A 60,948-nucleotide genomic window follows, 5' to 3' on the forward strand; every position below is an offset into this window, starting at 1 on the left:
CGGTTCACTTTTCAAACTGTTGCCATAAAATATTAGAGTCCTGCATTATATTTGAAGAAATTAAATAATGAAAATCTGCGTAAATGTATGTATATTTCTCACATTGTCATAAAATAACGGTACATAGAGTCATCGAATTTTGAATAACGTAATCCTCCAACGAATATGAGCATGTGGAAGACCAAATTTGAAATTTGAAATTTGTTTTATGATCGATTTCCTATTTTTTAAAACTTTGACGAATTTTTGATTAACAAACTCAAGGATTTCAAAGCGAGCAATGGCAACGTTGTGCAGAAAAAACATTTTTATCTCCAGCGCGTGAGTCTCTGTATCGGAAATTCTAAAGATATGCTCGTTTTAAAACTATTTTGCGATATTGCTGTTGCACTGGATCTTATGGTTTAAGAGCGAGGAACATGATATTTAATAAAGAAAGGTAACACACAAAATGTTAAAAAACGCCCCTTTGGACGTAATTTAAAATCTGAAACATTTCAGATTTTTTTTTTTTTTTTTTTTGTAAAGTTTTTTTTGTAAAGCATTTTTAGAGTGTATTTTTCAAGAAAAATACACTCTAAAAATGCTTAGAAAAAGGAAGATAAGTAACTGCATGAGGTTACTTCTATCAAAATTGCTTAGTTAATGATAAAATTATTTTCTTTCACATTTGTTGATCTGATATTGTTTTATTGAAAATCACATATTGTTTTGTTTCCGTTTATTCTTAAAGTGTCGTTAACATTTTCACGTATAGCATGCAATCAATTTTTTGGATGTCGATTTGTTAGTTATGACGAAAGTCATAATGTGCATTATATGTCACTGTGCGATTTGAAAAACGCATGTATGCGATGTTATCGTCATGCGATGATTTTATTTTTTACCATGATATTCTCGATGACGATGTTTTTAAACTGCGAAGTTTTTGAACCGCTTTATTTTCGACCACGAAATCTTGTACCACGGTATATTAGAACTGCGATGTTTTGTACCGCGACGGTTTTTCCTTGTGTTGTTTTCTTCCGGACTTTTCCGTCTGTGATATTTTTGCCGCGATGTTTTCAGCCTTAACCCAACCTTGGCGATAGTCTTAATAAACGACCAGAGTGCGTAGCTGCAATTAATATTATAAGGTATTTCTCCCGCCTTCCTAGCGTGCCTTCGTGGTGTAGTGGTTCTGCACGCTGGGCCGGTATTCCAGAGGTCCGAGTTTCGATTCTCGACGAAGGCGTTTGTTAATTTTTCATCTCGCCTGCTTTAAAAAGATACCTAATTTCTGTACAATATTAATAGGTGGAAGAAAATATAGACAACGTGTGCTACACTAGCGGGGGAAGTGATGCTCTCTCTAAACTTCTTATTTCATCTATCCTCGGGAGGAAATGCGAGAGGAAATAAATTCAGAAAAGATGCCAAAATTAACATAATTGGTTATTAAAACTAAGGGAAATCCTACATGTTTCTGTTTTCAATCTAGACATAATTATAATTCGCTTAGTTCTAATTGGAATCTCCACTTCATGTGTGCTACTCAAAGAATGAGACTACAAATTCCATACCGGCGCATGCAAAATTTGTGAAGAACTTGGACAACGAATGTGTTGACTTAAATCATTTTACTATGTATCTTACCAACTGAAATTCAGGATGTTTGAAAACAAATTCAGGAATTAGCTAGCTATTGGTTTTGGTGATGTGTAGTCTAAGATAACGCATACACTGTTGGAAACAAAATATGCCTTAGCCAATCAAAGAGTAGTATTTTACTGATTAGTCTGCCTGATTTACGGCAGCCGTTTGAAAAGTTAGATTGTGTTTTATAAAACTTTCGTCAGTCAGTGTATTGAAATGAACATCGAATGAACTCATTGCATTGAAATGGCATTCACAAAAGTCTGCATCTTATTTTTAAGCAAAACTGTAATAAATTCTTCTGTATTCTTCTGTACTTGCAGAACCTCAGTATTGAAACAAGTAGCTCGGATATGATTCGACGAAAGCATTCTTTATACAAGAAGAAGGATTACGGTCTGCTTTTCTTTCTAACTCCTCTCAGAGAATTAGCTTTCTTCCAAAATTAATGTCTGAGTCTCTAAAAGCAAACGTCTAGAGCATATGTACACTATTACTTTAAATTATATAATCACCTTAAGCACTCCTAGAGACTGCCATCCGGCTTTTCGTTCTATCTATTTTCTGCCTAAAACGATCGTAACTCAAAGTAAAATTTTGAAATAAAAGCTATTTAATAACACGTTCGACCTGACGCTTTCACTAACTCAGAAGGTCAGAAATAGAACATCTTACATATTGATACTAGTAATAACCTCTTGTATTGTGGGGTATCTTTAATATGGCAAATGTTTAAAATCAGCGGTCGCCAACCGGTGGTCCGTGAAAACGTTTGATGATCCGCAGAAAAATATGGACATTATTTATATTTTTCTGAAGATTCAGTTTAACCTTTCAGGTCGGGCGTATACGCATTGCCTAAGAACGTCTCTTACAGCCGGGCGTCCCATCCACGCATCGCTAGAGATTGCATTCAAGTGATGCGTATACGCATTTTAAGCTGGAACGTTTTTCTGAAGGCCACTAGATGGCATCCTATGTCCATTACTTTTGAAATGAACACAGTTTTAGGTTCCTGACCTTAAGTTTGATATATTCTGCTTGACTTTGGTATTTTACTCATCAGCTGTTGCGAGGGTGGGGGAGAGGGTAAAGCGCAAACAGAGGTGAGCTTTTTAAATCGCTGCGTGCTAATGAAAACATTCGTGTGTCTGATTTTATATCCAATTCCTTTTTTAATTCTATTTTTTCCTTTACTATGTACGGTCTTTTAGGGTTAGTATGTGGAGTAGTGTTACGTTTTGCATTGCCTTCAGATATATTTCCGTTTCTTCTCTTTTATTTCGGAAAGCCTCACTTCCAGTCTATTATGGCGGGAAGGCGCTATTTATCAGAGGATTTATCATCGCTATTTACCCTTGTATGGTCAATGAACCATTTATTAACGCAGATGAGAGTGATGATTCATTTTCTAAAGAGTTATAAAGTGATACTTCTCCGTGCTTCGAGATTTACCACACTCAAGTCTTCATTTTAAATTTTGTTACTTCCTACTGTAAATGGTCTTTATTGTGCTGTTTTATTAATTTTAAACTTTATTGATGGATTTTATCAATTAAAACTTTGGAATAATTTGAATAGCGCTTCCGAAAATTATTTTACAAGATAAACAATATTTTAATATATTTTCATGTAAAATAAAGAACAAAAAACGTTATTAAGTGCTAATTTTAATATATATAAGAGCTCAAATAATAATCTAAAACGATACCAAAAATTGCGATTCTAGAAGCGAAACTTTTTTTTTTTCTGAATTTTTTTTAAATAAAATTAGGCTTAGCGATGCAAAACCTCCGTCCTGTACGGTGACTGTCTTCGATTTCCTTCCGTCCGGCACGAGCGTCTTAAACAAGGATGCGCCGTCGCGAAAAGGTTAAAAAACGACGAGTAACAAAACCTATGACGCGTCTTCGGGACTCGGGGCTTTGGCTCGTCGGGGGCGTGCGGTGGTTGTTTGGGGCGCTCCGGGTATCTGGCTGCCCTCGTTTGTGGTGTGAGATGGACGTGGTCCAATGACCATTGTGTCCTTTCTTTGGACGGATAGGTGGGTCGGGCTCCGTCCATTACCTAATACCTATGACGCGTCTATATGGCTAAGATTTCTCCCTACTTTACCCTTAAACCATATCACTTGAACACTTTTTTAATTTTGATGTATTTTCTCAGAGCCAGACAGCGCCAGTTTTACCAATTTTATTTGGCTTCATTCCTGGCAATAAATGTCTTCAGAGCCCTAACTCGCCCACCACATTTTTAACTTAATCATAGTTTTTTTAGCTACTGCTTCTGACTCTCCTTCCGCTTAAATTTTGAGTATTCTGAATTTCAGACTTCTTCCGACACTTTTGCCCCCCTCAAATATTGAAGGTTCTTGTTCCATTTACTAAATAATGGTTTTTCTGGCGAGGCTAATGTTATTGTAAAAAAATTAAAATACGGTGATCCTAAAATTTTTATTGCATTTTTGTAAATCTTCTATTTATACAGTAGTTTAAATCTTCATTTGATTTCGGGTTTTCAAAAGGCTTCTGCCTTCATTGTAAATGCATATGTGGTTTTTGAACAATTATCTACGTGAATATGAATACAAAATAGCCTTTAGAGAGAAAACTTCCTTCCGTTTTCGATATCTCTCAGTATATTCCGAGCCCTGGAGAAATTACTCTTCAAGACTTGACGATATTTTGAGTTTAAGATACTAAAATAGAAGATGATCTTAATAATAACAAGCAACATCAAGAATTAAATGGCCAAAGTCTTCGAAACTTTCTTTAGTGTCATAACAGACCTCAAGCAGTTAGCAACAGAGCAAGAACTTTATTTTGCTAAACAGGACAGTATCATTACTGAATTACCAGAACGTGCAGTTCCTACAGCAAAATTTCACAATAACTTCTTATCTTAAAATCAGCTACAACAGGGTATTGAAAAGTTACTTTAAATATTCTTCTCCTAAACAATCTTCTGATATTGCAGACTTCTCCACTGGTGTGGATTCACGGCTGATTTCACAATAAAATCATTCGTTTTTGAACATATCACTCCTGCAAGTCCTGCTATTTTCACCTTACTGGTGAGAAGTAACAGCAAATGCTTCAGAATTGTCGTTCCTGAATTGCTGCAAAGATAGTGCTTAAACTCGACAATTTTTGTGAAAGATTCACAATGGTCACATATTCTTTCATCACTAAAGAATTATTTACTTCATCATTTTAATAACGAGAGAGTTAGCAGCCAATATTTTCCGATGAAATTATCGTCTTGTTCTCCGGACATCACCACAGGTGACTTTTGGCTAAAAGGATACCTTAAAATCAGTTATATATAGTGGTGGCGTTAAGAGAATGAATTCCTTGAAAGTAAGATTGACGAGTCAGCGTGAGACGCGATGACGTTTGGAATACTATGTAACTGTCCACCACAGTGAAACACAGTAAACACCTGAACTGACAGTTTACGTGCAGCAGTACAGAATATCGTACAACTAATGCGATATCTTGCACACATTGAAGGTCGGCACATCGAACGTTTTGCAAGTGGTATCCAGGGTATCCTAATGTTGATTAATGAAATTGTTATTTTCTGCGAGTTTCGTAATGTATGCCATCCATTTCTGTATGTGCATTTTTTTATTGTTGAATCATTAATAAAATTTTGAGAAATCCCTTTTCCACGCATCCATCGTAATTATTGACCCATTTTCGATTCCGACAGAGCCAAAATCTCTCCTATTAGAGACCTTTGGCGCTACGTTTTTTGAATTCATATTGCGATGTCTTCGAAAGAATGTATACAAAATTTCGTTTCATTTCATTCATTAGTTTCAGTTACAGATGCCTTCAAATAGGAAAAGTTATTTTTTAACTACCCTGTTTTCGATAGCCACATATAGGCAAATATTTCGTTGAATATGACAATTCTATCTCTTTAAGTCTCCCAAATTTTTATGGTTGTTGGCGAGTTTAATTTGTTTGAATAATTGTGGAATGTCAGACATTGGTTTTCAAATTAGATTGTTTCCTAAATTTCAGATGGAGATAATAAATTTTTTACGAATTTTTCATAGCTTTGAATTAGAAAATAATAATGAAAACAATAACTAGTAAGAACTTCAACTTTAAACTATGGTCAAATTTAATTAATTCCTCAAAGGTCCAAATCCCATAATTTCTTAAGGTTTAATTTCTTCCCATAATTTCTTGAACTATTCTAACTTAAACGATCAGTTAAGGCAAATTGAAAATGACATGAAAAATTGCAAATTTTGAAATTAAATACCCCAGTCAATTTTCGTTCTACGATAGTTAAACTTCTTCTAATTTTATTTTTTCAAAACGAGTGCAAAACTTTCCCAAATATAAGTACAGGAACAGAGACCCCATTAAAAGTTACATTTCGTTATTTGCCGAAAATTAATATTTTTTTAATTGACATTCCCAAAAAACATGAATATTTTTGTAAAACGTTTAAAAAAAAGGTAGGTAGTTTAATTAGGCCTAGAGGAGTACACAAGTAAAATTTTGTGAAGATAGCACTTATCGTTTATTTCTGTGGGTGTTTTGTTTTTGCTTTGTTAGGGCGCAGCCCGGTCCACCTTGCAAAGGTGGACCAAAAGGTGGACCGGACCCTGTGGGTGTGCTCGAAGAGGGCATACAGATTGAATAGAGCTTCGAAAAGAGTGCTGAAACGAGCATTGTTGTCAATGAAAAGACCGATGAGATGCAGAGAAATAAAGAATATAGACTCTCAGTTCTCCTAGATTATCGGCGAGCACGGTCTGGGCACATCTAGGGTTCGCCGTTTGATTTTAGACAAGATTTCAAGGTAAAAATTTAAAACTAATATAGAATAAGGAAATTAGCATACAGCCAAAAAATAACTTAGAAATTTCTTTTCAAACAATTCCTTTTATACCCTAAAAACAATCTGGAAGATTTCTTTGAAAAATGAGGGTCTTAAAAAACATGGCTAAAATATATGGACTGGTTTGTGTTGAGCTACCATCTACTATAAATAAAGAAGGTTCAGAATAACCTATAGTAACTTATAAATCCTTTTTCATTAAATGTTTTCTGTGCGTGCAGAAGGAAATTTTTAGGTGTGTCCAAACCGGACACAGTGTGCCGCAAAAGGGTTAAGCTGGGTAAGAGTGTTGGTACATAAATATAAAATGTTTGGTTTTGCCGATTGCAGTGAGAAAGGGAGGTGAATAACTAGATGTTATAGCAGCCCCATACACAAAATTGCAACGTTCTACTGCTAATCGTTTCTGATTTAGGAGATATACATACATATAGACGTTATGAAAAAAATCCCTTTTAAATCCATTTTGCAATCCGTTATACAGACGTCATACAAAGAAAAATCGTCCATGCGGAATCGTGAATGGTCAAAATCGATATTTTTGTTGAAATATGGTACCTGGAATTTTTTCGCAATTACAGTACTTACTTTATTTCGCCCAAGGAAGTATAAAGAAATTTCTCCGAATTTTGAAAATATCCTCGTGGAATTCTGTAGTGTCACTGCGAATAAGTACGTGTAGAAAATTTCCAGAAATCGGTTCGTCAAATGTTAATTTCAACACCTGAACTAGGCAGACACGGAAACAAACCTGAATAAACCATGTAATAATAAAATAAAATAAAAATACAGTCATTATATTTAAATGCAATCGAACGGTAAGGCCCACAGCATATTTCCGTTAACAATACAATAACGCAGTGAATATATAAAGTAGTTAAAAATTAAGATATTAAATAACTGAATATCTTCATTGTTAGTAAAAAATTCTTACCCATTTCGCAAAGTATGTGATTAAAGCATTTGCATGTGGCATCTGCATCTTCAGCAAAATTTGCAGCATGAACGCATATCGTGGTAGCAAGGATTAGTGCAAATATCGCGAGCATCTCGTTTAAAGCTTAATAAATCAAAATTGCAAATCAAACGAGGAAAATGTTTAGAAGATATTTTTATTCTTTTCCGTTCGGAAATTGAACGTAATGTTGTTCAAGCAATGATCTTATTTTGCTTTTATACTCAAACACGACGCTGTTTCTTTCCTTTCAGCCAGCTCCATTCCGTATCTAAATCTTTTGATGTGATGTATAATGTGATAGTTTCTTTGTTTAGAAATTGTTTAGATCCGTTTCATCATTCATCGGGTTTATTCAGAAGCGAAATATCGTGCAGAATTGGCAACAAAAATGAATTATTCGAGCGGAAAAATAGTGAGAAGATCCTCAGAATATGAATATATCACGCAGATAAGGTTCTAAAACGATAGAGAAAATCAAATATTGATTTGAGAATGAACTTAATAAAAATGTATTAAAAATAAATAAATAAAAACCGGAAAACTCAGATTTTACATCACGCCCAAAGGCTGCTGGCGTTTTTTTACTGTTTACAGCTGGCGTTTTTTCACCGTTTTTGTGTGTTACCTTTATTTATTAAATATCATGTTCTTTGCACTTAAACCATAAAATTCAGTTCAATAGCAATATCGGAAAGTAATTTTAAAATGAGAATATCTTTAGAACTTCCGATATACAGTCTGCAGTCTGGCGTACTGGAGATAAAAATGTTTTTTTTTTTTTTTTTTTTTTTCCTTTTTCCGTACAGTGTCGCTCGCTTTGAAATCGTTAAGTTTGTTAATCAAAAATTCGTTAAAGTTTTACAAATTATGAAATAGATAATTAAACAAATTTTAAATTCGGGCTTCCCGATACCCATATTCAGTGGAAGATTACGTAATTCAAAATTGGATGGCTCTAGGTACCGTTGTTTTATCACAATGCGAAAAACATACATACATTTATGCAGATTCTTCATTATTTAATTTCTTTAAATATATATAACACAGGGCTCTAATATTTGGTGGTAACAATTTGAAAAGTGAACCAACGTTTTTAGTGAACCAACGCAAAATGCCAAACCGAAATTAATAACCCTTCTGGGCTAACGCTCTTTGGGCTAATAATTTAAATTGATGACGAATAGTTGAATAATGATTTTAAAATATCGAAGTTTATCTTATTTAGAACTCCGACTGGAGTTATAATTGCATCCAAAAATCCGAGAATTAACGGAGTCTGGTTCTGACTGAAATATAACTCTTTCTCGATATCTAAGATAAAGCATTCTAAGTAATATTTATTAAATAGTTAATTTCAGGAGATTTAGGAGTAAAAGCAAAGGCAGAAAAGTGGGCATGATTTAATTTAAGTCGTGAAATATATGCATGTTGTTACTGTATTCGAGAAAAGAAGCTACTATTTTTCTGGAATGCTGCTAGATTTTACTGCCTTTGTGTGTGTTAACAATGTGGATGGAAAGAATGCAACATTTTATATTCTCCTTCAGAATAAATATTCTAATTATGAAGATATTCATTGATTTAATTACTTAAAAATAATAAATTTGTAAGGTATTTATTTAAATTAATCACTTATTTATGCTGAGAATTTGTATTGTCATTTCTCCCTTTCCGTTTTCTTGCCAGAATGTAAATTTAACCTCGCATGTCTTTAAATTAAGTAGAGAAAGATAGTATTTAAAGTGAGGTTTTAAATTGTTTATTATTAAATTGTTTTAAATTGTTTTTAAATTGAGCGTATTTCGCCTGCTGAAGGCTAAATTACTGGCGGAAATTCTACGATAACGTTCTGTCTACGGCGTTGCTTTTATCTTTCCAAAAGTTCTGTCGCGCCGGTGTAGGTTTGAGCCAACTCGCGAATTAAATATTTCTGTATAGCTTTTGGCTAACTTAGTTTAAATTTGAATTCCTTATTTTTGAATTTACACCATTAATGCTGGGACGACTTTGCAAGTAGTAGGAATGCCTTCTATTCAACTATTTGAATTCTTAATTAAAAGGTCTTTTGCACCCTTCTTACGCTTATAAAATCTTATTCGTTTGGATGTCATGCAAGTGACTCGATCTTAATGGCAAACCTGGTGACTTCTCGTACAAGAATGAAGAGTAACTACACAAATAGTTTAAGCAACCCTTTTATATCTCAAACTCTTTAATAATACCGACTACTTGCGTTGGAACTTAAGGATAATTTAACAATTTAAATTCAAAAAGGTAAGTAGTAGTGCTTCACTACACAATTTAATTCAAGCTAGCAGGCTGACTTAGCAACCTACGGAGTCCTCCGAAAACGTCGCGGAGAAAACAACGCTAGGAGAAAACTTCGTGGTACAAACCATCGTGGGAGAAAACATCGCAAAGAGAAAACATCGTAGTTCTAAAATATCCTGGTACAAAATATCGCAGTCGAAAATAAAGCGGTTTTAAAACTACGCAGTTTAAAAATATCGTGGTGAAAAATAAAGTATCTGCAAATCATCGCATGACGATAACATCGCACACAGGCGTTTTCAGGTTTTCAAAGTTATAAGTGCGTGTTCGTATAAAGATCAAAGAGCGCAAGAAGGAAAGAGGGATTCTTTTACTTCTATATTTCATATATTTGAACGAACTGATAAATTTTTGCTGAAAAAATAAGAAGGAAACTTAAGCATTTAAAAAAATTGAAATTGAGTAGAAAATTAATGCAACTTAAAAAAAGTTTAATAGAATTTTAAATTATATAGTTAATTAACAAAGGTCATTAATAAGCTTTTTTTTAGTCCAAAGGGATTTGAATCCCGAAGGACTATTAGTTTCGTTTTGGCATTTTGCGTCGGACGGATAAATGTCGGTTCACTTTTCAAACTGTTGCCATAAAATGTTAGAGTCCTGCATTATATTTGAAGAAATTAAATAATGAAAATCTGCGTAAATGTATGTATATTTCTCACATTGTCATAAAATAACGGTACATAGAGTCATCGAATTTTGAATAACGTAATCCTCCAACGAATATGAGCATGTGGAAGACCAAATTTGAAATTTGAAATTTGTTTTATGATCGATTTCCTATTTTTTAAAACTTTGACGAATTTTTGATTAACAAACTCAAGGATTTCAAAGCGAGCAATGGCAACGTTGTGCAGAAAAAACATTTTTATCTCCAGCGCGTGAGTCTCTGTATCGGAAATTCTAAAGATATGCTCGTTTTAAAACTATTTTGCGATATTGCTGTTGCACTGGATCTTATGGTTTAAGAGCGAGGAACATGATATTTAATAAAGAAAGGTAACACACAAAATGTTAAAAAACGCCCCTTTGGACGTAATTTAAAATCTGAAACATTTCAGATTTTTTTTTTTTTTTTTTTTTTTTTTGTAAAGTTTTTTTTGTAAAGCATTTTTAGAGTGTATTTTTCAAGAAAAATACACTCTAAAAATGCTTAGAAAAAGGAAGATAAGTAACTGCATGAGGTTACTTCTATCAAAATTGCTTAGTTAATGATAAAATTATTTTCTTTCACATTTGTTGATCTGATATTGTTTTATTGAAAATCACATATTGTTTTGTTTCCGTTTATTCTTAAAGTGTCGTTAACATTTTCACGTATAGCATGCAATCAATTTTTTGGATGTCGATTTGTTAGTTATGACGAAAGTCATAATGTGCATTATATGTCACTGTGCGATTTGAAAAACGCATGTATGCGATGTTATCGTCATGCGATGATTTTATTTTTTACCATGATATTCTCGATGACGATGTTTTTAAACTGCGAAGTTTTTGAACCGCTTTATTTTCGACCACGAAATCTTGTACCACGGTATATTAGAACTGCGATGTTTTGTACCGCGACGGTTTTTCCTTGTGTTGTTTTCTTCCGGACTTTTCCGTCTGTGATATTTTTGCCGCGATGTTTTCAGCCTTAACCCAACCTTGGCGATAGTCTTAATAAACGACCAGAGTGCGTAGCTGCAATTAATATTATAAGGTATTTCTCCCGCCTTCCTAGCGTGCCTTCGTGGTGTAGTGGTTCTGCACGCTGGGCCGGTATTCCAGAGGTCCGAGTTTCGATTCTCGACGAAGGCGTTTGTTAATTTTTCATCTCGCCTGCTTTAAAAAAGATACCTAATTTCTGTACAATATTAATAGCTGGAAGAAAATATAGACAACGTGTGCTACACTAGCGGGGGAAGTGATGCTCTCTCTAAACTTCTTATTTCATCTATCCTCGGGAGGAAATGCGAGAGGAAATAAATTCAGAAAAGATGCCAAAATTAACATAATTGGTTATTAAAACTAAGGGAAATCCTACATGTTTCTGTTTTCAATCTAGACATAATTATAATTCGCTTAGTTCTAATTGGAATCTCCACTTCATGTGTGCTACTCAAAGAATGAGACTACAAATTCCATACCGGCGCATGCAAAATTTGTGAAGAACTTGGACAACGAATGTGTTGACTTAAATCATTTTACTATGTATCTTACCAACTGAAATTCAGGATGTTTGAAAACAAATTCAGGAATTAGCTAGCTATTGGTTTTGGTGATGTGTAGTCTAAGATAACGCATACACTGTTGGAAACAAAATATGCCTTAGCCAATCAAAGAGTAGTATTTTACTGATTAGTCTGCCTGATTTACGGCAGCCGTTTGAAAAGTTAGATTGTGTTTTATAAAACTTTCGTCAGTCAGTGTATTGAAATGAACATCGAATGAACTCATTGCATTGAAATGGCATTCACAAAAGTCTGCATCTTATTTTTAAGCAAAACTGTAATAAATTCTTCTGTATTCTTCTGTACTTGCAGAACCTCAGTATTGAAACAAGTAGCTCGGATATGATTCGACGAAAGCATTCTTTATACAAGAAGAAGGATTACGGTCTGCTTTTCTTTCTAACTCCTCTCAGAGAATTAGCTTTCTTCCAAAATTAATGTCTGAGTCTCTAAAAGCAAACGTCTAGAGCATATGTACACTATTACTTTAAATTATATAATCACCTTAAGCACTCCTAGAGACTGCCATCCGGCTTTTCGTTCTATCTATTTTCTGCCTAAAACGATCGTAACTCAAAGTAAAATTTTGAAATAAAAGCTATTTAATAACACGTTCGACCTGACGCTTTCACTAACTCAGAAGGTCAGAAATAGAACATCTTACATATTGATACTAGTAATAACCTCTTGTATTGTGGGGTATCTTTAATATGGCAAATGTTTAAAATCAGCGGTCGCCAACCGGTGGTCCGTGAAAACGTTTGATGATCCGCAGAAAAATATGGACATTATTTATATTTTTCTGAAGATTCAGTTTAACCTTTCAGGTCGGGCGTCCCATATACGCATTGCCTAAGAACGTCTCTTACAGCCGGGCGTCCCATCCACGCATCGCTAGAGATTGCATTCAAGTGATGCGTATACGCATTTTAAGCTGGAACGTTTTTCTGAAGGCCACTAGATGGCATCCTATGTCCATTACTTTTGAAATGAACACAGTTTTAGGTTCCTGACCTTAAGTTTGATATATTCTGCTTGACTTTGGTATTTTACTCATCAGCTGTTGCGAGGGTGGGGGAGAGGGTAAAGCGCAAACAGAGGTGAGCTTTTTAAATCGCTGCGTGCTAGTGAAAACATTCGTGTGTCTGATTTTATATCCAATTCCTTTTTTAATTCTATTTTTTCCTTTACTATGTACGGTCTTTTAGGGTTAGTATGTGGAGTAGTGTTACGTTTTGCATTGCCTTCAGATATATTTCCGTTTCTTCTCTTTTTATTTCGGAAAGCCTCACTTCCAGTCTATTATGGCGGGAAGGCGCTATTTATCAGAGGATTTATCATCGCTATTTACCCTTGTATGGTCAATGAACCATTTATTAACGCAGATGAGAGTGATGATTCATTTTCTAAAGAGTTATAAAGTGATACTTCTCCGTGCTTCGAGATTTACCACACTCAAGTCTTCATTTTAAATTTTGTTACTTCCTACTGTAAATGGTCTTTATTGTGCTGTTTTATTAATTTTAAACTTTATTGATGGATTTTATCAATTAAAACTTTGGAATAATTTGAATAGCGCTTCCGAAAATTATTTTACAAGATAAACAATATTTTAATATATTTTCATGTAAAATAAAGAACAAAAAACGTTATTAAGTGCTAATTTTAATATATATAAGAGCTCAAATAATAATCTAAAACGATACCAAAAATTGCGATTCTAGAAGCGAAACTTTTTTTTTTTTCTGAATTTTTTAAATAAAATTAGGCTTAGCGATGCAAAACCTCCGTCCTGTACGGTGACTGTCTTCGATTTCCTTCCGTCCGGCACGAGCGTCTTAAACAAAGATGCGCCGTCGCGAAAAGGTTAAAAAACGACGAGTAACAAAACCTATGACGCGTCTTCGGGACTCGGGGCTTTGGCTCGTCGGGGGCGTGCGGTGGTTGTTTGGGGCGCTCCGGGTATCTGGCTGCCCTCGTTTGTGGTGTGAGATGGACGTGGTCCAATGACCATTGTGTCCTTTCTTTGGACGGATAGGTGGGTCGGGCTCCGTCCATTACCTAATACCTATGACGCGTCTATATGGCTAAGATTTCTCCCTACTTTACCCTTAAACCATATCACTTGAACACTTTTTTAATTTTGATGTATTTTCTCAGAGCCAGACAGCGCCAGTTTTACCAATTTTATTTGGCTTCATTCCTGGCAATAAATGTCTTCAGAGCCCTAACTCGCCCACCACATTTTTAACTTAATCATAGTTTTTTTAGCTACTGCTTCTGACTCTCCTTCCGCTTAAATTTTGAGTATTCTGAATTTCAGACTTCTTCCGACACTTTTGCCCCCCTCAAATATTGAAGGTTCTTGTTCCATTTACTAAATAATGGTTTTTCTGGCGAGGCTAATGTTATTGTAAAAAAATTAAAATACGGTGATCCTAAAATTTTTATTGCATTTTTGTAAATCTTCTATTTATACAGTAGTTTAAATCTTCATTTGATTTCGGGTTTTCAAAAGGCTTCTGCCTTCATTGTAAATGCATATGTGGTTTTTGAACAATTATCTACGTGAATATGAATACAAAATAGCCTTTAGAGAGAAAACTTCCTTCCGTTTTCGATATCTCTCAGTATATTCCGAGCCCTGGAGAAATTACTCTTCAAGACTTGACGATATTTTGAGTTTAAGATACTAAAATAGAAGATGATCTTAATAATAACAAGCAACATCAAGAATTAAATGGCCAAAGTCTTCGAAACTTTCTTTAGTGTCATAACAGACCTCAAGCAGTTAGCAACAGAGCAAGAACTTTATTTTGCTAAACAGGACAGTATCATTACTGAATTACCAGAACGTGCAGTTCCTACAGCAAAATTTCACAATAACTTCTTATCTTAAAATCAGCTACAACAGGGTATTGAAAAGTTACTTTAAATATTCTTCTCCTAAACAATCTTCTGATATTGCAGACTTCTCCACTGGTGTGGATTCACGGCTGATTTCACAATAGAATCATTCGTTTTTGAACATATCACTCCTGCAAGTCCTGCTATTTTCACCTTACTGGTGAGAAGTAACAGCAAATGCTTCAGAATTGTCGTTCCTGAATTGCTGCAAAGATAGTGCTTAAACTCGACAATTTTTGTGAAAGATTCACAATGGTCACATATTCTTTCATCACTAAAGAATTATTTACTTCATCATTTTAATAACGAGAGAGTTAGCAGCCAATATTTTCCGATGAAATTATCGTCTTGTTCTCCGGACATCACCACAGGTGACTTTTGGCTAAAAGGATACCTTAAAATCAGTTATATATAGTGGTGGCGTTAAGAGAATGAATTCCTTGAAAGTAAGATTGACGAGTCAGCGTGAGACGCGATGACGTTTGGAATACTATGTAACTGTCCACCACAGTGAAACACAGTAAACACCTGAACTGACAGTTTACGTGCAGCAGTACAGAATATCGTACAACTAATGCGATATCTTGCACACATTGAAGGTCGGCACATCGAACGTTTTGCAAGTGGTATCCAGGGTATCCTAATGTTGATTAATGAAATTGTTATTTTCTGTGAGTTTCGTAATGTATGTCATCCATTTCTGTATGTGCATTTTTTTATTGTTGAATCATTAATAAAATTTTGAGAAATCCCTTTTCCACGCATCCATCGTAATTATTGACCCATTTTCGATTCCGACAGAGCCAAAATCTCTCCTATTAGAGACCTTTGGCGCTACGTTTTTTGAATTCATATTGCGATGTCTTCGAAAGAATGTATACAAAATTTCGTTTCATTTCATTCATTAGTTTCAGTTACAGATGCCTTCAAATAGGAAAAGTTATTTTTTAACTACCCTGTTTTCGATAGCCACATATAGGCAAATATTTCGTTGAATATGACAATTCTATCTCTTTAAGTCTCCCAAATTTTTATGGTTGTTGGCGAGTTTAATTTGTTTGAATAATTGTGGAATGTCAGACATTGGTTTTCAAATTAGATTGTTTCCTAAATTTCAGATGGAGATAATAAATTTTTTACGAATTTTTCATAGCTTTGAATTAGAAAATAATAATGAAAACAATAACTAGTAAGAACTTCAACTTTAAACTATGGTCAAATTTAATTAATTCCTCAAAGGTCCAAATCCCATAATTTCTTAAGGTGCATAAAAACATTGTTCTTAAAATCATTGCTAGTCTAACGATACTTATTTTTAATTTTAGAGCTGAGGCTTCTTTTCCATTTACGAATATTAAAAACGAAGTACACTTTAAACAATTCAAATGAGTAATATTATGTTGAATACTGATTTATTTGTTGCCTACAAAACCGAATGTCTTCCTTGAAGCAATTTACAAGTCCGCATATTCGAACACAAGTAAAATTATATTTAGATTTTTCACCTCAGCCTAATCACAAAATGTTTCCATTTACAGCACAGCTAATTTTTGAGATAGAAAAAAAAATGGTAATTCATTTTCAGAAATCCCATTACAAATGTTTCACACAAACTGAAATAAAGACATTGTTTTACACAGAAAATATAAAAGAAACAATTAGAAATTGATTCCTTAGTTTAATTTACTTTTTAGCATATAAGTCATGGCAAAAACAAAATAACACATCCTGTTTATGAAAATTAACAAAAAGGGGGATCAAATTCTCTTTGCATGGATTATAATATTTCGTTCTTTCTGTTGTAGTATCCTGGAAGACAGTTCTGCTTCTTCAAAGTCCCTTCAGCTGGAAAGGGTTTTCACCAATAGTCGTACAATCTCCTCTCTCATAATATTCAAGTGCAATCTCGTAGGACGTTTCCTGAAGATATAAGAGAAGTATTAGATAAGCCCAACATTCATTTATATGTAAAATATTCATAAAATTGGCTACGGATATCATTTCTTTAAACATTAGTCCTAGCTGCACATTTCAAACTAAAAAAAAAAATTGACATAAAATGTTGAGTCTTATGAAAGATTTAAACTCATCATATAGAAATGGGAAATAGATCATAGAAATAGAAATAGATCATCATATAGAAATGGGAACTCATCATATAGAAAAAATCATTTCATCATATAAAAATGGGAAAATAGTGAAAGAAATATGAGATCATTCTGAACAGTTGCAGTTGGTAACATATTATTTATTATGCTTCACGGAGTTTAAAATAAAACATTCCATATATAAAACATTTCACATTGCTTTTATTAAATAAATATACCTGTCAGTTGTGGGAAAGCAATATTGATGGGAAACCTGTAGAAGAGAACCTACGTTTACAGTCAGACTTGTCCTACATTCCTTCGTCTGCAGATGAGTTTTCTTCCGTAGCCACCAAACATTCTCTATAAGCATCTGCTTGAAGGTTTATGAAGTATACATGTCCTCATATTTCTTTTTCCGTTCAGAATAAGATGTGTCATGGTCACTCAAAGCCATGAAGGAGGCCTATCATCTTCCCTAGTTCTTTGAGTTTTTAATCTACAGAAGAGCTCGGCGTCTTGTTGGCTGCAGACTAGTAAGTTATCTTTATGTCAGCGAATTTTGTGGCAGTAGTTCCATAATGTCAGTTCGAATATTTATCCTTCGAATCTAGCTTCCCATTCTTCACTTCGATTTGTGGTATAAGATGACTTAAAGGCCTTCTTCGTCATTGTGGATGCAACGTTTTGTTGTTCAGCCGGTTGTCCCAACCATGGAGGTTTCATGACGGCCTTACATTCAGGCTTGAAGTTTAAATTCTTGGTTCTGGAAGAAAACAAAAGTCGCGCAACGTTTTATTTGTGACTCCAGAAATTGTTCCAAGTCAATCAAGATGTCTGCAATCATGACACAGAAGAATTAAATTTCTATTTAAATTTATCTTCTGATTCGTTCTCAGTTTGGTAATGGGCAGTCATTTGATGCGATAAATTGTTTCATTGCGCTATGTCACTCGAAAATTTCCCAAACTGATAGGTTCTCAAAGTAAATCTCTAAGAGATACGGCTGGTTGTTTTGTTTTTAAGCTCCACTTTAAAGATCTCAGACCCAAAACCAAACTATCATTCACGGGATACGAGAATAATGTTACTAAGATACTGAAATCAACGGCCGGTCTCTCAGAATATCTATTTGAAATGTGTCGATCGGGTGCATTCTTATAAGCGATCATGCATATCAAAGATAATGTTTTAATTTTTGCCGATCATCTGACAAAATTAAAAGCCTTATATATAACTAAGATATTTATGTATACTTACAGCAAAATGAAAAATTAAATAGCCAATTTTATGAGAAATAAGATAGCAGTTCAAAAGATAATTTTGAGTATAACTCCAAAAGCGAAATCGCTGCATTTTCCAGTTTTTTCTTACGATACTGTAAATGATTCTATTTTTTCTAGTGTAAGAAACTGATGGCATCTTCGATTCGAGCAATCGTGTGTACTTTTTAGCTTCAACGTAATCGTGGGAAATTTTCAAACCAGAAACATAGTTGTGTGTTTGTTCCAAATGACCGGACATTTGTAACATCACACATTCGTCTGGAATGTCCAATACCCATTGGCCATGGACGCTGCACAGTGGGCGACCGAATTATGCCCGTGAGAAAGCAAAAGTTCACTCCCAGTTCTGATACACAGTACCCCAGAGAATGGATCAAAGGGTCTTCCAACACTCTTCCTCTACCACCAAACCTCTTGACAGGACTTCAGATTCCGCAATACTTTAAGTGCTCCAATTCTGCACAGGCACTCTACACTTATGAAAGTCCAAACCTTCTTGAGAATCGAACCCGAGACCAATGATATGACAGCCAACATCGATAACCACACTGCCGGTCAGGGCGGAGAAAGCTAAAACCTTAAGTTTTTATGGTACTGAAAGCATAAAGTTACATAATTACTGAAAAATTGAATTTATTCAATAATTTGTTTTTCATAAGATAAGAGAATAGAATATTATTAAAGTGTTATATTATTCAACGAATTTATTCGATAGCTCAGTTAGTATACGTAAGAAATTTCGTTTTATAATTTCATCAGTTAAATTTTTAGCTTCTGTACTGATGCTGTAAAAATTAATTTTTGATTTTAACGTAAGTAAAACATGCAAGCAAATTGTCTATTAATCTGACAATTCATCCACGTTTTTGGAAGGGAACATATTTTTATCTTAGAAGTAAAAAATATATGAAAAATTACATGTGCGAAATTTGCCCAACTAGTATAATTTGAATTTGTCATCGAATACAAGTGGATGCATAATTTTCTGTCAAAAGTAATAATTATGGATGTGAATTAAATAAGTACTTACAGCAGGTTTACAGATTTCATCACAGTGTTCAGGTTCTTGAGCACAAACTTCCTGAAATGCAGAAAAGTAGAGAATACTTATATTTGAGTTATATTGCGATACTTTTATTTCATAACCATAATAAATTGAGTCAATAATGCAGTAAATATATTTAATCAAATTGTGAGTTAGAATTAATAAATACTTAAAAACGTAAGAAAACATTCTGGGAAGTCTGGGAATATAAAGTCTGGAAAGAAGCTAAGAAAAGTATGTTGATTTTTAAGCCCCCTTGGTGAAATAATACTTGCCCGAAGAAATTCTGATTTCTTGGGCAAGAAGAAGACATTTAAGCGAAGAATTGAATTAGAAGAACGATCCTTAGATAAACTGGTGAATTTTCTGAAACAAGGAATTTATGCAAAGATTTATTGAACATTTTCAGCGAGAGAATTATCATGCAGGAACTCAAATGTTGCTTTAAAAAGGTGAAAAATATTGGATCTTTAAAGATAGGAAAATAATTCAAAATGTTTTGAAATATTGTATCAAGTGCCAAGGATTTAAGTCTGACAGTCACGGCAGATTCAGCCCCAAAACCAGCAGACAGAATTGAAAATGCATCTGTGTTTGAGACTGTGCGAATAGATTTAACAGGTCCCTTACATATAAAGCAGGGGGACAAAGTTTGCATGGCTTTGAACATGTTCCCTAGACAGAGCTGTAGACTTGGAGGTAGTTTCATCTCTGTCGATAGAAGCATTCCTCCTTTAATTTAGATGCGTGATAGCCAGACGAGGGCAACATAGAATCATGTAATTGTGACAACGGTACAAATTTTAAAGGTGCTCACAATTACCTTGTAGAGACATTAGGCATTTTTTGGAAGCAAGAGAGATGGAAAATTAGCAAACGTCTTCGCCAGAAATCGAACCACGGACCTCTGAAATACCGGCTCAAAATGCTGACCACTAAACCATGAAGGCACGCTAGGAAGGCGGGAGAAATACCTTATAACCTAAAAAAATAGACTGGTGGAAAATAAATCCATTACCTGAGGTTCAACCGATTATTTGGAAGTTTTTTCCTTTTACACCAGCCTGGTGAGACAGATTTGTTATAATTGTTAAAGAGTTCCTTAGAATATCTTTAGGAAAAGCTATCATAACTTATGAAGAGATATCCACAGTAATATTTGATTGTAAAAGCGTCATAAATTCCTGACCTTAGCATATTTATCAGAAGACGTGAAAGACCTGACTCCATTTACTCCTGCCATGTTCTTAATCGGCAGACAGAATTCAGAAGCTGCAGTTATCAACGAGGTTGATGCTAGCAAATTAAAAAAAGTATAAATTATCGTGTTAAGTTAATCGAAGATTTGAAATTACGCTTTAGAAAGAAATATTTACGGCAAATTGTCCAAAGATATCGACAACATCCTCAGATATACCACATTCAAGTCGACAGTATCGTCCTAGGGTAAGATAATTTTTAAGAGCGTTTAGATTGGCCTTCTAGCCAAAGTTACTGAATTATTTCCAGATGAAAGATGGTAAAATAAGAACTGTGAAGCTGAAACCACAATATAATGTACTCCACAATTGCCGAATCTAGATGAGACAATTCCAGAAAGTCTCCAAAGACTGACTCGTTCTTGGTCGTGCTCTCAGGAAACTGCAGAGACTGAATTTAAGTTTTAAAGTAAGTTAGTTGGGTACATTTTAAGTAAGTTAGTTGGTTATGCGTGCTTTTCTTGCAGTAGTGATTCATCTTTCTGAATTGTAATTATAGTGCTGGGATAATGTTTAGCATTGTACTATGAGCAGTTTTGGAAAATTTTGATAATTTAGATTTTTTAATCCATATGTAATTTGCTATACTTCGTATACCAAGGAGCGCTGGCTATATCCCTAAAGGACTTTATTTTGCAGGATTTGTGTTTTACTCAGATTTGTTTTTGCAGCATATTCCCAATATCGAGAAGCCGTAAAGCAACTGTTTTATACTATATCCTTTTATTGTGAAGAAAAAGACTCTTCAGCCTTATAGTTATTACTATGGCCCTCTAACTGCTATTACTATGGCTAAACTGACTGTTATTATTATGTCACTCATTCTGTAAACCGTACCAGTATTATCAATAAATTGCCATTTCAAACCATCATCAAATGGTCGATAGTCATAATTATGGTTTTTTATAGTTTCCTCGTGATGAGAAGAGTTTTAAGGTAACAATATGTTATCATATTTTCTTTACAAACGAACGTTAACAATTTTCGATCACTTATAATTTTCTCATAACTAGAATGGCTCTGAGTATTCCACGTGTTAACGTATTTTCTATTTTGAAAAAAGTATTAGAAATATTTTATTTACGAAGAAGTGAGGAAGATTCGGCAACTGTGGATAATTCGGCAATATTTGTCTAACTTCGGCAACTGTGAATAATTCGGCAATATTTGTCTTCGAAGAATTTTACATCGCATTCGAATATATGAAAACGGGCATTAAATAAAACTGCGTATCGATGAAAGCCTTTGAAGGTGTACGTGAAAGGTTGGAAGTGAAGAAAAAGCATACGTTATGAAAATTGATTCTGTGATTTCAGAATACTGTTTATATTTTCTTATTTAAGTTAAAACAATACCTAGCTTCAAAATATTAGCATGTAAGGATTATGTTAATTTTATTAAAAGTTAAATTTTAAGTTCCTTTCCTGTCAAATTCTTAACTTCAACTTACTTCTTCCGGCCAGAACGTAGTTTTGGAATCTTTCTGAATACTTAATGAGGAGGAGCGGTATTTAAACCGCGAAGTTACTTACAGAGTTAGAGAGAATCAGAGTTTCTGATTTACGCGCGTCTGCCTTTTGACTACTCTCCTCTCTCTCAAAGCTCCATGGAGGTAGGAAGTAAGATGGAGTCGCCCTAAACAAGTTTCTCCGTACCCTGCTCTGAAGCACCAGCGATCCCTACGTGGTGACCAAAACATTGGGTCATTTACCATTGAGTACTATGGGATTTGACGCGTTCGGGTGTAAATATTTTGTAATTACGTCGCAAATATACATATAAATGTATATATTTTCTTTTTCTACAACACTTCAGAGTCCTAAGTATGTGAAAAAAACATATTTTTAAACAACATTTCATTCTGAACGGAATTAAATGCTATAATTTTCACAGGACAGTTTTCTCAGAATGGTTTAATTTGAATGAAATATTTTCACAAGTTTTCGTTAATTACATTAGAAAAAAAAAATTAAGGTAATTCGATTTTATTCGGTTAAGGTACAAAAATTAAGATCAAAGTTTATTGTATTATTAATATTAAAATTATGCATTATTTCTTTTCTATTTGTAGAGCTTCTTTCTAAAATACTTTCTTAAATATGACATGATTTTTTGCCTTCTGAGGCATCTTTTAAATTGAAAAATGTAAGTCAATTTATAATTAATGCTCTATTCAGTTCATTTTAAATTAGAGAATTATTAGGAATTAGCGAAATACTTTAAATAGTACTTGACTTTCTCTGAACATTTCTGAAAGGGAATAAAATAAGTTTTTTTTTTTTTTAAAGTATTATTTAAAACTTGTAACTGAGTTATTATAAAATGTAAAGGGAATAATTCTTTTAATTATACTTATCAGATTTTTTTTTACCCTTCATTTCAACAATACATATTCCAAAACTCTTTATTACGTTCTTAAGTGCGCATCTCATAGCATTTGCGTTACAGCCCCTTTTAACATATTGCTTTCCAATACGAACAATTCTTGCTTAAATAGTTTTATAACGTATTTGTCAACAGGATTTCAATTTATGTTTACAATTCAATATTAAGGTTATTATATATTTAGATAACATTTATAATCATTATAAATTAGATACATTTAATCATTAGATTTCTTCACAGTACTTTCACAGTTGTTTATAAGTGAATAAATTCTTCATTTCAAATACATTTATAAATAATTTAATGAATATTTAAGTATTTTGTCAAAGGCAGATACATGCTTTTTGCAAGCACATACATAAATACCCATACATATTTCCTATTTATCATTTCCGGCATGTGCAAATCTTTAATTTCTGTGCATTCACTATATTTTTCGTGTAAGTAATTTACACTAATTTAGCATACACCCGAAAGTTTTACATAAAAAATATATATGAATATAATTTGAATGAAAATTATAAGCATTATTTTTAATACCCACTCAAAGGTCAGTTTTTCTTCAAAATTCCTCCACGATGGCATCTCTCTTTAGGCAGATAGCCCTTGCATGCGTTACTCTATTTAATAAAAACTTAATCTGACCTATGTGCCTAATTACAAATATTTTAACATACATAATTTTATATTTACATTTAGCCATCAAGTTTCAAACTTTTCAAATCTTCTAGAAAATAAATTTTGGCAGATCTCTTTTAGCAATTTTCTTAAAATCTATATTTTTGATTAGAATGATTTGACTTGATTAGAATCTTGATAGCTTCGGCTATATTTCTTTAGTTAACCTTAGTTTTAGTTTAGTTTTTAGTCTCTTAAGTTCAAGCCCAAGTGTCAGCTTTGATTGTACACTCCAAAACAGAGTTTTGTTAAATCTGATTGGAATAATGAAAGGTTAGTTGCCCTTCGATCTTGTTGTTTCTTGTCACACGAACTTAAGCGATTATTCGCTAATTAGTTATTAAGATTCGTCACTTTCTACTGTAATTGAGAATTACACAAGGGAGAATCTTACATGCAAAAATGCAAATTAAAGGTTAACCTCTTGGAACCTATGACTAAATTGCTATTAACAATGGTATAAGAATTCAAATTTTACTAATATTCTTAATTCTTGTTTCATAAACACGAATATATCTCTTCGTAAAATGATATTTGGATTTCGTTATTTTACAATTTGCACAAGTGTACCATTAGTAATAGTTATCACATTTTTACAACATAACACAGGTTTTTTTGTATTAATATAAAAGTGTTATACGTACCGATACTATGGCTGTCCAGTTTTTTAACCAATCACTACACAATTTGGCCTGTGAAGGTAATAATGAATTATTAATTTTAACATGATCTGGAAAGCATCATTTTGAAATTTAGAAACTAAAATTCTTACCAATGATTTCACCTTTTGGAATTTTAAGCACAAGTATAAAATTTTAATACGAACCAGCGAAATTTCTACAAATACTATATGCTTAAACTATGAGTACTGTTATGTGATACAGATTCATTAAAATCTCCTAAATAACCAGGCCAGATAAAAATGAACTTGAATCTTTACTGCAGTTATAAGATGAATTCTTATACCAATAAAAGATGTTCAGCTATAAATATCTGAAGAAAAATGAGATATAACGCGAAATTCTCCTTTCACAAAACGAATACCGTAATTAAAATTCATTTAGAAAAACTAAAATTGCTCAGCAGTAACCTCAACTGTACATCAATCTAACCAAACTAATGAAAGAAAATGTGTTATTGTTACATATGGCTTTATTGGAAAGATCAATCCAAGCATATAAAAGAGCTCAAGTATCACACAAGAACAATGATAAATAATAAAAAAGAACAAATATTTATAAAGAATCAGAATACATGAACATGAGAACAAAAGTAAAAAATTAAAAACTTAAACAACACGGAAAAGAGCACAAGAGATGTAGTCTTTAAAAGGAGTTCATGAAAGTTCTAGCATTCCAATATAGTTAACTTACAGGGGTTGGACAAAAATATGGAAACACCTTTAAAAAAACATGTTTCTTTGCTTAATATGGTGTAGGAAACCCGTTGGCATCCAAAATAGCTTGCAGTCTTGTCGGAATGGATAAATACAATTCTTGTATGCTTGCCAAGGGAATATTATACCATTCTTCCTGCAAAACGGTGGCAAGTTCAGATAACGATGTTGGCGGTGGATAACGAGAATGCACTTTCCGTTCCAATGTAGACCACAAAGGTTCGATAATATTCAGGTCTGGTGACTGTGGTGGCCAGGGCAGATGGGACAATTCATCCTCGTGCTCAGAAAACCAGCCCTGGACAATGTGAGCTGTGTGAACAGGGGCTTTGTCGTCTTGGAAGACACCATCACCATCGGGGAACAAAGTTTGTACCATGGGATGAACTTGATCGGCCAAAATGTTCACATAAGTCTTGGCAGTCATGTGCCCTGACCCAGTTATCGTGGGGCTAGCAGAGAACCACGATATGGCTGCCTAAACCATAACAGAACCCCCGCCATGTTTCACTCTTCGCAACAAGCAGTCTGTATTATAGGCTTGAGATGGCGTTCTCCAGACGTAAACTCGGCCAGAAGTGGGAAACAATGTGAAAGAAGACTCGTCAGACCATATTACTCGCTTCCACTGCTCTATAGTCCAGGCTTTATGACTTAAACACCACCTTTTCCTGTTACGGGCATTAGCATCACTGATGAGTGGCTTCTCAATTGCAGCACGGCCAGCAATTCCCTGTTTATGAAGCTCCCTTCTAATTGTTTTGGTACTCACAGGGTTCGGTAACACAACATTCATTTCAGCAGTAACTTTTGCAGCTGTGGTCTTCTTTTTTTTCGTCACAATTGCCCTTAATGATCGTCTGTCACAATCACTCAGGACACACTTTCGTCCGCGCTGTGATTTAGCAGATGATGTTTTTCCGCTCTTCAAATATGCGGAATAAATCTTCGATACAGTACCTCTTGAAACACTAAACACCTCGGCTACCTCTACGGAAGCACCTACCATACGTGCTCCAACAATTTGCCCACGTTCTAAGTCTGTTAACTCTGACATAATGCAATGACAACCTTACATAACAGTACTCCGACAACAACTGAACTGTTTAGCACATTTACGAAGTTGTATAGGTGGCGTCAGTAGTCAAAAACGCCAGCGCCACCTACATATTTCATTAAAATTAATCTTTCTTTTGAAACATGCATTTCACAAGGTGTTTCCATATTTTTGTCCATCCACTGTATGTGCCGACGTATAGAAGAGCACAATCTTGCATTCATACGATGTTATTAACGACATTTCGCTGTTGCAATTCTGAAATTACGTAATCTTCCAACATGGTTGTACATTGAATTATAAGGTATTTCTCCCGCCTTCCTAGCGCGCCTTCGTGGTGTAGTGGTTCTGCACGCTGGGTCGGTATTCCAGAGGTCCGTGGTTCGATTCTCGGCGAAGGCGGTTGCTAAATTTTTACCTCTCCGGCTTTTCCTATTAACATGTTTTCCTATTAACATGTAGAGACATTATGTCTCTACAGCGCAATTGTGATGAAGTAAGTTTTGAAATTTGGGACAGTGACCTCTTAAATAAGCACTTATTGAGAACGAATGTGCTTGTTGTGCCACACCATACAGTCACTTTAGCTTCGTATATATAAAGTCGCTGGTGCCACAACGTGAGGATTTTCGTCAGCCTAGTGAATGCAATTCTTGGAGATTACGTTTTCAGTTAAGGAGAAATGAACCTCAGCTGCCCATAATATCTGCCGCCGCCACCTGCTATCTTCATAACACCTGATAAGGAAAAAAATTCTCAAAGTCGCTTCAAAGTTCGCTTTTGCTCTTCTCCAGGTTGCAACATTTGGATGCACTGGAATCGATAAGAAAACATCCGCAGAACAGAGCGCAGGAGCTTGAAGACTGTGATTTCCAATACATCCGGCGACACTTTTTGCAGTATGCAATGGACATGCTGTTAATCGTATTATGCACTTGCGCAACATTTTCAGCACAAACACATGGTAGTCCAGATCACGGTCTATGACAAGTGCTTCCAGTCTGTTCAAATGCTTTTGTAAAATTAAGTGCAGTTTTCAAGGAACATGGTCCTTGTCTTAGCTTATGATTTTCGATGATAAACTCTCACTAGCTGCATCAATATTCTCCACGTTCAAATAAACCAGCTTTATCAATTCACCTCGTTGTTTCCCTGTAAGCGTTATTTTGCTGGCACGTTCCAACACTTAGTTGAAGAAACCATCTTCTAACACTGCTTATTAAGCGTTTTCCGCAAGCAGTCCTTTGCATATGGTGTTCTGTGATTGGTGTTTTTACTGTATATCGCTGTGAATTATGCAAAGTGTGTCAATGCACCTCCTCTCTGTGTTATCACTGGCCCTTTATAATGCTCTTCTTTGTAAATATTTTACGCCGGGAGTTTCCGTCATACGTTTATCATTTAAACGCCATTTATAGTTTTTCAATGCGCTGATCAATTTGGCATTCGGAAATTTCGAAATGTTTTCACTGTAACCGTAACCGTGAGATATTGCTTTAACTTACTACAATTTTAAGTGCGTACCTTCAAATAGCAATATTTGAAATTTCATTTCGAATGGTTCAGCTGATAGGGCGCTAGAGGTTCATATATCGCGGAAGTTTTTTATGACCACCCTGTTAAATAACTTATGCTGTATAGATATTGAACGAACTCTTGATTCATGGTCTATTTGAGTTTCCCACAGATGATTTGGCTATGTGCAAGCTTTGTAATTAGTTTCAACAAGGCATTCATTTAATGCGAGGATGTTAATATAAGAGGACTGCTTTGTTCCAAAATTACGATTTGTATTATCTTTACTGCAACAAGAAATTCTTGTGTATTCTAACGGCAGATTGTTCACGTATTTTACAAACAGTGGGACATGTTATCTGAACTTTCATCTGGATTCCCCAAAACGACAGTGATATAATTTACTGCACATACTGGGAATATTTTCATGTTTTTTTTTTTTTTTTTTTTTTTTTTTTTTTTTAATTGAAGTATCAATTTAAAGACAAAAATACAGTGGTAAATGATGTTTTTCAATTCCTTCAGAACTTAGTTTAATTCTCAAGAACATTTTAACCATTGCTTCAGATTTTGTTCTACTTTAAGATATTTTGGAATCATGGTATATCTTTTAATTTGATTTTCAGGCTGATGTAAAACGAATTATCGGAATGATTGTATTCAACTACAGAGTATATTTGAGCTTCTTCCGAAGTACCTATTCTATCTGCTTTAGAATTTGCTTTTAAGATAAACTTCTCAATTAAAAAACTACATTATAATGCCCCGCTTTTATTTTATGAAAATCGGAATGTTTATGCTATTTTATCGCTAAAACAGCATACCCCAAAAAAGAAGCCCACATACCCAATTTTACAGATATGTAGATAATTAGTACACTTTGCTTCTTGTGGATTAACAGTGGACGCTAACCAATTCATAATATTTCCCCCAATTTTTACTCTGTGAACATTTGGTCGTATTTTTGGAGGGAGGAGTCAGTTATATATAATTTATGTATGGGAATAACATTAATTAGTGAAACGTGATATGATGAACACGAAGAGCTACATAGCCAGACATACTTTAAAAGGTACTAGGAAATACATTAGAGTGTATAAAACAAATGCAAACGAAGTACATTCTGCACAGAGACTTTGTTGGCATTTTCATCTGTAAATCAGTTTGCACCGCTTAACTTAAATCACTATCATGACCCTTAACTTAAATGATTAGCATGATGATAAATAATGCCATCTGCTATAAATTAAATGATTAGCATGTTAATAAACAGTACTTTCTACTGTAAATGAAATGGTTAGTATAGGTCATCATATTTATGTAATCACTTATTGTTCGTACAATAAAATTAAATTCTTTTTACAAATATATGTACTCGCTTTAGTTCATGGTAATTATATTATATTTTAGAAATATGTTTTTAGCACAGATAAATATAATCTCCTTCATTTTAAAAAAAGCAATTTACTCTCAAAAATTTCGTCGGTATAAAATGTTTTCTATGAATAGGATTAATCCAATTCTTTGCGTTTTAGGAAAAGAGAAAACTTGCACTTTGTGAACATTGGGTTAGTTCCCTTACAGTTGAGTACACAGCACGTGTGCACCATATCCAGATTTTGAGGAAAGAGAGTAATAAAATGTACTTCTATAAAATGGCGAATTCTTGAAACATCTAAAACTACAAGAGAAAATCGGCAGTGTTCTAATGAATGCCTATTCACCGAGTAACAGTCAAAACTCCGGAAATCCACCCACCACATTCCTGAGCTAAGTGAAACTTGAGCTGAAGGGTAGTTAAGTGAAACGCTATCCCTACTAACACTGACGTCACACCTTGCTCTTAGGAAACGTGCCGTAACCTTTATGTATTTAATGGGTGCTGGCTGGCCTGACTTTACAGAGTCTTGAGCTGTGGATTCCGTAAAAGGATGGGAACTGACAACTATTGAGAAGAAGGAAACAAAGGAAGGTACCTTGACAAGGCGAATATAAAAAACATCTACACGGAAACCTGTCCGAAAAAGCCAGTTTCTAACGTGTGAAAGCACACAAATTTCATAATACCCTGCAGAGTACAGTACTAGAGTATATATATAGACTTGTTGCTAGTTGAGCAAAGGTTACTAAATACGATATTGTTACATAAGCGTACAGCACACTAAAGATTTCTAGCATTAACAGAATGAGTAATCTTACTTTTTATGACTCTTGTTATGGTAAATAAGAATTTTAAGAGCAGGTGAGACGACGTAATTAGTAGAAATAAGGTAGAAATTAGAAGCAAGGGTAAAAAAAAGTTTAAGAATTGTGGGTTATGGAAGCAAAGATAAGTCAAGTAATATTTTCTGACCACTGATTGCCGAACTCCTTCTTCAAGTTAAAAATCTAACTGCAGAATCTGGATGGAAGGGGGTTGTAACTTGAAAAATATGTATAAGATACCCTCATTGCCCATTCCCATTCCATATATTGAGTCACATCGCCTGGAGATGCTCGTATTGTTGCATAGGAAGACAATATTCGGTGTGAGTGAACTCTGTTTCGGTTTGCGCACCATCGTTCGATTGTGTTCCGAAAACTGAAAATTATGGCATTTTTCTACTCTAGCACCTAAACTGCAGATACTGAATCAACGAATACATGAGCATTATTGTACTATCTATTCGTGTTCTTTTCACATTTTCGAAGCTCTCAGTAGCTATTGAGGCAAAAATATATTCCTGGAAGAAAATGAATTTAAATATCAATCGATTCTTTACTGAAAATACGACAGTTGATAGTCATTTTGCAAGGTTTTTCTCTTTCCTTACCATGTGCCTTCGTAATGGAAGTGGAAAGCACGTCCAGCTAGTAATCATAAGGTACGTAGCTCGAACTTCCCTAAACAAAATGCTGAGTACTGCCCTTTTTTGACATTTCCTGATCCAAAATAATATGCCTAATGGTCGGAAAAAGTGGCCCCCGAACTCAAAGCTGATGAATGATAATTTCTCACCATTAGGGTCTGGTGACTGGGTCTCATCCTTCCCCGGTCACTTTTTAATTGGAGGATAATGTAAGGTATACAGAGTACTTTCGTGGTGTAATCTAGTTACACGTCCAGCTTGCAATTGGAATATCCAGAGTTCGAGCTCTGGTATAGACAGTCATATTTTTCACATCTCCTGTTCCACAATAAAATGCCTAATGTTCTCTAAAATTCATCTTTCTGTCACGAAACGTTTGTTAGTATTAAGCGCGTACAGAAATTTCAAAGAAAGTTATGTAAATAGAAAATTGAAGCTAGCTGTATATGAATGATGAATCTCTGTAGCTGTGATTCCTGAAAGCCAGTGCGTATTACCTCATAGGGCAACAAGACTCAGGCCTAGGATCAAATCTTAGGTGCTCAGAAAACCTTCCCATTATTCCTCACAACTAATTTTTCTGGTATAAAAACAAAGAAAGATGCCACAGGAATGCTGCAGAAGCATTTTGTTTAGGGGCCCGTATGGCTTTAATCTAGTTCTGTTGAAGGCTTAACTACTTGATAACTCAGTTAACAAACGTTTCAGGGCAAATTCAAAACCATTAGGCGAATGAAATCATTGAAACTAACCATGACTTACCTCTAATCTTAAAATTCTATGGACAGGTTCGGAAACAGTGGGAGAAAAGATTGTTGTAGATGTTGTTATGTCGAGATTTCAATTATTAATATGTGTTTCAAGTTATTATTATTCTAATAGGAATATGTTATGTCGCGAATTTCAATTTTTAATATGTGTTTTAAGTTATTATTATTCTAATATTTTTATTTGTATTCATGTGTATTTTAATCTGGAAAAAAAGTATTCTTAAGCTCTTAAGGTTTTATTTAACTCATTATTCTTGAGTTGGAATTGTGACAAAGGCGAGAGACGGTTGCGAGGACACACATCTGGTTTACGGTCTTTTCCAACAATGGAGGCAGTAAGGTATATGTGTCGCCCTTTTTAGCTAATGCATGTGAAACGGAAATCGTTCGTCTTGTCGCTTTGTTAAAGTTTGCAGTTTTGCGAACTTCAAGACAGTGGGAGGTGTACTAAGTTAGATAATTGGATGCTCGTAAAAGCTAGTTTCACTTGTTAGTTGAGGGGTCTACTTCTTTTTCTCACGTTATGTGTGCAGATGTTTTTCGGATTTCATTGTCAGATTTTCTGGTGTTTGATTCGTCATGGGTGTGTCATTTTCTCAATTTAGATAACATAAAATTCCGGGATTGGTAAGATATAATTTTATGATTTTTTTGAAAGCCTATGAACTCACAGAGGCGGAGAAACCGAGATTTCCTGGCTGCTTGCACCAGGCTAGAGATCATTCTGTTTCCTGATTTTTCAAGCTAAGAGTAAGAACAAAACAAGTGGCGGGGGCTTGACCCCTTTGCGGGTCTTGCTCTCGCGAATGCCATGTACCAGCGGGCGGCGGTCTTGAATTTCTGTCGGCTTTCAGCTGATGAGAATTTTGCTCGAGTTGAGACTAAGTGCTTATGCAAGATATAGCTTTGCTGCTGCTTCGTTATATTTTCCCAAGAACTTTAATTTGACGTTCTCGAGGTTACCTTAATACAGGTTCTGTTGTAGCGTTAGCGTTCCTGATTTAAAAGCAGTTGGACTAGCTGTTGAACTATCTAAAACTCCGTATTAATCAGTCGATGATGGCATTCTCGATCTCTTCGAATGGTCAACGAAATGAGTAGGACGATCTGTTGAACTATCTAAAACTCCATATTAATCCGTCGATGATGGCATTCTCGATCTCTTCGAATGGTCAACGCAATGAGTAGGACGATCTGTTGAACTATCAGCACTCCATATTAATCAGTCGATGATGGCATAGGAGTTGAATGTATGAACTTCACCCTGTGAGTGAATTTTTTTTTTCTGTCTTTTGTATTTAAATTGTAGCCGAGTAATGATACTATATTAATATACGTGTGGTACAACCGCCTAAATTGTGAGTTATGTAATGTTAAAAAAAATTAGTACACCTAACTTGAGTATAAGATTTAAAATGATATATATGTTAATTTACCTCTTAAGGTTAATTTGTAGGGGACTGATCAGTTTACCTAGTTATCATATGTTTGAATATTCTAGAAATTAATAAATGTGTTTGATATGTATTTTATGTTTCATTTGTTTAATTTAGTGTAGTTTCTGTGGTATGTCATGTCCCTCCATTTGTTTGAGCCGGGAGGCTTTTAAGAAACCTGGAATTTAATTGAATTTGAGGTTATTGATTTTTCCATGACATAGGTTACTCACAACGCAAACCTAAAACTTAGATTGTACTACCACTATACGATTGATTGATAGATATGATATACGATTGTTTATTTGATTCATCTTTTGATATATTATGAATTAGATTTGTTTTGAATTATTTGATATTTGATTTTTTTTTTTTTTTTTTTTTTTTTTTTTTTTTTTTTTTTGTTAAATTTATCCGGCACAACCATCAGTTTAAGTTAAAGTTTAAAATAGTTATAAAAATTAATTTTTCCTTTATAACAATGTGGAAATATTTCACTTATATTAAATGAAAACTTTTTTAAGAAAAACCTTGATTTTCAAATTCCTAGATGAATTAGATTGAGTTTAACTTGGAAAGATACCGAAAATGACATCTGTGGTGCATATTAGCGAGACTTCTAGCCGGATAATGCATTTTAGTGTAAGTGTTGCAGGCTTTAGTCATTGACAGAGGATATTTCAATAACTCATAATCAGTGCCTGAACATTTCTTTTTCCTGACTTAGCTACTTTTTGTATACTTTATTGAGAGATTTATACATTCAGAACTCTACTGGACAGAACAGCGTCGGACTAGCAACTTAAACATGACAAACCTGATAGCAGTATGTTTGTTTTTATTACAGGACACGAAACATAGTATTTTAAACAATAACAAAGAAAGGGAAATCTTGCTACACATCAAATTATACCTACTTTTTAAATGAAAAACTTCTTAATTAAATAAAATGAAGAAATTCTGACTTGCCTTTGTTTCTCCCGACATCTTACAAACAGGGGATCCATACTCTTCCCATGCATTCCGATCGTTTATACGCTTTCTGTCAATATTTATGTCATATTTCCCAGCCAGTTTTGAGATGAGAACTTCGAAATGTTTGAACGCCTAAAAATGATTGAATGTTTTGCAATACTAAACTTTAATTTATATTATTATTTTTTATTTTATAAATATATTTTAATACATATATATTCACAACTGAAAGAAATATTTCTTTCAGTTGTGATCGATTTAAAACACCTTTAAATTACATTTCCAGCGCATTCCATTTTTGAATTAATTAAAAATTTGTAATTTCCATCTTTATTGCTTTTTTTCTGCTATTCTTTTTCTTATATCATTTTTACTATGACGAATCACCTTATTAATGCAATGTATAAGTTTAAATAGTTTCAAACTCGAAGCAGAGGCTCGAAAAACTACCTGGCCGCCCCTCTAATATTCGTACGCCGCCCCTCTAAAATTGTACCATATGCCAGCCCCTTCAGCTGAGGGTTAATATTGTTGCGTGCGTACGGGTTTGTTATAAATTGAATGCACAAGTCCGATGAAAAATGAACAAAAATTTATTATTATCACAACAAAAATGCTTAAATTTCCCTCAGATATTCGTGCAGTATTACAATATCTCACAGTAGTTTTCTTTTAAGTACTCAAACGTTCAAAAGAACTCAATTCAAAACAGCTGGAGAAAGCTAATCTGCGAATTCGCTACAGTCAACAAGAGCAGTTTTCTAAACAAATTCTTAAAACAACAAACTAACTAAAATAACAACTGAATTGAGAGGTTTTCCTCCTTTTTATAAGATTTTAAATCGCGCGCGAGAATTTTCTGGAATTTTCTCGAAATAAAAAAAATAAAAATAAATAAAAAAAAAAAGAGAGAGAGATTTATGTATTTATTTATTAAATGCTAAATGCACGTGCTCTTGAATTTTTAATTTTCCGTCTTAGCTTTCCTTTAATATTCGTCACGCGCTGCACTGCATAGGAAATAAAATAATTTAATTTATAATTCAACTAACATTAGCTATTTAAATACCAAATCCGTAACACTGCCCCCTTCCCAAGGACTGCACGTCCCAGGAAGTACTATCTCTGGACAGGAAGCCAAACTTACAACTAAGGCATAAATGCAATGATAAACATTACATTACAATAACAAACAACATGAACAATAAATGCAATAACTAAAACAAATCAAATGCTATCAAATACTAAAGACAAATCAAATACTAAAGACAAATCAAATACTAAATACAAAATCAAATACAAAATACAAATCAAATACTAAATATACATTTAGAAACAAAAAGGACCATCGCCTTACACTATTTACAATTATTGACATTACGTACTATGGCCACAGTAATGCGCTAACCTGTCGTAATGAGCGACTTTAGGTTTAGAGTTCGAAGACTTACGGATCCGAACCACGACGTCATTCAGCCTGTTTAGGACTGTGTACAGACCATCACAAGGTGACTGTAATTTCGGACAAAGTCCTTTTCGTCGAATTGGGTTCCACAACCACACCTTGTCTCCTCCATGGAATTGATGTTCAGTAGCTCTTGTGTCCTATCGGGTCTTCGGTTTCTCTGTCGCCAAGATAACTCGCTTTCGTGCAGAACGGTGCATCACTTCAAACCGGGCCTGGACATCTTGGATGTATTCCTCAGGCGATGAAGGCGCATCCGTAGGGCGACCAAACAGGTGGTCACAGGGCAGACGAAGGTCTCGAACGAAGAGCATTTGAGATGGAGAATAGCTGGTAGTCTTGCGTTTGGTTTAGTATGATTTCGGCAGCTTCCCGAGCTGGGTCTTTCGGACAAGGCGTCGGCATTTCCAGGTGAGGATCCCTTCTGAGGATGGACAGTCATGTCATCAGATGCTGAAAGCAGTTTGTTGTTTTTGAAGTCTAAGGAAAAATTATATTTCCTTAAAAAGTCCAATCCGAGTATGCATGGATCAGTAATATCCTCTACATAAGCCGTGTGATGGTAGGCGCCACTTCCAAACGTGATGCTCACGTTTAACTTCCCAGCTATGTCGATCTTATCAGCAGACGCAGTCCAAAGGGTAACACGGGATGGCTCCAAATCTTTAAACTGTTGAGCTAAATCCTTCCGAATGATGGTAACATTAGCTCCTGTGTCAATGATCATATTGCAAGGAACTCCATCGATATTCCCATTACTGGACAGTCCGTTACTGTTGCCACCCCCTGTAGAAATCTTGAGCGCTTTAAAACAAGGTTTCTCATTATCTGGCAACCTCCGTTCCTCTATATGGTCATTAATTTGTTTCCTGCGTCGTTGCTGAGAAATGATCTCAATTTCCGTACCCTGGGGTGTTCTGCAATTCTTTCGTACGTGGCTTCAGCTCCACAGTTCCAGCACTTTGGTTTCTTAACAATCCTTTTCCGTCCCATGGCATTTAATTGTCTGTTTAACCCGCCTCTCTTATTTTCCGTGCTCTGTAGTGTTCTGCAGTTCCTTTGTATGTGGCCTTCAACATCGCAGTTCCAGCACTTTACGGTTGTTTCTTCTCACCAATATTCCGTCTCAAGGCATTCACTGGTCTTTTCAAATCATCCATTTTATTATCCATACCCTGGGGTGTTCTGCAATGCCGTCGTATGTGCCCTTCAATACCACATTTCCAACATCTTAGACCAACTTTAATCTCACTCCTACTCCGTATCAAAGCATTGACTTTCCTGGCTAAATCATCTAAATGAGCCATCAATTGCTCCACTGGCTCGTGGAATCGCACAACTCTGACTGGATAGCGATCTCTACCAGTTGCTTGCTGAGCTGCCTCGAATTTTACGGCGTACAACAGGGAACTTTTTATGTCCTTCAAATCCGCCATTTGCAGAGCTTTCTGTATTTCAGGATCCCGGATGCCGTCGATGAAGTATTGCAGGGACAGGATTTCCCTTGTTTCTGTCGGGCACTCCGAAAAGGCGTGATGTGACAGCCTTTCAACATCTGTGGCGAGCTCCTGAACTGTTTCGGTGGGCCTCTGTTGTCGGGATTTTAATTGAAGCTTTTAACATTTCTCCCCAAAGCGCAACTCCAATGCGCCGACAGAGCTTCGAAATCTAGCTTTTTGCTTTCGAGAAGAATCTGAAATATATCCTCTGTGTCTGCTCTCAGAGAAGCGGCGAGATGACAGGCCTTAGCTTGGGGATCCCACCCATTTGCTTCTGCTACTATAGAAAACTGTATCTTATATACTTGCCAGGAAGTCCTCCCATCATATGTAGATAGCTTAAGAGAGGGACGAGCAGGCATAAATAGAAATTTAAAACCTTCAGAATTGTTTCCTGCCGTCGCTATGCACTTCTTTAGGCTGTCAACTTCTTTGGTGACGGCAGCAGGAACCCTGTCATCAATTTGTTGCTGGACGGCAGAAACCTTTTCTTCAATTTCTCCAACTCTGTTTTCAACCGTTTCAATTCTGTCTTCTATAGCTGCAAATTTGTTTTCTATTATGCATGTGATTTCTCTCTTAATTTCCTCTTGGCCCACTTCATTTCTGCTTTAACAGCTTCTATCTTTTCTTGAACGGCTCTTGTCCCGTTTAATCACTTCTTTAACGGACGTCATCTCTGCTTTAACAGAATCTTTCAAGTCCTCTTTAAATGATGCTGACCAGCTTCCATCTTTTCCTGGCTAGTTTCCTCTCTTCTTTAAACGACGCAAAGGCTGCTATCAATTGCCTTAACTGTTCTTCCATTGCTCTTGTTTTTGGCATTTAAATCCCACCGCTGCCACCAAAAATTGTTGCGTGCGTACGGGTTCGTTATGAATTGAATGCACAAGTTCGATGAAAAATAAACAAATTTATTATTATCACAACAAAAATGCTTAAATTTCGCTCAGATATTCGTGCAGTATTACAAAATATCTCACAGTAGTTATCTTTTAACTACTCAAACGTTCAAAAGAACTCAATTCAAAACAGCTAGAGAAAGCTAATCCGCGAATTCGCTAACGTCAACAAGAGAGCAGTTTTATAAACAAACTAACTAAAATAACAACTGAAATGAGCTTTGATCGTATCTTTATTTCTGGCCTCAACCTCCAAGGGTTTTACCAGTATCATGAAAATTACAACCATTATACATTTGCTAGGTTTAAAATTATTAAAGATGTAGATCAGTGCATCAGCACACAGAGGCGAAAGTCAAAGAAAATGAAAGTTCATGAGTTCGTAAAGTCTGCACGAAGGATGTTCTGCGTCTTGCGGTATGCTGGCGTGAAGGCAGTCAGAGGAGAGTCATGTGATCTTGAGAAGGCACCTGGTTGGTCAGCTTCGAAGTAAGCAAAGTGCATTAAAAGTTTTACTTAAGCTAGAAAATTGCTTAATTTGTTATAAATTTTTGTATTTTGCTTTAAAACATAGCCCATAGGAAAAATGGCTTATGAGAACCAATGCAGTGCAGTTAGAGCTCGAAGCATAAAATCATAAAATAAAATAAGTTCAAAACAGGTAAAATCTTAAGTAAATAAAATTATTTACAGACTTTACAAGTTGAAGAATGATATATACAGAATGAGGATGAGTTGAAATAATAAGTTGCAGTAGTGGAATTATAGTGAATTAAACTAGAATTCCAAGCGAATACTCGTAAAATAATCGAAAGCGGCTATGCCTACTTCGATTTTACTCGTCATTGCTTTTGCAGTTCTGAATTTTTGAAAGAATTGTTTTGCTTTATTAATGTGTACTTTAATCCATGAAAAGAGCCAAGTTTCATTTTCAGTATTTGGATTATTTTTTATCCAAGCTGATTTATTTGTATTATTTGGTTGCGTGGGGAAGTCAACGTCTTTAAGTTGGAATTTATTGCTTGTTTCTGCTTTTTTTTTTTTTTTTTTTTTTTTTTTTTTTGGGCTTTCGCTGCAGCAATGGCTTTTTGTATATTATTTGGGTATTTAAACACAACCCTTATAAATCGAGACGTGATTTTAGCGCATTTCATTCACCTTGCTGAATAACAACAAACAACAACAAACTAACTAAAATAACAACTGAATTGAGAGGTTTTCCTCCTTTTTGTAAGATTTTAAATCGCGTGCGAGAATTTTCTGGAATTTTCTTGAAATAAAAAAAAGAGATATTTATTAAATGTTAAATGCACGTGCTCTTGTATTTTTAATTTTCCGGCTTAGCTTTCCTTTAATATTCGTCACGTGCTACACTGCACGGGGAATAAAACAATTTAATTTATAATTCAACTAACATTAGCTATTCAAATATCAAATCCGTAACAATATATCATAGTATTTAGCTTGAATCTGCATTGTCAAAAAATCGATAATATTAATTTTATTTTAAAAATTTGGAAAGGTTTTATGGTTTTCAGATAGCGATATTTGTATAACAAATAAAAGTCAAAAGTTATTGCCAACATATGACTTTTTAAGATTTTTCATTTATTATGCATGCTATGAAACTGATCAGCATAACAAAATGAATTATTTTTAAAAATAACTTTATTTATATTTCTTAATAACATTTTGAAGCATATTGTTGGGTTTTATTTTCTTCTGACACCAGTTGTTACGTTATTTTCTTCCTTCACGTTTGTACGGGGTTCGTAGATTTAGAATGAATAACGACGACACTAGATGAAGTATCGAAACACACTTTTATTGGGCCAATATTTCATCAGGACAGCTCCAAAGTCACTTTTACAGTCGTCGAAGATTTACTATAAACACTCGCTGGAACAATCAGCGATCTTCAGATTAACAGGCTATCAAGGTGGAGACAGCTTCACTGCAAAGCACCAGAGTACAGCTCCCGACTCTGCTTGGTCGTTCTCGGAACTTCACTTACTCTCGAGACTCTCCACGCTGCAACTCGCGATGCACTAGACATACAGAGCACAGCTCCCGACTCTTCGGTTCAGTCGTTCCCGGAGCTCAACACGCTCTCTTGACGATGCACTAAGAGACTCCTTCGGTGCACTCGACGACCCACTCGGCACTCGCTGGTCGGCTGCCAACTCGATCATCTCCGCACGGACTAACTAGATAAGACAGATGTGGGAACAGTGCCTTCTCGCGCCCTTTTATAGCAACCCTAAAACTGCTTTGCGGAGAAGCCATCTCACCGCGCCTTGACATTTCGTAACAATATGTTAAATTATATCGTTCGTATAACAATTAGAATAAGGTTCTACTATCGTATAATCGAATACAAATATCTAGTTGTTCTTGAATACAATACAACCTGCGTTCAAAATAAAGTGTAATGATAATGACGAAATTTTGTAGCCACGTAACGTAGATCGTGATCCTTTCTTTATATATTTCTTTTTCTACTTTCATTAAAATATTAATCTCTTTTTCTCAAATTGTAATAGATTTATTTTGATACATTCTGTTTATATTATTTTTCGCTAAACACCGAAATGTAGAAAAAAAGTTTCTAAATTGAAATTCTGTTCCTCTCCCCTTCCACTCAAGGCGAAAATTTCTCAGATCATATGCTTTTTGGGGAAGTTAAAGTGCTCAAATTCGTTCTTTATTTCATTAATGGAAGCGTGCAAGCAGCCTAGTGGCTTCTAGTAGTTCAAGCGGGTTTACGTGCCGGCTAACAAGTTAGTTGAGGGAATGTTTTCATAGTTTTTCTCCTATAAAATGAGAATTTAAGCCCATTTTACTTGAAAAATCCTCCGAGAATGCTTCCTTCTTTTTAGCAAGTAGCCCTTGCGTGTTCGAATAATCATCATTTAATGAATCAATGTACTTAGTTCTTGCGTAGTGCAGTACAATCTGCGACAAAATGAATTTAATGGTATTGACAGAATATGGATATTCTGTCCGAGGAAAATGTATTAAATTTTGGTATTCTGATAAGTATTTTCCTGTTTTTCAACACTTCTACAGATTTTTAACAGCCAATTTTTTTTTAAATGCTGTACTGATCCGAATTTTATTCTCTTGATATAGTTATTACATTATTTTCTATGTACACTGTGAAAATAAAGGGGGGACAGTTCTATATCTCTCGCTCTACTGGGCCGATTGACGGAATTCAACTTTCATGTCTCGAAAGTGCGACTTAGGACATGTATTAGATTTGTAAATAGCATTGTTTTAACATAGGCATTTTGACAAAAAATCGGACTTTTTTTTAAATGACATGCCCCCCCCCTTTTTTTTTTTTTTTTTTTTTTTTTTTTTTTTTTTCCATATTTCGATTCTACGACTCAAGTTAAGTCAAACTGCGAAGTTTTGTAGCAATTGCACGAGTAGTTTTTAAAAAATTAGCTCTCAAATTTTATCTCCTCAGTGTTAACTGAATTATATAGTTAATTGATATAGTTATTAATATCTTTTTTTTATTAAACTCAGATTCTTCCTTTCATATTTCTATATTTTCATATTCCTTTCATATTTCTTAGTTTAGATGCATTCCAAATAAAATTCGCCTATTTTTCATGAATTCATTTTTTTATTTTTTATTTTTCATTTTAAATTTGTATTTTTTAATAATTTTCATAAATTTTTGGAAAACGATTTTGAAATATAACCTATAAACGTTTTGCCATCATCTTAAAGAAGATTTATTTGTAAGCATATTTGCAAACAATTATTTTATTCAAAATATCCTAGGATATACGTGAATTTACATTTTGAAATTTGACGTTTTTATTATAAGCAATAATAACGAAAATGTAGTTTACGCACTTTGTTAAAATTATTTGAAAGTATGAACGATGACTTTTTGGACAATGAAGAAAAAGGAAAAGAAAATAGGTTTCCATAAATTAAGAAGTTCACCAAGTGAATTACGTATTCTTGGCGTAAACTGAAAAAAAATTCGACAAGATGAACTTTTAAATTTCTCCATAAATTTCCCACCAAAAATTACAAAATTTAATACCTAGGCATAATTTGAGACGTAGAATCGGCGTGTGGGAAAAAAAATGGTATGTCATTTCAGAAAAAGTCCGATTTTGTGTCAAAATACCTATGTTAGAACAAAGCTATATATAAATCTAATGTATATCCTAAGTCGTACTTTCGAGACATGGAAAACGCAATTTGAATTTCTTCAATCGGCCTAGTACAACGAGAGATAAAGAACAGTTCCCCCTTTTTTTTTAGTCCGAAGGGCCTCTGTCTATGAAGGACTATTGTTTTCGTTTTGCGATTTTGCGTTGGTTCTCTATAAATGTGCGAGTCACTTTTCAAACTGTTGCCACCAAATGTTAGAGTCCTGCATTATATTTGAAGAAATTAAATAATGAAAAATTTGCATAAATTTGTGTATATTTCTCGCATTGTGATAAAACAACGGTATCTAGCGCCATCCAATTTTCATTGACGTCATCCTATTGCGAATATGGGCATCTAAAATACCAAATTTGAAATTTGGAATTTGTTTTATTATCGATTTCCTATTTTGTAAAACTTTAACGAATTTCTGAGTAACAAACTCAACGATTTAAAAGCCAGCGATGGCAACATTCTACGGGGGGGGGGGGACCTTTCATCTCCAGCGCATCGAACTGTGTATCAGAAATTCTAAAGATATGCTCATTTTAAAATTATTTTGCGACATTGCTATTGAACTTAATTTTATAGCTTAAATGCAAAGAACGTGATATTTTATAAATAAAGGTAACGCACAAAATGTTAAAAAAAACGCCCCCTTAGACGTAATTTAAAATCTGAAATATTTCAGATTTTTATTTAACATTCTATTCTTTAAAATAGGAAATGGTTATAAAAAATTAAGAGTAATATCGTGAAATTGTTATTTTTATTAGTATTATTATTATATTCGTAATGTACCAAAGAGCTTCTTCTATCTCTCTAAGAGCTTTTATCTTGCCCAGTGATGACCTTAAGATGGCAACTATGAAATTTTTGAATACATTTTCCAAAAGGGTCTAAAATTAAGTGTGATATCTAAAGTAATGCCGAGAAAAATGTTATTTTTATTTTGCCATTTAATTTCTTCTTAGAATCCACTCGGCTTTCTGGTTTCTTTCTGGTTGTAACTTTCCTAAGAATTAGTGCATTTGACTCTGGGTTTCTTACAATTACAGAGGATGTCCACACATTTTTGTAACGATTCTGATTTGCTGCATGAATTTAAATATTAATTTTAAAATATAAACGTGATTGGCATCAAATTTGAATAAGGTTTATTTATCGTCTGCAGCATTAAAGATATTCTTTTCTTTAAAAATGTCACTAAAAATAAGCAATGGATCGAATGCTATATTTTTGCGCTGTCCGAACAGAAATACTCTTATTCAAGCATAAAAAAAATATGAAAAACATGGTTTTAATTTTTCTACACGTAAAAAAGGGACATAATTAGTATTGAAAAATAATTGCCTCTCAAAAATACTCCAAAGTCAATAAATATTCATTAAAACTCCAAGTTGTTTAATAAACACATTTATTACACGTAAGCACATCGGAACTGAATATGTGCATCTTTATAAATATCACAAAAAGATGCCTTTACTTTTTATATTTCAAAAACACAGCATAAATTCCTCTTAAAATTAAAAAGAATAGAACAGACTTAGCAATATTTTTACTGTTGCCAGAACCTAACTACTGAAAAATCGCGCTGTTACAAACACGTCGAAAATGAAATTCAGCACGCATTATTCAAAGACAAAAATAAAATATAAACAAAATAACAACTTACGTTTGTATATATTTCAAAGATACAATTTTTCACAAGTATGAAAGGAAAGGAGCCTCAAAGTTTACATCTGACTTGGAAAAAAGGCAAAAAATCCATACCCATACAGAGGTAAGTACAGTTCTTATAAAATGTAAAAGTTGCATCTCATGTTTTAAAGGAAAATCCAGCCCCCCCCCCAAAAAAAAACACGCTACAACAAAATCTTTAAATATCTCTGTGGGAACTGTGAATAAAATCATAAAATCTGATTCAAAGCTAATTAAAACCAAAAAGCATAATGTTCATCGCTTAACGTCGAAACATGTTTCTCAGCTAAGATCATGTGCAGATTGCTGTATGAAATTAATTTGGCAGGTGAAAAATGAAAATATATATTTACAATTGATGAGGCTTGGATATACTTATCTGAATGCAATAGAAAGAGATCGATTTACTACCGAAAAAGAGGAGAGAAATACTTAATATATTGGTTCAGAGAAAACAAGAAAAGTTTTTCCAAAGGTTTTATAGTTATTACTGGATTTTCTTATAACGGAAAAGTTAAATAAGGAAAGTAGAAAATAATCTCAAAATTAATTCTGTTTACTATCAGAAATATGTTTTAACATCTGTTTTTAATGAAGAAATTCTATCCCTTTGTCCAAACAATCTTCACTGTGTTAAGATCCATCAGAATAAGGCTCCAAAAGTTATACCTCTAAAATGAGAAATGAAACCGGAATTGAAGCTATTCTCTTTAAATGCATCCCACCCGAGTGCTCTGATATATCTCCTATGGATTAATGAGCATTTGGACTTTTAAAACAAGCTCTTTATAAACGGCATCTCAAAACTCTGGGGATCTCTGGAAGATTGTGAAGGAGGAGTAAAATAAAATCAACCTTGATGTTTTAAGAAAAGCTCTTTTATCTTGGAAATCAAGATGTAATATGATAATTAAGACACAATAACACTCCGAATAAATACTAATTCAGAAATCAAACAATCCTTCACCTTCGGACTTCTCAAAAATAAAAACTGCGATCAAATCTTCACAAATCATTTCAAGCAACTTAAAACATTCGCTTATCCCATCTGTTGCGAATTGTTCCAGATTATATGCTCTTCCCAAAATTCATAAAAGTGGTATTCCTTTCCGCCCTATTATATCAAATTTAGGTACTGCCTCGTATCCCTTAGCTAAATATTTAGTTTCTAGATTTTCAGCTCTATTAGACAATAACATTTACACCACAAAAAATTAAATAGAGTTTGTAAAAAAGGTTAAAAACATTTCTCCTAGAAATTTACTCATGGTTTCTCTTGATGTAAAATCATTATTCACCAATGTTCCAGTGGAGGGTACATTAAGATGTCTAGAAATCAGACTTCGCGAATTTCATTTCTCTTGCATTCTTCAAATTGATGAGCTAATTTCTCTCACTCAACTCTGTTTGAAACAAACACATTTTGTTTTCCAAAATAAATATTACAAGCAAACTGAGGGATTAGCCATGGGAAGCCTCCTCAGTCCCATCCTGGCTGATATCTAAATGCATTATTATAAATCAAAATTGTTTGAAACTTTAAACTTCCTGGTATGGTTCTGCTACGTAGACGATACTTTTACTCTGTTTGAAGATAATAAAGATGATTTAAATAAAGTTCTTTCAACAATGAATTCTATTGATCCTGCTATTCAGTTCACTTTTGAACTTGAGACTTGCAATTCTCTTCCGTTTCTCAACATTCTGGTCACACGTAACACATCCAACTTCAGTACTACGGTTTACCGCAAACCTTCATCGGTTTGCCTTCCACCACACTTTAAATCATGTGATCCGACTAAACAAAAGTTTTAGCTTCATTTTATTCCTATGTTTTCCGTGCTCTTCAAGTTTGCTCCTCCAAACTAGCCCTTGATGAAGAACTAAATTATTTAAAAGCATTAGCTATTGACAGGGTCTTTCCACCCAAAATTATTAATCAAGCAGTTAAAAAATTATAAAAATTATGTTGTCATTCCCTTCTTTCCATCAATTAGCTATAAAGTTGCACATATTTTGCAGAAATTTAACTTTCGGGTTGTTTATTCTCCCATCAATAAAATTCCGATTTCCATACTCAAGGACCCCATTCCGGATATGAATTCCTGGGGTATTTATAGGATTCCTTGCCAGTGTGGTTTAATTTACATTGGCCAAATTAAGAGAGCCTTAAAATTTCGCGTCAGGGAACATGAGGCATATGTTAGAAAAAAGGAAACACAGAAGTCTTCTGTTGCTCAACATTGTTGGTCCGAAAACAACACTTTCAATTTTTCTGCTGCCAAAATTATTCAAAAAACATCTTTCATTGGAGAACTGGATTTTCTAGAGGCATTTCACATTCAAAAAAATTTTCTGTTCTTGTTAACGATCCTAATTCCAATCCATCTTTGCCTTTGGCCTTTAAAAAATTATGTTTTAGTTCTGGTTTCACCAACAGATGGCGCCACTTGCTTATTCTTGTCCAGGCTTTCTTATCTTATCTAATCATTATTTCCTATCTTGTTCATTTGCGGTTTTGCAGCTGAGGATGGTGGTTCTGTAAAACCATCGAAACTAGTCCTGTGAAAATTTTGAAAATATAACGCTGATTTTTGTTGTTTGACTTCTGAATTAGTATGTAATATGATATTTCAACAAAAGAGTTATCAGACTGAACATATTAGAAAATAAAATTCTAAGGTTTGCTTATATATATATATATATCATAATAAGAGCAAAGGAAAAAAGACGGAACACTGTAGATGCGTGATTAGATCCATATTGAAGACGAATTTGATTGCGTAGTATTTAAAGAACTTGGCAGTCGAGGCAGTTTTAATTCCATTTTTATTTCCAATTGATATTTGTGGCCACAATCACTTGGCACTCTAGTCGTGCCTTTCCACAGAAGATTTACATTTTTGATATTGTTGGGATAGAAAGCAAGCCAGCGAAATTACATCTTAGCACAGTAGAGAGCAAAAGCTGAAGTGCGTAGTTATGAAAGATGGAAGCACGCGAAGAGAAAAGTTTTGGTTTACAATTCAGTGATTGGTTGTCAAGAGGCATCTGGTATTAACGGTTACGTAAGATCGCATGATTAATTTGAATGACGCAATGCAGATAAGTTATTACGATTTTAGAATAGAGAGGAAGAATTAATGTTTATAGTTATATTATAATTCTGATTCATACATTTTTATCTTACATATTTCCCCCTTCAAAAAGAAAAAGGCGTAGCGACAGAGAAGCCTTTTTAAAGAAAAAGAGTTAAAGCGCAAGCAAATTAAAAAAAATATAAATAAATAATAAAATTTTGATCCTGTAAAGTATTATTTATAAATATATATATATATATTTTTTTTTTTAATAGATTCTTAATTTTTAGAGTCCTATTGAATTTTTCAACATTTCAGTCCAAAAGTCTTTTTGTTTGAGAGTTCACATAATCATAATTCTTCAGGGAAGGTTCTTGTTATTACAGAATATCACAAAATAAACTTTTACACAATCATTTCTTATAATTAAATGCAATGCACATAAATATTTATGATACTTATTTCCATACTGATAAATTATAATTTAATATCATAAATAATAGGATTAAGATTTTCAGAATTTATGGTTTCACCGTTATCATCTTTCATTTACAATTCTTGATTTTACCAAACTGGAAGACTCGCAATACTTCTAAACAAACATATCCATCAATAGGGCTGTCCTCTTGAGCTAACCAGTGTGTTTTCTGCACTGGTGGCCCATGGTGCCTAGACAGTTACTTGAAAAGGCCTCCGTTCCTTGCATTAAGGTAACTGGCCTTTGAGAACTACACTAATACATTCCATAATAAAAAAATATAATAATAATATAAAAAAATTACAAACACTCATAAAATGAGAGCCTCCAACATTATCTTACTTGAAGAGGGTGAAGGGAACAACTGTACAGAGGTAATTAAAGGCCTCTGTTGAAGGAACTAGTACACCCTCATCATACTATACTTAACACACAATAACCCATAAATTTTAACATGCCTTTACCATAATTTTATATTACTTATCTCTACTAATTTCACTTATTTTTAACATCTTTATTTTTAGAATAATTATAAAATTCGTATCGAAAATTCTCAACAAAATTTCAAAAACATAAAAACTTAATATCCTTCCCTATGAATAATTTAAATAGCTTAAAATTCGTTACTTAATTTGCTCACACATAATTATGAAAATTAGAAAAATTAATGAACATGAATTTCAGATTTTCTCAAAACAAATTGCAGAAATTTTAACCAAAATTGAAATCAAAACTGTAGAATTCGCAACATATTAAATAATTTAGTTCCTGAGCTAAATTCACACGAATGTAATACATTTTGAGCTGTTGAAAAAGCGGAAGTGCAAATAATTTTCTGTCGCACATACTTGCAAACACTAACTCAGATCGACCTTGAACTCGCTGTAAGGCTTAATTCCTAAACGGTAATTCACTGATGATTTAAAGCACTTTTTTTCTAAATATTGTAGAGATCGGCGAAGCAAATTCAATATTCCTTTTTACTAGGCATTCGAACTTCTCAATTTATCGAGAGATTACTTTCAATCTATAAACACTACGCGTGATTATTTTTTTGAAGCACTTGCAAAACACCACAGCAGAAGAATGATCTGTTATTTTTTAAACACTGAAAAAACAAACTTGATGATTCACTTCTTTCACATTATCTTGGATTTATCACAAAACGATGATTTGAAGAGCAGAACTAAATTTTCCATTGAGGTTTCAGGCTGCAGGAAACTATCCTACCGGCTTAATTGTCATAATATAAGCAAAGAAAAAAAGACGGAACACTGTAGATGCGTGATTAGATCCATATTGAAGACGAATTTGATTGCGTAGTATTTAAAGAACTTGGCAGTCGAGGCAGTTTTAATTCCATTTTTATTTCCAATTGATATTTGTGGCCACAATCACTTGGCACTCTACTCGTGCCTTTCCACAGAAGATTTACATTTTTGATATTGTTGAGATAGAAAGCAAGCCAGGGAAATTACATCTCAGCACAGCACAGAGCAAAAGCTGAAGTGCGTAGTTATGCAAGATGGAAGCACGCGAAGAGAAAAGTTTTGGTTTACAATTCGGTGATTGGTTGTCAAGAGACATCTGGTATTAACGGTTACGTAAGATCGCATGATTAATTTGAATGACGCAATGCAGATAAGTTATTACGATTTTAGAATAGAGAGGAAGAATTAATGTTTATAGTTTAAACTATAATTTTGATTCATATATTTTTATCTTACATATATATATATATCTTTGCAAAATCGTTACAAAAGTGTGTGAACACTATTTGTATTCTCTGTCCAATTTTCAAAAGTATATAATAAACCATCCTTGTATGCTATTCAATAAACAAGGAGTGTACAAATAATTTTGCAACTGGATTTTGAACAATATAAGTTCTTTTTATAGGATCTGGACTGAGATCTTTGGAACAGTTAACCAATTACTTCTTCTTATTTGCCTGGTCATTTGTGATCTAGATTGCAAACCTCACTTTCCACAACAAGAGCAAATTACACAGGAATCTTAAGCAGCTGAAAAAAGTTCGATAGACCAAATATTAATCACCCCAGTGACTTTTCTTTTATGGGGGGGGGGGGCAGAAGAACTGCCTGATGTAATTTACCGAAAATTTCGGCTGTTCTTCAAAACTTATTCAATTTTGTCAAATATAGCACGGCTGCCGAAAATGACGGATTTTTAATCAAAGATTAAATTCCAACTTGTTAGCAGCACCACTATTTTAAGTGATAATGAGATTAAATTTTGAAATCAAACAGAAATATGAATGAGTTTAATACAATTTTATAAAATTAGATAGATGGTAGACCTTGAAAGAAAGATGACTAAAAATAAATGCATTAAAATGAAAAACCTGATTAAATTTTCAGCACTTGTGTGATTTTCCGTTACTCTAATAATCTTCCTCAAAGATATAATTGAATCCTTTAGACATTAAGCGAATTTCTTTCTTCAGTTAACTTAACCAAGTAAAAATTTTCCAAATTGATTTTAACGTACATCGTATTCTTCTAAATCCAAATTAACATGGATAATTAAACAGTGCACACCTGTTTAATTAAAAAGACTTCAAAATGCAAACTAACAGCTGTTCCTTCGCCAGATGTAATCCCCATCTGCCGATTTCAAATCGATGTTAAATCACTCATTACACATATAAACTGTAAATTAGAAAAATATGCTAAAATGTTGATTACATTTTAGGGATTTATATTTATTTTAAATAAGCAATTTTGTTTAATTTTACGTTCTTTTCTATAAACCTCCATTCCTCTAATTGCCAATACCAGAATAGTTAAATTTGGTAGCGCGCGTGAAGAAATGCAAATGTTATGCTGAGGAGAAAAAATTTAAATACAGAGTTCTAGAAGGAAATTAGAGAGTTTTGGGTATTCGTCGTCAGCTCTGTAGCGTGACCTTCCATTTCCGCAGTTATTGCTGGTTTACGTTGCAAAACAGCTTTTATTTTGCTGCCACTAGTTTTCGACGCAGTTTTAAGTAACAGGAGTTTTCTGAGCCTTGTAGCTTAATTTCTTTTACTTGTTAATATCTTCGAATTTTTAGTTTAGTTCTTGTTATTTCAGTTACCGTTCGAGTGAGGCGTAGTGTGTTAGCGTCAAGTTGACGCATTGTGAATTTTAAAGCGTTTAATAAAGGGTACTTTTAACCCTTCTCCTGTGTAGTTCCTACACGTACAGTTGCCACTTAGAAGATAAGCAAGTGGTTCCTACATCTGGCTCCCGAATTGCTATTCGAAACCGATGGCCAACGGACAGGACAGGCAATCATCCCCACAATATTCAGAAGTCGCCAGCTCGATGCGGTGGCAAGCTCTTTGGATGGATTTGGTTTTCTAATACAGAGAGTAAGAGCATCCATCAAACCAGCAATGGCATTCAACGGTCAGAACTCCGTCACTTCATTTTGGGAAGCCCTTGATACTCACTTCTAGTCGTATCCGGTACCCGAAAGACAGAAGGTAGCCATTGTTTCGAGTGCTCTCCGAGGACAGGCGGAGTCTTCGTGAAAAAGGATTGGAAAATTCTTACTTGGAGAAGTCGGGAGCCTCACCTACAATTTTAAAAATTTTAAAGCGGCACTCCTAAAGGCCTTCCCGATAGTTAAAGATTGTGCGAAGCTTGAAGCTGAACTGTACAGCTTTTACCAACGGAGAATTGAGGACCTCGCACAGTTCATTCTACGTAAAGTCAAGCTAGTGAATATGCTGTACGGTAGGAAGCCCGATAGCGAAGTCATTGAAATTATATTACCAAAAGGTTATTACGAGCATTACAAGATTTAATGGAGCTGAGAAACCCACGAACGCGGCAAGAATTATTTGAATTAGCCGTAAAATGACAGAATCGGGGGATAGTAGAAAGTTCTACATTTCCTACTCGGGGATATCATCAGCAGTTTTCCCGACAGCGGCCATAGAAAGAAATAAGTACGACTGAGGGAGACGTGTTTTAGCCAAGCCGTCAACAAGTAAGAATGAAAAGGATAAGGCCAAAGACCACCAGCGTACCCAGAACACACTAGGAGGAAAAAAGGCTTTAAACGAATAGAGGGGCCTGAGAATTTTTAGGGTCCAGACCCCTTGTGCATCACAAAATCTTTCTAAGGTGCATTTAAATACAGTGGTAGTGAAGAACTCCTAACTACCTGTAATACAGGTTCTTTTAAACAATGTACCCGTGGATACCGGAGCAAAATGAAACTTTTTAAATCTCTATTATGTCTCTATTATAGAAATTTTCGAAAAGTAAGGCTATTTAAAAACAGCACTACGGAATTCACAGCCGCTCAATGTAAAGTTTGTGAATGTGTGGGGAAGCTGTCGCTTAACGTACAGGTGAAAGACGAAAACTTTAAAGTTTAATTTTTCGTGCTGAAAAATTTACAAAATAAAATAATTTTAGGAACAGAATTTCTTAGGGACGCGAACACAAAAATTGATTTTGCAAATAATTCCATTATGTTCGATATGGTGCCGAGGGTGGTGGAAGACGGAAGCATGCCAGAAGTCGACCTCCAGCATCTATAGCAAGGTTCAAGAGCCAAGCTGGAAGAACTCGTAAGTAAATTTTCTACATTATTTTCTGAAAAGCCGGGGAAAACGCAGATAGTCACTCATTCCATTGAATTAAAATCAAGCTAACCGATCAACCAGTACTAAAATTACTAATTACTTAATGTTAAATTATTAAATTAATAGTTTTTAATCATTCTTCCTGCTAAGCCCTCTGCATTAAGAATATACTTTATATATATTTAGTTGGAAATACCACGTGACCCGAAATCTTCCGCGATTGAAAATCTGTCTTATTTGATTATTCCCACCAAAACCACGGTCTTACATCTTAACCGTTATGAAGATATCGAACTAATTCGAAATTTATATCCAAAGAAATCTCTAAACTTCTTGTTTAGAAATAACAGGCAAATCATTCATTTCATAAAAATTTACCAACTGAAAAAAAATTATTATCAATTATTACTTTAATGGATATAAAAACCAAAATTTACTGTACTGCATCGTAATTGTTTTTTTCATCATCTCTGTAAAAGACATATCGATAAGAAAACGTAATAAACAGATGGAATTTTAGTAGCTAACTTACTACTTCATTATCTCCTATGATATCCAGAGCCATTTCAAATTGTTCTAGAAAAGAAAAACTTTGATTTAGTAATGTAGTTGAATTATAGTTCATTTTGTTACATAAGAGAGAGGTTAGGTACAAATACAGATACAACACAAATACAATACGGGGTGTGTATGCATGCGAAAGTTTTCTTAAAGGATTTCTCACGGTAAAACAATCCTTCATGTTCATCGTGCACAGTAGTGACACTATGTAATAAATAACACGTGTACATCTCATACTATGGATAGTCATAATTGCATTGTAAACAGTAGTAGAAGCTATTGTTTGCGATTGGAAGCCAAAAAACGTATTTGTCCTATATTGCTTACAAGGTAAGCATTATTATTCACTGCATTTTGAATAACAATTTTATTATGCTTTTTCTGTTTTATACTTTTAGTTAAACGACTCATACGACATTTTTATGTAAGAATTGTCGCACAAAAAAGTGTTAATAAAAGCCGCATTATATTATATGACAAAATGATCCTGGAGCCATTTTGCCTTAGTTTTACCTTATGTTATTGAAGAATCGTTTCGCTTTCTAACTTGTTATGTTACAGTTTCAGTAAAGAAAGTTAAAATCGAAGCAACTATGGAACCAGTTGATAGCTTGTTATTTAGGTATTTACGTATTATCTCAATCACCTTAGGAGAAGTCACCGGACTTTCAAAACGTTTCTAATTCTGGCAACCATTCGCTTAACCAATCTTCTGGCAACCATGCTCATAGCAATCCTTCAGTCAACCTACGCCGTTATTTTTATTTGTATTTTTTGTTCTATTTCAAGCTAGAAATGTTTTTATAGATAAATCATGCTATTTTTTGCCTTAAACTTGATTTTAAAATGTCACTAATGAAATTTACCAGCAGTAGAAAAGCTGCGGTAACAATATTGCAGGAATGTAGCATTTTGAGTCAAAATTGCTAAAGGGAACAGTGCCGATTTTGTGCAATTCTCTAGCGTTTTTTTAAGTGAAAGCAGATCACTATGTAAGACGAAAATCGCTATTAAGACGAAAAGCAGCACTAAAAAATTATAGGAGTATTTCGTAAAAAAATGCCTTTTATTTCTTTTTTAATGTAATCTTTATTTGATGATTAAAATTTGTATTTAAAATTTTTGAATATGTTGATAATGCGATTATGTTGATAATGTTTGCGACTTAGGATAAATATCGACAGTTTGAAGAATGTTTCTAAAAAGGTCTTGAAAACAACCAACTTAAACCCGACATGTAACTTTTTTACCTTTTCGTTTATAAAAATCCCTAAACTACGTGGTGTTGATTAATACTTAAGTACCGTTATTTAATACGAATCATTTGAGTAGGGCTATATTTTTAAAGAAAACTCAATTTTAATAGATTTGGTAAATAAAAATTTTTATGAAATTAATATACAGATGTGCCAGTATAGTTCGGCTTTGAGAAGGCGTTTGAGTCACATGGTTTCAGATGGTTCCATTCTTCAAATACGGTAAGTGGTTATGTTTCTGTGGTAAATAACCATAGTGGTTTCCTGATTTGGCATTGTCATCCCGTTTCTTGATTAGAAATTGTAATTTGAAATTAATGATAAAGTTATAATCATTAGTGAATATAAGAGTTGTAATCAAAAGAATTGTTTGGCAAAAAGTACGGTCGCCAAGCATAATCTGGCAACCCCTACTTAATTGAACCTGGTACGCCCTGCTATTGAACGGCTGCAAAGTCCTACGCCAAGGCTAAGGGCATACTCGGAGTACACTAGTTGCAGGTAAAAAATTCTGAAAGCTAACGTTTATGTTTATCGTTAAGTATCAGTTAATAGTTAGATCACATGCGTTACACTTCCGTGTCTGCGTTGATTGTGCATAAATGGTAGCACGTGCATGATTGAGCATGATGCATGATTTTTGAACATGCCCAGTCCGTGCATGATTTTTTTAGTACATCCTTATAAATCAAAAGCGGAATAAGAGGGTTGCAGATTAACCATGTCTCATCTAAAAAAAAGTTAAGTTTATCTATTACGAAAAGATGGGGAAAATCTTTTCGCGGAACCTTAAAACCCAGTATAGTTTCCTTCAGAGAGTTTCTGATATGAAAGAACAACTAGGGCTGAAGTGGGAGGTGGAAAATCTCATCAAATCACAATGTTCAGTTGAAGGAGGGAAGTACATGGTTAGGATAAATCTATCAAGTGAGGTTTCTAAGAAAGAAACAAATGACTTAATTCTAAATGCTGTAGCCTTGGAGACTATCCATGAATTGTACCCAGATAATGAGTGGCTGCATGTGTTTACAGACGGCTCCATGTTGAATGACCGTATCAATGCTAGCGCTAGTGTCTTCTGCAGGCTCTTCTCATTTTACACTCCTGTTGAAAGGTCTAAAATAGTCTTTGACGCGACCTCTGCAATTAAAATCGCCTTGCCCCAGCTCCAATCTGAAAAATTTTCAAGGGCTGTTATACTATGAGATTCTAGAGCTGCCCTCCTGACCATTGCTTCATCCGAAGCACCTGTTTCTGCTGATATTTTAAATATTCATCTGCCCCATAATGATTTAATCGAAAGACACAGAGATTGCTTTGCAGTGGGTAGCAGCACACTGTGGACTCCAGGGTAATGACATAGCTGACTCCCTGGCAAAGAAGGCAACCAAAATTGCTCAAATAACAGATAAACCTGTTCATTTTTATACCTTTGTTTTTTTTTTATGCCATTCGGTTTTTACCTGAATTTGGAAGAACTCTACTCAACTTGGAGAGCTTTACATATACACGCTTTTCTGCTTACGAGAATAAAGTAAAGAAACAGCTGGAACGACTGAGCCAAAAACGGTTGACATTGAGCAAATTTTTTCATTATCGACAAAAATCTTTAAAAAAATTGAATTTTTTAAAATATGCGAAATAGTGAATTGTGCGAAAATCGAGAGCCACCTGTATTATACATATAAATTCAAACCGTGGATTGGCGGAAATCCTGGCTTGGATACCACTTTAAAACGATATGTTTGATACTATTTCTGTTGTTAGGCCTATTTCGATATATCTGTCGCCAAGGATTTTCGTAAAAGCTGTAAATATCTTGAAATAAAACTCTAAGACCTACTGTAGATTTTCTACCCTATATTTGAAATTCAGCTTTCACAAAAATTTCAAAATTTTAAGTATGAAAATTTTATTCATTAATGCAATATCGACTTCTTTAATAATTCTTCAATCTTTGAAGAACATTTTAAAAAACAAATCTTGAAAAAAGACTTCGGCCTTAGAAGTTTTGTGAAACACACCTTCTAAGAGGCAACAAGTTTGAATTATAAATATAAATGTGTATAAATTACCGCATCTGTGTCTGTCTACTTTATCCAGTATTTTTCTACTTTGTATTTGGTATCTGCACTTCATGTTCTCTGTACATATTGTATTATGTAAAGCATTTACACTTCAGCGGTGCAGTGTATACTCAAATTCCCAATTTTGGATCAGAAAAATCCTCGCCTAATCTTAAAGGTTCCATTGCATTCACCAAAAGTGATGGTATGGTGTGGATTTTCTGCATCATTTATTTTCGGCCAGTATTTCTTCGAGGAGTTAAGTTCTACAGATCTAGTGACATACTCGATCACCGGGCAGCGATATGCACTGCTCTTAAATTGTTTCAGCACTGCAAGCACATCAGCGAATTGCACTCAAAATCTTTATGCAAGATGGAGCTACTCAACATATTCCAAGAAATGTTCTTAAACGCCATTTAGCAGAAGAATGTGTCATCCGCACTTTCGTAATGTGTAGCCTCTCCGATCCCCAGACCTCAGTCCATGCGATATTTAACTTTTGGATCATTTGAAACAGAGGGTGACAGTCCAAGAATTTTACCTGATTTTAAAGCCAGCATTTCACGCCACGTGATCAATATTTCCCAGCGCACACTTCAGTCAACTGTGTAAGATGCCATCTTGCGATTTCAGATATCAGCTGGAAAGGATGTTCATCGTCTGGAACATGTTTGGTTGTAATAAAATTTGTAAAATCTATTGTAAAGGTGTCGCTAAACATGTAATTTTTTAATGCAATGCTCTTTGCTCGAGATATTTGTAACTAGTGTTTTTTCTCTGAAAGATATATTACCATCCCTTCATTACGTCCGCCACAAAATTTCATGATTTTCTAATGACTGGTTTCGCCTAGAGGCAGCTTTGAAATAGGGTTTTTTAATTCTGGACACCCTGTGCATACGTACGTACAGATGTCAGGAAAAAAGTCCTATATGTGTGTATGTACAGTCGGTCAAGCAAAAAAAATCATCCAAGTGAATCCGAGAATTCTCAAAAAGGGTATTTCCTTTGAAATGTGATACCCGAAGTTTTTCGCGATTACAATATTCCCTTTACTTCGTACAAGGAAGTAATAAAATTACCTAAATACGAAAGTTAAACGCAGTGAACCCGCTCTAAGGCGACCATTTACGGTTCTAAACCATTTACCCTTCTAATGAAGCTGTTCGTCTTCGAAAGATGAGATTTAATGCAGTAAAAATCCTTTCCTTATTTCAATATAACGGATACTGAACCTTGTAAGAAGAACAAAGCTAAATTTTCAGAATGAACAAAATATTTTTATTTGAATTTTAGAACAGAACCAAAAAATTAAATGCTGCAGCTCTTAACTATTAAAATTTTAAACTCTTAATTACTACAGTTAAAACTCTTACAACTATTAAAATATTTAAAAAAAATATTTTGTTCATTCTGAAAATTTAGCTTCGTTCTTCTTACAAGGTTCAATATCCGTTATATTGAAATAAAGAAAGGATTTTTACTGGCGCAGTCGAACGAAATTACATTTGAACACTGGCGTATTCATTACTTTGACAAGTAAATAAACTAAGATTCCATGACGGAAATAATAATTAACTTTTCATAATCTTAATTCATTATTTTACGTTTACAAGGTAAATTGAGCTCTCAACTGAGTTATTTTGGTTCGTAATTATATGCGGGGAAACCCCGATCCTGCCGGCTGCGCCAGTAAAAATCCTTTTCTTGTTGCCACACCGTAAAATGCAATTTCTTGTCCTATTATTTATATTTCACGTTCTCTTTAAGTCATGATCTTTACAAGTCACGATCTTTACAAGTCACGATCTTTACAAGTCACGATCTTTACAAGTCACGATCTTTACAAGTCACGATCTTTACAAGTCACGATCTTTACAAGTCACGATCTTTACAAGTCACGATCTTTACAAGTCACGATCTTTACAAGTCACGATCTTTACAAGTCACGATCTTTACAAGTCACGATCTTTACAAGTCACGATCTTTACAAGTCACGATCTTTACAAGTCACGATCTTTACAAGTCACGATCTTTACAAGTCACGATCTTTACAAGTCACGATCTTTACAAGTCACGATCTTTACAAGTCACGATCTTTACAAATACCAAGGTTTTACAGCTATACTGGTCACTTTTGGAAGCGGTCCTCTAACAAAGGTTTTTTACTATGTTATAAAAGATTAAGCAATAACTAAAAAATTTCGAATAAAATATGTCTGAAAAATTTAGTGATATTTTTTATCTATTATTTATAAAAGTGTTTAAATATAAAATTAAATATAAGAAATTCTTTTTAAAGCGGCCACTGACCATTCCATATCGTTTTAGTCTTCTGTGGATGTGGTCATCATAGAAAGATATCCTTGAGTACCTATATTTTTATTCTTAGAAACACTGGTCATCTTAGGAACCAGAGCCGTATATATTCTTTCGTACGAAAATAGTGTCATATATATCTACTTTGAAAAATTTGCTATTAAATCTTTTAGGTATAATTTTTTAATTTGGGTCTTCTTAATGAATGGTATAAAAACGAATCACTTTTCTATAATATTCCTTTCTTGAAATGGCCACCAGTAGCCGAAGAGTAAAGTCACTGAACAGTGGTAGTTTGACTTAGCGAACGAAATCGCTGGTTGAGATTTTTGTGGTTTTCCTTATATATAATGTGGATAAAGGCAATTTCTGAGAAAGTTCTCAAAAATGGTTTTCCTTCCGTTAGGCAGATATCCTTAATGTGCTTTGAAATAATCCAATAAATCGAAATCTCTTACTGAAATGTTATGTAGCTTCCTCCTGACATGTTTCATCATAACTAGCGAATCAGCATCCAAACGAGGTTGTACATAAAAATGTTAATGACACTTTTAAGAAGACTAATGAACTGAACTAAAAAAGGCTTAAATTTTACTAAAAGAATATCAGACTAACGTAGGTAATCTCATGCAATTACTTATTTCCCTTTTCTAATTTTTTAGACTATATTTTTCGTGAGAAATGCCAATACAGATGTTTATAAAAATTTTTTATAAATGTTTAATTTTTTAAAAGAGATTCATTAAATAATGACTTTTAATACTTAAGTCCATAAATTTAAATTCTGCTAACTATGTAGCATTAATTACACACTTGTACATAGCATTAATACATATATGCTCATACCTACATTAAGTTCCTACTAATTTTCAGCTTTTGAATGCTTAAATTACCTTCTTGTGTGTTTCGAAAAAAAAATCATTAATTAATCCAAAAATATGAAATATTTAGAGGTAAAAATATTCTTCATACTACTTACATATGCACCTGCAATTTTTAGAGCCTGAAAAATACATGTCTGTGATGTAGGTCATGAGATGATTTGTAGGTGCTTTGATTTTACCACAATATTTTTTTACGACGGTGTTATAAAACTGCGATGTTTTTGAACGGCTTTATTTTAGATGACGATGTTTCAGAACTGCGATTTCGACGACGATATTTTATAGTACGATGTTTTAGAATGAAGATGTTTTCTCCTAGCTTTCTTTTCTCGCACCATGTTTTGTACGATGATGTTTTCGCTTTGCGTTGTTTTCTTCTCGATGTATCGGTGAACACCAAATACCCATGTCCTTGTCTTTTACAACAAAACAAGGGACATTCCAACTTTTTCAGTGTGCCTTTCGTGATCAGCACTTCCAATTAACAGTGGACATTTTTACTTCGGTAACAAAATGTGTGTATAATAATGAATGTCGCCCAGACGACATAGTGGTTATTGTCACTCACTGCTGCACCAAAGGGCTGGATTCGAATCCTGGAGAAGTATGGATTTTTTAAATTCAGTGTGTGTGAGGCATAGGGGCACTCAAAATAAAGAACCGAAATCCTCTCGAGAGGTTGGAGGTAGAGAAAGAGGAGTGAGAGACCCTTGGACAACCCCCGGGAGGCTCTTCCTTGGAGTTCCAACCAGGCATAATCCTAATCCTTAAATGCATGTAGTTGCCATTTGGCAACATACTCATATTTAGTTACGTAAATCAAATGAAAACACACATTTTAGCTTATTCGCATAGTATAACCAATTGGATACATACTGTTTATATATATAGTTTTGAAACTTTCAGTGTGGTAGCCCCACTAATGGTGTAACAGTCATTATTGTGTAAGTTGATGTGTAAGGTGTGGACATCATTTGTGTTTACGAATTTTTGATTTTGTGTTTGTTGTTATTTTGATATATTCATAGTTTTAAAATTGTTTGAACAAGTTTATAAGGTATGTATTGTTACATAAAATTGTTATTACACATTTTCTTATCATATTTTTTTTTTTGTAAAAGTTAATAACACTTTTTCAAAACTTGGAACAAAAAACTTAAGTTTAGATATTTTTACTATTTCATTTGATATCAATTCTAATATATTTTTTACTTTAAAAATAAAAATAAAAAATCATGCATTTAAGGGTTAACAGTTGGCAAGGCCCGGCGATATCTAATATGCCAAAGTGGATGTGCATAAATAGCAGGTCTCTGTATCTGTACAACAATGAATGGGCGAGATAGCATCCACGAACTCCGTAACTGACCAAAATGCAGTTGACGAACTTTTACGTTGCCTTTTACGTTGACGAACTTTAACGTACAGGAAAGATTTTTGCAAATGTTCATCAGGAGTTCTTTGATGAAATTGTATTGAGAAATTACTATTATTTAAACTATTATTTATTTTTAGTATTTTCAGTAGTTTTTAAAAGGGAATCTCTTATATTCCCTTGGCTGTTTTGCAATAAATGAAAAAAAATTCTCAAGCGTGTATTAGAAAAAAGTGTTAAATAAAAAATGAAAAACGTGTCTTTAGCAGGGCAAAACTTTTCAATTAACGTTAAAAAAAGAATACTTCATCAAAAATACTAAATAATTTAATTCAATTATTGCCAATAAAATTTACTTACTCAGATCGCAAAAAATGTGAGTAAAGCACATGCATGTGGCTTGTGCATCTTCATCAAAATCTGCAGCACGAACACATATCGTTGTTATAAGAATTAGTATAAATATCGTGAGCATTTTACCTTGAATAAACCAAACTGAAAAGCAATAAAGAAATTTTAGAGTGTTCCAGATTGCTTTCCTTTGAGAAACTGAGCATAATGTAATTAAAGCAACAACATTAGTTGGTTTTATACTCTGGCTTGTGCCACGGTTACACCTATTGTCATACTCAGGCTTCCTGATTTCATATAAAACGTGATACCTTCCTGGTTTAAAAAAAATTTTTAAACTCATTTTGCTATTCATTGCGAAAACTTTCATGCAAATCCCAGTAAAAATAACAAAAAAGTATCATTTGAGTTGGAAAATACCGAGATGTTGTTTAGAAATGAATGTTTCCTGCAAAGGGAATATCATAAAAGCTGAGGGAAAGTAAATATTGATTTAAAAGCATAGCATTTTTAAAATTTATTTAAAATGGAATAAATATCATCAAAATAATCATGTTTAATTCTTTGTCTTGCGTCTG

General features: G+C 34.1%; 1 protein-coding gene across 2 annotated transcripts; it reads right to left on the reverse strand.

The window, feature by feature from the left end:
• Positions 1 to 16,572: 16,572 nt before the first annotated feature.
• LOC118179497 (uncharacterized) lies at positions 16,573 to 60,577 on the reverse strand. 2 transcript variants are annotated; one of them, XM_085814300.1, is made up of 6 exons: positions 60,380 to 60,576; positions 52,088 to 52,131; positions 33,640 to 33,777; positions 24,292 to 24,339; positions 19,311 to 19,361; positions 16,573 to 16,827 (listed from the first exon to the last, which is right to left on the reverse strand). In XM_085814300.1, the coding sequence occupies exons 1-6, from the start codon at positions 60,492 to 60,494 to the stop codon at positions 16,738 to 16,740; spliced, it is 486 nt and encodes a 161-aa protein (XP_085670426.1). In that variant the 5' UTR covers positions 60,495 to 60,576; the 3' UTR covers positions 16,573 to 16,737. The 2 variants fall into 2 exon arrangements, with proteins under 2 accessions (XP_085670426.1, XP_085670427.1); XM_085814301.1 differs by lacking the exon at positions 33,640 to 33,777 and having other exon boundaries at positions 60,380 to 60,577.
• Positions 60,578 to 60,948: the final 371 nt, after the last annotated feature.

The sequence above is a fragment of the Stegodyphus dumicola genome, chromosome 4, assembly GCF_044657685.1.
Source record: "Stegodyphus dumicola isolate Sdum_Otavi_A_Nest chromosome 4, ASM4465768v1".
Taxonomy (NCBI): domain Eukaryota; kingdom Metazoa; phylum Arthropoda; class Arachnida; order Araneae; family Eresidae; genus Stegodyphus; species Stegodyphus dumicola.

Coding starts and splice junctions, on each gene's coding strand:
- LOC118179497 (XM_085814300.1), bottom strand. CDS start 60,494: ATGCTCACGATATTTATACTAATTCTTATAACAACGATATGTGTTCGT. Junction 52,132..60,379: donor TCACATTTTTTGCGATCTGA/GTAAGTAAATTT, acceptor TTTCTTTTCTAG/AACAATTTGAAATGGCTCTG. Junction 19,362..24,291: donor ACTGGACAGCCATAGTATCG/GTACGTATAACA, acceptor TCTGCATTTCAG/GAAGTTTGTGCTCAAGAACC.